General features: G+C 37.8%; 2 protein-coding genes across 13 annotated transcripts; one reads left to right on the top strand and one right to left on the bottom strand.

Annotated features, from left to right (window-relative positions):
* Positions 1–4,209: 4,209 nt before the first annotated feature.
* Positions 4,210–32,635, bottom strand: LYRM7 (LYR motif containing 7). Of its 12 annotated transcripts, none has more exons than XM_071209800.1 (7): positions 32,508–32,626; positions 32,102–32,200; positions 21,428–21,532; positions 20,272–20,344; positions 18,668–18,738; positions 14,963–15,044; positions 4,210–6,880 (listed from the first exon to the last, which is right to left on the bottom strand). In XM_071209800.1, exons 3-7 carry the CDS (start codon positions 21,449–21,451, stop codon positions 6,810–6,812), a joined length of 321 nt encoding a protein of 106 aa, XP_071065901.1. In that variant the 5' UTR covers positions 21,452–21,532; positions 32,102–32,200; positions 32,508–32,626; the 3' UTR covers positions 4,210–6,809. The 12 variants fall into 12 exon arrangements, with proteins under 12 accessions (XP_071065901.1, XP_058134001.1, XP_058134003.1 ...); XM_058278018.2 differs by having other exon boundaries at positions 32,130–32,200; positions 32,508–32,602; XM_058278020.1 differs by having other exon boundaries at positions 32,538–32,601.
* A 4,775-nt stretch (positions 32,636–37,410) lies between these two features.
* On the top strand, positions 37,411–51,426 carry HINT1 (histidine triad nucleotide binding protein 1). Its single transcript, XM_004462174.5, has 3 exons — positions 37,411–37,643; positions 39,636–39,740; positions 51,131–51,426. The coding sequence occupies exons 1-3, from the start codon at positions 37,533–37,535 to the stop codon at positions 51,293–51,295; spliced, it is 381 nt and encodes a 126-aa protein (XP_004462231.1). The 5' UTR covers positions 37,411–37,532; the 3' UTR covers positions 51,296–51,426.
* The last annotated feature ends 7,816 nt before the right edge of the window (positions 51,427–59,242 follow it).

Here is a 59,242-nt window from a genome sequence, read left to right as displayed (position 1 = left end):
TGTCCGCTTCTGCTGTCGTCAGCGGCACGGGAAGTGTGGGCGGCGCCATTCCTCGGCAGGCTGCTCCCTCCTTCACGCTGGGCGGCTCTCCTTATGGGTGCACTCCTTGCGCGTGGGGCTCCCCTACGCGGGGGACACCCCTGTGTGGCAGGGCACTCCTTGCGCGCATCAGCACTGCGCATGGGCCAGCTCCACACGGGTCAAGGAGGCCCGGGGTTTGAACCGTGGACCTCCCATGTGGTAGACGGACGCCCTAACCACTGGGCCAAAGTCCGTTTCCCGGTATGTATCATTTTTAAACATTTGTACAAATACATGCAAAAATAGTTATTTTGTTCTTAAGTGGATTCATAGTGAATATACAATACACATTTGCTGTGGTTTGACAGTACATATATCTTGTCATTGTTTTTATTTCCTGTATACTATTCCAAAGTATGGATAAGTAACATTTTCTTTCAATATTCCCCTAAATTTGGAAATTTAGACTTTGTTTTAAATATTACTAACAATGCTATAGAAATTTCTGTACATATATCCAAGTGTACATTTATTAGTATTCTTGTAAGTGAGCAATTGAGAAATAGTCTGAATAGTATGTATATTTCGTCATTTTTTAAAAAGGAGGTCCTGGAGAATGAACCCAGGATCTTGTACATGGGAAGCAGATGCTCAACCACGGAGATACATCCACTCCCCAGTGAGAGATGGTTTCTTCATTTGCTTGTTTTTTAGGAGGTACTGGGGGTGATACATGGGAAGCAGGCATTCAACCTCTTGAGCTGCATCTGCTCCCCAACTGAATAGTATGTATACTTAAAATTTTGATGTTAGCCTTCTTTTCAAAAAGACCCTATAAAATACACTGCTTCCCAAAATATATAAATATATATATGTGCTCATTATATACCCAATATTTTATACAAATATTGAAAAGTTTCTTTAATTTTTGCCTAGTTGATGAGCAAAATTTCATTTTTTCAAAAATTTACTTAAAAAAAAATTATCTCCTTCTCCCCCAGATGTTTCTCTTGTCTGACTGCTCATCTTCTCCAGGAGACACCAGGAATCAAACCTGGGATGTGAGTGCCCAACGGCCTGAGTCACATCTGCTCCCTGTGGGCTGCGGAGTCTACTGGCTTGTGGCATCTGTAAGTTTAGGCATCTACTTGTTGCGATGGTGCGGTGTCAAGCTCGCTGCGGTGGGTGCAGTGTCTGCTTGTCTTCTTTGGGAGGCAATGGAACCTGAACTCGGGAACTCCCATGAAGTAGGCAGCCACCCAACTGGTTGAGCCACATCTGCTTCCCTCATTTTGTTTTAATTCACATTTCTCTGACCACTAGAGATTTTAGTATTTCTTCTTTTGTTATAATTTCTTATTTATATTCTTTGACCATTTTCCTGTTCACTTATCTTTTGCTAGTTTAGTCTTAGGAGCACCTCATAGACTAACTTCATCATTACATATGTGGCAAATATTTTCTCTAAATTTTATTTACAGGAGCTTACAAAGAATGCAGTTGTTATGTATTTTATGCAGACATATATGTCTGTTGAGATTTTGATTAGTTTGCAAAGAATTGACAGCTTCACGATTTTCAGTTGTCCCAACCAGGAACATGGTCTGTTTTTCTTTTCTTTTTTTTTTTTAAACCTATCTCCCCTCATCTGATGAATTTATTTTTGTTTTGTTTTAATTTGAGGTACCAGGGCTGAGGATTGAAACTGGGACTTCATATGCGGGAAGCTTGTGCCCAACTACTGAGCCACATCGGCTCCCCACTTTCATTTTTAAGTTTCATAGTTTTAAGTCTATTCCTAGGTATTTTATAGTTGTGGTTTATTTTTGCATTTTCCCCTCCCTCTCCCTCCTCCCCAGCCCTCCCCCCTCCCCCCTGCCCTGCTGTTTTTGTTGTCTATGTCCATTCACTGTATGATCTTCTGTATCTATTTCTCTTTTTGTCTTCTCTTCTTGTTTTTCTCTTCTAGGACTCATCAGATCAGGATTCGATCCTGGGGAATTTTGATATGGAGAAAGGATCTGTCACTTGTGCCACCTCAGTTCCTGATTTCTGTTGCGCCTCGCTATAACTCTCCCCTTCGTCTCTTTTGTTGTGGCATCACCTTACTGCGTGACTCACTTGCGTGAGCACTGGCTTGCTGCTCGGACATGTTTGTTTTTTTTTAACCAGGAGGCCCCAGGGATCAAACCTGGGTCCTCCCATATTGTAGGTGGAAGTCTAATCACTTGAGCCATATCTGCTTTCCTATTTTAGTTTTGTTTGCTATTATAAACAAGGTCTTTTTCCATTTCCAATTAGTTACAGCTAATACATAGTAAAGTTATATTAATTTTGCATTTACCCACTTTTGCTTTAGAAAACTCCGCTGAAGAACTGGAATTTTCATTTCTTTGTTGACCTATTTTGTGTTTGTGTTTAGTTAAATTGTTTTGCCAATGAGTATAGAACTTCTGTTTTCAATACCATTTCCTTTTTGGATGATGTACTGATGTTGACAGAGGTAACTGCAGGCACAATAAGAAGTAATGTAAATACAATTTGACTTGAATCTTAAATGTTCTAAATTAGAAATTATGCAAATTACCTGCCTTATTTTTCCTGGCTTCAAATCTTCAGTGAAGGATATTTCCCTATACAAGCTTGCCAAATCTGATTGTCTTGCCACACACCATTTCTAACTTTTTGTCAAGATTGTTTTACGAAGTCCTGCTAGTCATCTGAGCTTGGATAGAATTTGTACATCCTACTTTCTATAGATTTCAGTCAAAGTGAAATGTTAGATATGGGCAATTCCCTGTGGCAACATGGGATGCTCCCACCCACCCCTCCACTTAAACTAAATAAAAGTATTTAATCAAATGTTGCCTTTGTAAGAGAGAGGAACTGGGTATCTAGATGATTGTCATGCTCAAAGTTTTTATAAATGAACAAGGCCTATATACGTGCAGTAGTATATCCTTTAGAATACTAATTCTTAACCTTTTACAATAGACTAAGAATTTATGAGTTAAGTGATGTAATGAAATCATAAAAAAAATTAGTTTAAAAAAAAAGGGAGTGGGTGTAGCTGTGTTTGAATGCCCGTTTCACATGAGGTCCTGGGTTCAATCCCCTGGTACCTCTTAAAAATAAAAATTAGTTAAAATGCATTTGAAATAGTAATATAATCTCTAAAATGATAAAGTGTCAAATCCTTCAAAAGTTAGAGCTTGTGTTTTTATGACAGTCAATCCTGTTGCTGATATACTACACAAGAACTTTACTGCATAGACATGAAAGTACAGTTAGGTATGTATGTGTACGTGTGTATGCATGACTATTTTGTTTAAAGAAAATCTTTAAGCCTCTAGCTTTAGTAAAACAGATACGGGAATTATTAATATCTACTATTCCTAAGGATAACTAGTGTATAAAAAAAGAAATTTTATAAGATTTTAAATTAATGTGAGTAAAAAACTACAGAATTCAGGTTTTTTAAAAAACTGAATTTCTAATAATGTTCAATGATGTTGGAACAAAATGAAAGATATTAAACTATGCCAACCAACTTTTTTTAAAGAAAGATTTTATTGAGGTATATCATTCATATATGACTATATATAAACAGTAACTGTAAAGTTGTGAATTTACAAAACATGCATAACATCATACAAGGCTCCCATATAGTTCCCTACCACCACCACCTTCACTGTCGGGAAACATCTGTTACAAACTATGAAAGAGCATTGTCAAAATATTACTATTAATTATATCCCACATCTAACATTTGGTGCATTTCCCCCCTAACTCTCCTGATTATTAACACCCTATATTAGTATTATATATTTATTGTTCATGAGAGAACATTCTCATATTTGTCCTGTTAACCACAGTCTAACTTCCACGGAATTCTCCGTTATATACAGTACAATGCCTTATACAATCCATTCCAAATGTATACTGAGTGGCTTATGTCAACCAACTTTTATCAAAATATGTAATATAGACACTTACAAAAATATTTATAAGTTAGAGAATTGTGCCATGATGACTTTCAGCATTGTCTTATATGGACGAATTTTCAATCTGAAACAACTTTAATGTTACCTAGGTATAATTTCCATATATATATAACAATAAATATATGTAGGACATGAAAACTTAGTGTTTGTTTCCTAGCTGCTAAAAGAAACACCACACAATAAGTTGGTTTAACAACATGAATTTATTGGCACACAGTTTCAGAGGCTAAGCTTGCTTTCTCCTGGGGTTTGGTATCTTCTGTCTGGTCAGTAATCTCTGGCATTCCTTGGCTTTTTCATTACCTAGCAATTCACATGGTGGGGTCTCCTTCTTCTTCAGGGTTCTGTTGAATTCCAGCTTTTTGCTGTTCCCATGGCTTTTCTGTGTCCAACTTCCTTTAGACTTCAACCATATTGGATTAAGGCCCATCTTCATTCACTTTAGGCACAGCTTAAACATCTTCAAATTTCCTATTTACAAATGGGTTCACATCCATAGCACAAGGGGTTGAGACCTGGACATACATTTTTTGTGGGGGTGGGGGGTGGGGGTGGTGGTGATTCAATTCCCCAAAATTAGATTGTGAATTTTTTGACCTATGTAATCCATTTCTCAGAATACTAACTAATCTATCTCCTGAAGGTGGTATTAACAGTAGTCTCTGGTTTAAGTATATTACTTCTAAATAATTTTAGGAACTTTTTTATCTCCTAAAATTAAATTACGTTCAAATATGACATTGATATATCTATTACGGGCATAATAATGCTTTGTCAATAAGTAAATCTTGTGGAAATCTTGTAAAGATGAAAAGTCCTGTGTCATCACTGAATGGGAGAGAACACATTGTATGACAAAACAATGGTAAAGATGCATAGATAAAAGAGAAACGAGGATAATATTGTGGTGATTTGAAGCTGCATGTAACAACCAAAAATATGTTCTTAAATTTAATTCATTCCTGTGGGTGTGGACCTGTTGTAAGTGGGACCTTTTGATGAGGCTACTTCAGTTAAGGTGTAACCCATCTCATTTAGGATGAGACTTAATTCTATTACAGGAGTCCTTTGTAAACAGAGAAAGAAATTCAGACAAAAAGAAAAAAAAAAATGCCAAAGAAGCAAGAAGCTGAACTCAAGGAAACATGGAAGAGAAGGGTTATACCAGCAGACAGTGTCCTATGCCTTGCCATGTGACAGGGATCTCCAGGAGCCAGTCTTTGGGAAGACAGCATCACCTTGATGGTGCCTTGATTTGGACATTTTCATAGTCTCAAGACTGAAAGCTATTAAACTTTCTTTGTTTAAGCCAACCCATTTCAAGGTATTTGCTTGGAGCAGCCTAGGAAACTAAAATAAATTCAAAAAAAATTTTTTTCAGGAGGTACCAGGGTTCAAACCTGGGACCTCATACAAGGGAAGCAGGAGTTCAACCACTTGGGCTATGTCTTGCCCCTCCTTAAAACAAATTTTAAATACAATTTTATAATTCCTACCATTAGATGGCAGAATGCCAAGCTATTTTGTGATACTACTAGTGTCATCAGCAATGGCCATGTAGAAGAAGGAAGGCGATTTAAATTTTATTGATTAAAATGAAAAAAATGCAGCCATAAATTATATTTTCAAAATAAAGTCTAACTGTGGTATCATACAGGTAATTCTATTAAGGCCATATTATAAAATCTGATGAAAGGTTGCTATTTCCTAAAAAACTGGGATTTCTTTATTCCACAGTAATCCTAGATGATCTTGATATTTTATTCATTTATCTGCAGAAGACTGATTAATAAATGTCTTTATAAGAGCACATATATATTCTCTGGCTCTAAAAAGAAACTGTACAATTATTCGGTAGCCTGAGAAATAACAGTGCTTTAAGAAAGAAAAGCCATCATCTGTGAAGAGCTGGTACACACTACATGTTTTTGAGCAATTTAATGTTTCTGGAACTAAATAGCAATTAAAAAAAAATTTTTTTTTAAATTTTTCTCCCCTTCCCCACTGCCCCCACCCCCAATTGTCTGCTGTGTCCATTCGCTGTGTGTTCTTCTGTGTCTGCTTGTATTCTTGTCAGCCGCACCTGGAATCTGTGTCTCGTTTTGTTACATCATCTTGCTGCATCAGCTCTCCCTGTGTGCGGCGCTACTCCTGGGCAGGCTGCACTATTTTCGCGCTGAGCGGCTCTCCTTATGGGGCGCACTCCTTGCGTGTGGGGCTCCCCTACGCAGGGGACACCCCTGCATGGCACGGCACTCCTTGCATGCATCAGCACTGCACATGGGCTAGCTCATCACATGGGTCAGGAGGCCCGGGTTTTAAATTGGACCTCCCATGTGGTGGACGGATGCCCTATCCATTAGGCCAAATCCGCTTTCCCTAAATAGCAATGTAATCTAATAATTTCATTTCATACCGGAGAACATACTAACCTGTCAAAACAATACTTTCTCAAAAAGTTATGATAAGACCAAAATATCTGAAATATCAAGATCAAAGAAATAAATAAGATTTTTATAAAGTTTGATTTTCAATAAAAGTAAATGTTCTTTTATCTAATGGCCTTTGGAAATACTTAAGTATATAACATTCTCAATATAGAAATACTTAAGTATATAACGTTCTCAACAATGCCTTTTTAACCTGAAATTTAATTATGAAACTATTAATTTTAATCAATTAATTTTCAATATGCCAGTTAAGAGAAAAAAATGTGCATTTCCAGGAATTTTGCCGAAGTGATGTATTTTTAAATTGAAAAGTATAAAGATTTGATTGTATCATTCATTGCTTCTGAGTTGGAGCATCACAATATGGCACATTTTCTATAAGAAGGTCTTTCCTAGTGACCAATTCTGAAAGAAAAACAAAAAGATAGTGTATTTAACATAAACTTAAAATAAAATGCAACTATATCAATTTCCCCTCAAAACTTATAACAGTAAAATATGTAAAGATAAATCTTCCAGGGATATTTTGGTTAACATCTAATGTGGAGTCCTTGAATCTAATTGTAGACAGTTAATAGGATTCTCATTTAGGATTATATAAAATATATATATATGACCAACTTAATTTTTATTGTTTATTAAATATAAGTAAATAACTGAATAGAATTCATCTAAAACACATTGACCATCTGATTACAGATTACTGATAACTGAAACTATCAATTAGAAAATATTTGTTTATACTACCTATTATAGAAAAAGCAGAATGCTCTACTAATTTAATTCTCAATTTTACAGAAACAACATTTCTTAACAGGGGTATTTTGGATTATAACACCAACTGGAATTTAGCAGGAAAGGACCAGGGATGCTAAACACACTGTGATGTGCATGTAGGACAGTGTAGCACAGTGAAGAATTGTCCTGTCCTAAACACCAAAAGTACCCCATCGAGAAGTATCATTAAACAACAGCAACAACAACAAAAAATTGTTAAAGAGTCCTAGGTAAGACACCTTGCTGAAGTCAGGATTTTTTTTTTTAAGTCTTAAATGACTCCCCTGTTCCAAGCTATCATTCTTCCCCCCACCCCCCACTACTTCCCATGGCCAAAGATTAGATTGTAACCCTCCTGTTTTAGTTTGCCAAAGGGCTGATGATGCAAAGTACCAGAATGGGGTTGGCTTTTATAAAGGGGATTTATTTGGGGTAAAAGCTTAGTTTTGAGGCCATGACATGTCCACTCTGAGGCACCATCAGAGGTGTTTCTCACCCAAGTCAGTTACTGTTGATCCTGTTGTCCAACCATGTGGCAAATCAAGATGGCCACCAATCTCTGTGTCCCCCTCCCAGGCTCACCCTCTCTTGGAGCCCAGCTCCCAGAGCCCAGCTGTGAGCAGCAGGCTTGTCTCTTTCTAGGCCTCCTCTATCAGTCTCAGCTGCTGTGCTTTCTTCCTGAGTTTAGCTGCAAGTTATCAGGCATTATGACTAATCTCCACCTGGTCCTCAGCTCTTTGAGCCTTTCAGTGGCTTCTCTCCTTGCAACTGTGGGGAAAGCTGAGGTCCTATCTCTCACATGGCAGAATCAAATAAGGCAGCTTCCTTTATCTGCATATCTCTGTCCCCATTTTTATTAAGACCCAGTAAAAGGGCAAAGACTCAACCTGAGTCACACCTCACTGACACTGTCCAATTAAAAGCCCTAAAGCAATCTTATCAAGAATCTAATCAAAGACCCTTCACCTGAATTTAATGCAATCAAAGGATACCATACTCAGAGGAACAGATTAGTTTTAGAATGTAATTTCTTTTTCTGTGATTCATAAAATAACTTCAAACTGTCACATTCCTATAGATGAAGTTTTATTTCATTATTTTCATTTTCTATTATTTTTCATGCCTGGATATTTTATGATGTCTTTTAAAAACATACTATCACAATTCTCCATTTTCTAGCCAAAAAGTAGAATTTTAATTCCTTTCATTTCTATTTAACAGTACGGACACTGCTAGAGTATTTAGAGGAATAATACTAGTTAGATAAAAACTTAAGAAAACAGACAGTGAAGAGGCTATTTCCCAGAGTAAGACTTTAAGGTATTAAAATGTACAGTGTACTGAAAGTGATGTCATCAACATGGTGACATAAGCCATCCCCTAAAAAAGACTCCCCAGAAATTCAGGGAATAAAAGGACAAATCCCATTTGCTTAGAACTCTGAAGGATAGTAGACACTGGGGAAGTATTCCACAAATGCTGAATTGAATAAGAAGAAAAATGTCAGGTAGGAAATTTTGTTCCTGGACCTGCTGGTACATTCAGGTTCCCCTCCCCCTCACCAGGTCCCATGCAGCTTGAAGTCACTCAGAGGCAGTGGCCAGAGAGGGAGAGAGGGAGAGAGAGAGAGGGAGAGGGAGAGAGAGAAAGAGTATGGTAGAGTGAGGGAGAGAGGGAGGGAGAGAGAGGGAGAGGGAGAGAAAGAGTATGGTAGAGCTGAGGCAAGAACTATTGTGCCCTAACTCAATCCAGTTTCTGTTAGTTGGACCCAAAACAGACTTTTGTGGAATGACCCACCTTTCTAGATGGATAACTGGCTTTGCAGGGCAGGAAACACTAACAGGGAAGAAACCGGAAGCAGAAAAGTATAACCAAAAAAAAAAAGGGGGGGGGTAGGGGTGAGGATTAAACTGAACTTTAAGATAGAACTAAAAAGTGTAAGGAAAATGGGGCACTGAGTGAAGGAGAAAATTTAAACAAATCATAGGAACTGGGAAGATAATTCTTCACAAAAACAAACAGAACAGATCAAGATTCCTGAAGAAATTACAAAGGAAAGGAAGCTTTCTCCTGGAGGTGAAACAATTGCACAAAAAGTTCAGTCTTAAAAATTACACCACATATCCAGGGCAAGAATCAAATGAAGGCAGGTTGAGAAAATCTGAACAGTTAAATAGTGGCTATTTCAAAGGTTTAGAATAAGTTGAGCCAAGCTTCAAAGAAGAGCCTTAAAGCAAAGTCAATGAATAATAAAACCCTAAATAAGAGGGAGAGAGAGAACTTCAGAATTAACTCAATAATCAGTAGCCTAGACATCAGCAAATAATTACAAGGCATACTAAGAAATAGGAAGATAAAGTCCAGTTAAAAGAAAAATTTGGAGGAAACACAGAATTTGGAAAAAATAAGCCAAGGTGTTCAAACAAATCTCCTAAATCAATTCAAAGAGATGAAGGAAAACATGTGTAAAGTGATAAAGGATAGTAAGAAGACAGTGGGTGAGCATAAAAAATATGAAAGTATGGAAAGAAACTTAACAGAATTTATGGGAATGACAGGTACAGGAGAAGAGATTAAAAATACACTACAGGCATACAACAACAGATTTGAATAAGGAGAAGAAGGAATCAGCAAACTAGAAGATAGGACATTCAAAATCTTACAAATAGAAGAACCAAAAGAGTAAAGAATGGAAAAAACTGAGCAGGGTCTCAGGGAATTGAATGACAGCATGAAGTACACAAACATATGGATTATGGGTGTCCCAGAAGGAGAATATAAAGGAAAAAGTATAGAAAGAATATTTGAGAAAATAATGGCCTAAAATTTCCCAACTTTATGAAAGATATAAATATACATGTCCATCCAAACAGAATAAATCTTAATAGAACTACTCTGAGACACATACTAATCAGAATGTCAAATGCCAAAGATAAAGTGATAATCCCGAAAGCAGCAATAGAAAAACAATTTGTCACAAGGGAACCACAGTCAGAATAACTGCTGATTTCTCAGCAGAAACAACAAAGGCAAGAAGGCAGTGGTATGATATATTTAAGATACTGACAGAGAAAAACTGCCAGCCAAATTTCTTTATCTGGCAAAACTGTCCTTCAAAAATGAGGGAGAATTTTAAATATTCACAGATAAACAGAAATTGAGAGAGTCCATCAACAAAAGATTTGCCCTACAAGAATTACTAAAGGAAAAGAAAGAAAGAGTAGTTTGGAGTAGCAAAGAAATGACGTTCTTAAGTAAAGGTAACTGTCTTAGTTTGCCAGAGGCTGCCAATGAAGTATACCAGAAATATGTTGGCTTTTATAAAGGAAATTTATTTGGGATAAAAGCTTTTATAAAGGAAATTTATTTGGAATAAAAAGCTTATATATGAAATGACCATATTAATGCAACATCTTCTCACCAAAAGTGGTCTGTTGGAAGATCCTGGAATCTTGCCATGTGGTGGGTCTGCCATTCTCTACTTTTTCCTCAAGTTCAGCTGTGGGCAATCAGGCATTTATTCAGCTGATAGCAGATCCTGGGGTCTTGCCATATGATGAGGCAAGATGGTGGGCCTGCTGGTCTCTTTTTCTCCTTGTGAATCAGCTGTGGGCTATCGGCATCTTTCCCTGGATCTTGTCTCCTTGAGCCTCTTGGGGCTTCTCTTTCTGCAGCTTTAGGTAAACTTGGAGTCCTCTTTCTCACATGGCATTGTCAATATGGCAGAGCTCCCTTTCTCTGTGTCCCTTCTTTTTCTCTATGTGTTCTCCATTTATATAAGACCCAGCAAGAAGATAAAGACCCAACCTGGGTCATGCCTCACTGACAAAGTCCAATCAAAAGCCCTACTGTGATCTAATTAAAAGTGATTTAATTCAAGTTCCCTTAATTGAATCTAGCCAAAAGGCCTGATCTACACTGTGCTGACAGATACAGGTATGGGTAAGCTTAAGAACATAATTTTCTAGGGTTCACACAAAAGACAAACCAGGATAGTAAATAAAAGGATAAATGCAAAACCCAATAGTACTGTATTGCCAATATACAACTCTAACTCTTCAATCCTGTAACAGTCAGAATACAACTGAATAAGAAAAAGGCTTATTTCCTGATAATGAACATGGAATATAAAGAGGTAAAGTGAGACAAAAACAACATAAAGAGGGGAAACAGATGGCTATAGGAGCATAGAATATGTATGCTATTGAAGTTATATTGGTATCTTTTCAAATTAAGAGATTATAGATGTAGGTTGTAAAATATAATTCCCAAGGTAAACCACAAAAGTAAGTCTTAAAAATATATACATACAGGAACAGAAATGAGAACGGGATCAGTAAGATACATCATAAAAAATTAACTGTATAGGAATGAAAGTGACAATAAAGGAGAAGAGACACACAAAGGATATGATACGTAAGTACCAAAGGACAATACTGCCTTTATAGTATTAATACTGAATGTTAATGGATTAAATTCCCCAATCAAAAGACAGAGTGGCAGACTGAATAAAAAAAGCATAATCCAACTATATGTTGATTACAAAAGATTCACTTTAGATGCAAACACATTTCTTTGCTCTCCACCAGCCTGGAAAATGAAAATTGGGTCATCAGCTTTGCCATCCTTTGCTGTCATCAAGAGCTGGTACATTTTTTAAGCCCAGGTTTTGATGTGGTGAAAAGAACAGTCATCAGGGTTTCTGAGATCTACTAGCTCTCAAAGTCCCTGGTGGCTAAATTTGGAAGAAAGGCCACATAAAGACACTTGTAAGCATTCACAGTCCCTCTAAATGAATTCTTTTCTTTTCTTGTAAATGCTTTTGCTTTTGAAAACTGAAGAAGTTTTAAAACAATTAGGGCTCTCATTTGGTCATCCTTGCAATCCATCTGGGTCTAGTTTGGAATATGACAACTGAAACAAAAAGAACCATGGATTCAACACATACTTTGGTTTTGGTGCTGCTGCCTCTCCGATCCTTAGCAGGGACTAAGAAAACCTGGTGTCACAGCAGATCGCAGAAATTGGCAGGCTTGACTTCCTGACAAATTGCTGAGTTATTCCACCTCTCTGTTCAGGACCACTGAATATGGAAATGTGGTTGCATACCCAAATGAAAGCAACTCACTGTGTCCTAAACTTTTATTTTATTTTATTTTAGTATTTGTGTAAACCACCTTTTGAAGCAGGAAAATCTGAAAAGCAATTAATGTTTCCATTAATCTTTTTCTGGGGAAAACCTTAGTTCTAAGGATTTAAGATCTTGCAAGTAAACTTTAACTTGACAATATTCCATAAACTGCATTTTTATTGTCAGACCATTGCCTGATTTAAATTTTTAAAAATGTGCAATAATAAAAAAATTATATGGAAGGGGAAGGGTCCCCAAAGAGCCAAAACCATCTTGAAAAAGAACAAAGTTGGAAGACTCACATTTCCCAGTTTTAAAACTTAGTAGAAAGCGATAGTAATCAAAATAGTATGCTACTGGCACAAGGACAGACTTATAGACTAATGGATTCAAATTGAGAGTTCTGAAATAAACTCTTCTATCTATACCAATTGAGCTTGACAAAGGTGTCAAGTCAACTCTATGGGGAAAGAATAGCTTCTTCCAGAAATGGTGTTGGGAAACCTGCATATCCATATACAAAAGAATGGAGGTAGATGCCTACTTCAAACCATATACAAAAATTACCTCAAAATGGATCAAAGATCATAATACAAGAATCAGAACTATTTAACTCCTGGAAGAAAACATAGGGATGCATCTTTAGGATCTTTACAAAAGAAAAACTAGATAAACTGGATTTCACCAAAATTAAAAACTTTTGTGTATCAAAGGACTTGGTCATTAATTAAAAAGACAACCTCCAGAATGGGAGAAAATATCTGAAAACCACATATCTAATAAGAGTTTAATATCCAGAATATACAAAGAAATTTTACAATTCAACAACAAAAAGAAAAATAACCCATTAAAAACTAGGTAGAATATTTGAATAGACATTTCTCCAAAGAGGATATACAAATGGCCAAAAAGCACATGAAAAGATGCTAAACATCATTAACCATTAGGGAAATGCAAATCAAAACCACAATGGGATACCATTTCATACCCACTAGAATGTCTATGATTAAAAGAGCAAATATTACAAATGTTAGAGAGGATAAAGATAAACAGCAACTCTGTTCATTCTTGGCGGTAATGTAAAATGGTACAGCTGTTGTAGTTCCTGTGAAAGTAAAGTATAGAATTACCAGGGAAGTGGACTTGGCCCAATGGATAGGTAGTCCACCTACCACACGGGAGGTCTGCAGTTCAAACCCCAGGCCTCCTCGACCCGTGTGGAGCTGGCCCATGCGCAATGCTGATGAGCGCAAGGAGTGCTGTGTCACGCAGGGGTGTCCCCCACGTAGGGGAGCCCCACACGCAAGGAATGCGCCTCATAAGGAAAGCCGCCCAGCGCGAAAGAAAGTGCAGCCTGCCTAAGAATGGCACTGCACACACTGAGAGCTGCCACAACAAGATGATGCAACAAAAAGAAACACAGATTCCTGGTGCCGCTGATAAGGATAGAAGCAGTCACAGAAGAACACATAGTGAATGGACATAGAGAGCAGACAAGTGGGGGGGAGGAAGGGGAGAGAAATAAATAAAAAATAAATCTTAGAAAAAAAAAAAGAATTACCATATCACCTAGCAATCCCATTTCTAAGTATATATCCAATAGAACTGAAAGCAGGCACTTGAACTGATATTTGCATACTATTTACAGGTGCCAAAAGATGCAAGCAACCCAGGTCTCCAAAAAGTGAGGAATAGAAAAAACAAGTTGTGGTATATACATACAATGGAATATTATTCAATTGTAAAAAGGAATGAAATTCTGATATATGTGACAACATGGATGAAACTTGAAGGCATTGCATTGAGTGAAATAAACCAGACATAAAAGGACAAATAGTGTATGATCTCATTGATATGAAAGAATTAGAAGAAGCAAATTCATAGAATCAGAAACTAGAATACAGGTTAGCAGGAGCCAGGAAGAAGGTGGGAAATGAGAAGTTAATTCTTATTTAGTATAGAGTTTTTTGGTTTGGGTGATAAAAAAAATTTTGGTAATGGATGATGATGGTTAATTATGTTGTGAAAGTAATTAACACCACTGAATTATATATTTGAACGTGGTTAAAAGGAGCAATTTTAGGTTGTATATATACTAAAATAATTTTATAAAAAGCCATAGGATTACACAATACAGTGAACTGTAATGAAAATTATGGAGTATAATTACTAGTACAATTATAGTAATACTTTTTCATCAGTTATAAAAAATGTACCACAGTAATGGAAGGTGTTAATAATGGGAGGGGGGATGCAGGTATGGGAACTTTGATTTTCTGCATGAATTTTCTATAAACCTCTAACTTTTTAATTTAAAAAACCCCAATCATATTCTCTTTGTAACTGTACTTTGGTAGCATAACCAGGAGTAAAGTTAAAATGAAAAGTCTGATGAAACTATTTCATAATTCAGTAATTTTAACCTGCAGCTTTACAAATGTATAAATTATTCTATATCATATTGCCTGAAAGAATGAAACTGTTTTACTATTCAGCATTAGACACTTACACTCTAAATGTTCATTATTTTAAAAAACATTGCAGTCAGAAAACATTTTTTCTTAAAAAAAGTTACTTACTCAGTATATTGTGGTTTGTGTGAATACCTTGTATAACACATGTTCTGAGTAACAATTCAACATCAGAACCTATTTTCATTAGCTGTGAAGAAAATGAAAACAGAATAAATCCTTCAGGTTTTTGTTTTTTTTTAATGGATCATATGAATGTACTTAACTGTTTCTGAAAGGAGGTTTACTATTAGGTAATACTGCCTTTCAATTTTTATAACCATACCAAGCAGTATACTAGGCTGAGACAGGTGTATGTTTAACTTTTATCCATCTACCCCTTATTTTGTTCCAAAAAATATTTCAGTTTTTTTCAATTGTTGCTGTAATATGTATTTTACAATGTAAAAGGCATGGTATTTTACAATGTAAAAGGCATGACCATAGAGTAATCACCCACTCTAAGCTTCAGACCTCATCAACTGTAAAATGAAGAATTGAACTAAAGAAGCAATTCTCAAAATTGTGAATTCCTCTAGGACCTGAAACTCATTTAGGGGTTTGCGAGGTCAAAAATATTATCCTAATACTAAGACAAGCCTTCTGTGTTGTTTAAGTTGAGAGCAGAAAATAGTGGCTTTTTTGTTTTGTTTTTCCTAGAACACCATAAAAAAAAAAACCACTGACAGACAAACTATGATTATTTAGACTTGGGTATATGGCAGACATTTTCTCAAAAATGAATAAAGTAAATCTGTTACTTCAAGGAAAACAATTGACATGATGTGTTGCCCACGATAAAATTTAAGCTCTCAAGCGAAAAATCATAATTCTGGAGAATGTATACCTGCCATTGTGAACTTCACAGCTTCTCAAAAGATTTTACTGAGATGGCTATTGATATTAATATATGTAATTAAAAAAAATATTATATAATGATCTATGTAAACATTTGGAACATCTGTATTATTTAGTGAACCTGTATATTCCATATTCTAAAATCAGCCATACATTTAAAAAAATCCATTCAAAGGGCTATATAGATTAAAATTAATTGGTAGAGGGTGGGGTGGGTGTAGCTCAGTAGCTGAGTGCCTGTATTGCACGTACGAGATCCTGGGTTCAATCCCTGTACCTCCTAAAAAATAATACATTTTTTAAAAATTGAAAAAAATCATTTGGTGAAACAGATAACAAAGTTCCACATTGCACCTGACCTTTACGAAATTATACCACTTATTGAGGTATAGTATCAAAGAATATCCACAATTATCTGAAAAGGTTGTTAAATGTTCCTGCCCTTTTCAACTACATATCTGTTTAAGGCTGAACCTTCTTCATATACTTCTACCTAAAGAACATACTGCACCAGACTGAATGAGGAAACACATCTGAGAATTAAGCTGATTTCTAGTAAACCAGACGTTAAAGAGATTTGCAAAAATATAAAACAATAACACTCTTCTCACTAAAATTGTTTTGGAAATATGGTTATTTTTTCATAAGCATTTTATTATTTGTTAACATGTGATGAATTATTATAAAATGAATTAATATATATTTTAAGAGTTCTCAATTTTAATTTCTAATATGATAAATATTGATAAATATAAATCTCATAAAGAGATCTTTCTGGGGTCATCAGTTTTTAAGAGGTTAAAGGAGTTTTGAGACCCAAAAGTTTGAGAACCACTGGTCTACAGCATGTATAAAATTCCTTTTGATGCCAAGACTTTATAAACTAAAAACTACTAAATATCTATTATATGCAGAGTTGCAGAAAATACAAAATATACATTTGTATATAATACCCAATTCTAGAATGCGTAATGTTAATTTAATGCTCTACAAGTGGAATGAATGTGGGAAACCGTGGTTTATTTTCCTAGTTTAATTGATATGGACAGATCTCGATTTAAAATTTTATCATAATTTCAAGATTTTAAAATGATCATATTTCTATTAGTCTACTGAATAGGAAATAGTATAAACTTCCTCATATATATTTTAACTTCTCTTCAAGTCATGATTTGACTATACCGTCATCTTAGCTTTTGCCATGAATAAAAATTATAGGTTACTTGTTTGCTCTATCATCTGGTTAAGGGAAATTTTTCTCTTTTTTCTTTATATTAGAGGGACAGAAATACTTATGGTAGCTCATTTTGTTTGACTAGCTCAATTTTTACTGATATTTACTATTTTAAAGTTAGTATTTTCTCTACTAAATATAAATAAATTTTTATCAGACTTCCTTAAAAGGTAGAATTTTCTTTCATTAAACACGGGAGGAATTTCTACAATTTGTACCTTCCTCTTTACTAAACCAATTCTTAGATTCGTAACTACCCCTGCAAATAATTTTCTATTTTCAGTTTTCTTCCTAACAACTCTTTCCTTACCTTTATAGAAGTTAGATACAGGAACACTGTAAAGTTCAAGACAGAGACAATGTGTATATGCAGCATGATTACATATAGGAAAAGAATCATATTAATATTACTATATGTCCCAGTGACTTCAATGTTCAGTCTGTTCATTTGCTAGTTGAACCCTGAATCTCAGCAGAGTTGCAGCCAACAACTACACTCCAGGTCATTGGACTTTCCCAGGAAAACTAACAAAATTATGATGATGGACAACCCCCATTCCAAAAAGAAAAGAACATCTACAACCACAAGCAAAAGAGTTCCTTCCACCTGCCCCAGAAGATGTAAACTCCCTCGCTATGAAGCAGAATGAGCATCACCATCCCCAAATCTTCAAGACTGAGGAATGAACAAACATAAGATGGGAATGCAACCATGGACCAAAGTAAACTTATTATTGTAGTAAGGGAAGAACTTGTAACAATGATTTAAAGACAGTGGTTACAAGAGGTTTTAAGGGGAGGGGGAGGGAAGAATAAGTGGAACACAGGGCATTTTTAGGGCATTGGAATTATTCTGCATGGTTTTGCAGTGACAGATAAAGACCGTTACATGTTTTGTCAAAACCTACAAAAGTGTATGGTGCAAAGTGTAAACTATAATGTAACTATAGATCATGGTTAGGAGCAATGCTTTGATATCTGTTCATCAACTGTAACAAATGTACCACACTAATGTAAAGATGTTTTTAATAAGGGAAAATGTGAGAGTGGGAGGGGATGGGGGTATATGGGAATCTCCTACATTTTCCATGTAACTTTTCTGTAATCTAAAACTACTTTAAAGTTAAAAAAAAGAAAAAAAAAGAATCGTTGCACAGTTTTTCAATGAATGTGTATTGTGAGCACAGAGATGCTCACGGACTGTCTTCAACTATAACACGTGAACAAAAATGCAAAGAGTAGTTCATAAACTGTTTATGGCTGGGTAACTATCACCACCAAGATAGGATTAAAAAAAAAATCTACCAGCATAGTTAAGCTATAGGAGGGGAAGGTCCCTCTGTAGTTCTGAAGTACTACAAAACTCACTCTCCTTAGTTTCAGTCACTTGTTTTAGGTGAGGAGAGAATTTCTATGGGTTTCTGGGTTCATTCAGCTGCTCTTGCTTTGACCATGGCTATAATTATGTTCTTTTCACTAAGCAACTCGTTATCTTTTGGTTGTACACAGATCCCAGGCAAAGGTGAGCCAGACCAAAGAAGTAAAGGTTATTCATAGTTTTGATGGCTTTAACTATTAATTGATGGTTTTCATTTCATATTTCCCCTCTATTTTCATCATTTCTTCTAATTGCCAGGAAAACATTTAAGTGTTTGTATATTTGAAAAACTTAGTTACTGTACCTCTTCTATTTTCTTAGGAGAAGTTTCACTTTTATTACTTTTGAATTCTTCATTTATCTTAATTCTGGCTGCTAGAGAGAGAAAAAATATACATATATAGTTATTTTTTTCTAATCTGTAATTCCTGGCCCCAAAATTTACATGTTATTCATTATGAGTTGACTACCTTTCTGGGATAGTAAGTAGTTTTGTCCCATTCAAAACAAAGTATAAAAAGAAATTTATTAAATAAGTCTTTTAGACCTCTTGCAAAATTTGTAATTAAACCTAATATAAAACTTTAACACTACTTTTATTTCCTACTTTTTACTCCCAATTTGGTTTGTATATCTCTAGCTACTGGATTCTAATAAATCCAACTTAATGCCTTACTTTATAAGTCTAAGAATTTGGATTAAAATGCTTTTTCCTAGAGGGCAAAATCCAATGCATACAAGTGTGTTAAACTATATACATACAACAAAACAAATTAAAATAAAGACATAGCAGCAAAGAGGATATATATATAATTTTGAGTGCCTTGACTGACATAAAGTGCATGATAAATAAAACTTTTGTTCATATTACCATTGAGACTTCGGTATTACAGCAGCATAATTTAGACTAATCTAACTGACACACTGCTTCTTCACTGAATGGCTGTGACCATTTAAGGAAACAATCCATGTAAAGTACTAGTAAATATATAGTAAATATAAGATGTTCTTACAATTATTTCACTTAAAAAAACATCAAGTGACAAAAATATGATATGTTGTTGGAGAAGAGTGATAAAACTTTTCCCCCCTATGTTTGATACATTTCAGGATGTAAGGTTTGTGTTTAAATTGTTTACAGTTCTGGGATCAGACTGTTTAGGTGAAATTCTCAGCTCTACCTCTTATTAAATATAATGTAGGGCAAATCCTTTCACATTTATCAGTTTTCTCATCTGTTATTAAGGGAATTATAATAGTAAAACCTCAAATTGTTGTTTTGAGATTTAAATGAGGAATACATGTAAAGTGCAAATACCAGGTATAAACTATAATACTCAATACATTATTTTCGGAGAATTACAAAAGCTTGATTTCCTAGTGAGTTACAAAAACCTTATGTAGGTGCCCTCTTAAGGTTTACAGATGTCTGAGGATTAGAGCTGAACATGACCAACACAGAACCCAAGTTTCATGGTGAGACTTAACCACTTCAAAGAGTGAAATACTGAATTTGGAATCATATGAATTAGACTCTCCTTCACAGCTGCTGTCATTTTTAGACCGATATAGGATATTAAAAATATGGTAGCATTTGGCTCTATTGTGTGAAAATTTGATAATACAACAGAAAAATGAGTTTAGTGGCAATGCAATGAAATTTTGATCCCTTTAATTTTCTGCTAATTCTTTATGAAAACTTTATCGTTTAATAATTTTCTTTAAGTAGATATTCCTCAAAGAAGTATAAAACATAACATTAGGGGAGAGAGAGTGAAAATCATTCTCAAAGATGGGTCTTAACAATATAGGGTCTCCCAGATAGATTAAAAGCCATCTGTTGGGTTAAAAGACCCTTATCAGGGATGATGAGGAATGGAATTGTCCAAGGGTAAAAAATAAAGTTACCTTCTAATGCTCTGGTATCATTTTTAAAAACTTGTTGTCTGGTCCTGTGCAATATTTTAAAAAGCTGTAAAACCTGTTAACAAAAATCAAATTCAGACCTTAAAAGAAAAAAAAATTCACATTATACATAACTGTATTACAGGAATAAATAATATTTCTTTCCTGTTTGATTCAAGAATATTTTTCAAAATATTTTTTTAGGCTTTGTTAAAAACAAACTTCCCGGAGCCTAGAGTGATTACAACTGAAAATGGGAGGATTGCATCCAGCATCCAGGTGGAATCTGAGCCTCCTCTTGACATAAAGGTGCAATGGACACAACCAATCCAGTGTCCACATAGAAGAGGTGGCATTGGATTGGGAAAAGTGGACATAATGGACAAAGGGTATGGGGAAAGGCAGGAAGAGATGAGAGGTGGAGGCGTCTTCGGGACATGGAGCTGCCCTGGATGGTGCTTCAGAGGTAATCACCGGACATTGTAAATCCTCACAGGGCCTACATGATGGAATAGAGGAGAGTATGGGCCATGATGTGAACCAATGTATATGAGGTGCAGAGGTGCCCAAAGATGTACTTACCAAATCCAATGGATGTGTCATGATGATGGGAACGAGTGTTGTTGGGGGGGGGGAGAGGGGGGGTGGGGGGGTGGGGTTGAATGGGACCTCACATATATATTTTTAATGTAATATTATTACAAAGTCAATAAAAAATTAAAAAATTAAAAAAAACAAACAAACAAACAAAAAAAAAACAAACTTCCCTTGACTATGTGTCTTTAAATTTGTTATAAAATTTTTAAAGCTATATTAAGAAATAATACTACAAAGTTTTTTGAAACAAGTGAAAAGAATACAATGATGGTTAAAAGGTTAATAACCCCTCTGCCAAAAACCAGCCTGTTAAGGTAACCAACTTTACCATTTGTATGTATTTGTTTTTATCTTTTTCCAAGTAAAATCTAATATAATTTGGTTCACTTTCACTCCCCAAACAACTCTATTTGCACTAATTTTCATACATATACATTATGTTTACATACATAGAAATAAATTTGAGGACTGATATTTTTATGATATTAATTTTCACATCTAACAGTGGGTGCCAGAGGAACCAAGAATGCTCTAGTAACTCCATACTATTTCCATCACTCACCTCTCTATTATGATTAATCATCATTTTCTCAATCTTATTTAAAGACCTTCAAAAACACAGCTTTAAGTCCATGGTACTCTCAACCAAATTGTAAATCCCCAGGTCCTATCAAAAGAAAAACTAGAGTCACAACTGCCACATGAGGTAAGATATTTAGGTCTTATTTTCTGTCCTTTCCTAAGGCCTTTCATGTTTCTTCATATAAGTTCTATATATTTCTTTTAAAAATTATTCCAAAATATTCTATGAATTTTATGGATCTTGTGCCTAGATTATTCCATGTCCTCCTGCCATTTCTAATTAAATATTGTGGTATAAAGGAAAAGTTACTTATTTTTGTATATTTATCTTGAATTGTATCATCATTCCAAATTATCTTAATTCTAGTAGTTTTTGAGAAGAGTATTTTGGATTAGGGAAACAATTAAAATATCCGTAAATAAAAAGATAGTTTTCTTTTCCAATACATATAATGCTCATTTCATTTTACTCTTTTATTACATTATCTTGATCCTCAGTATAAGACAGTAGTGGCTGGTTTCTCAGTTAATATAACTGCAGTTAGTTTTATATTTTGATCAATAACTATTTAATTTTATTTTGAAAGTCTGTTTTTGTAAGTAAATTAGGGGTGTAGTTTTTTTGTTGTTAAGAACTTTATTAATTTCTGGTTTATGTTAGCTTCATGAAATGAACTGAGTTTTCCACATTTGCTAGACTGGAAAAGTTTAAGTAAGATAGGAATGTTCAGTTTTCAAAGGTTAGCTAGAACTTGCCATAAAACCACAGGTAACTACGGCCAAGAAAAGCACAAATTAAGAAAGCTTAACATACTGAGGCCTTCATTCTCTGTCAAAGTCATACACATACATACACAAGCTCAGGAACTTAGTACATCTTAAGATAGCCCAGTAGGAAGGTATTTCAGATAATTTAGGTAAGCTTAATTGCAACGTCTCAAAAAAGAAGTGGAATGCTGATGCTTATGAGTAAGCTCAATCTATGTAAGAAAACAGAGAGAAAAGAGCCTGACATTTTGGTAGAAGACAGATGTAAAGATGTGTTAGTGATAGGCTGAGGCCACCTCATATTTATCAAGCCCTAAAAGGAACACTCAATACTGTTTCCCCAAATTGTTCTTCCACTTGATGTTTCATACTTAGTTATGGAGGCCATCATGTACATAGTTTCTCAAGTCAGAAGTCTCTAAGCCATCCATAAGCTTACCTCATGTGGTAACTTTAGGAATGCCCCTCTAATCTTTTTTATCCCCCAAAACTATTAAGTTCAGAGTCTCCCCTTCTCTTGCTTAAGTTTGTCACTCTGCCACCATTCCCTCTCTTCCTCCAGACCATTCTCCAGAAAGATACCATTTTAAGTTCACATTTTGATGACCCCCTATAATCCAGATAGCAAGGATGGATAAAAAACAATGAAATATTATTTAAAAAACCATAATTGTAGTTTAAAAAAATATGACTAACTTCTCCACAGACATGGTAAACAGGGCTAAGACTGCCACTCTCCTGAGCTCTACGTTCAGAAACAGGAAGAATCAGACAAGAGCTCAATTCTGATGGCATAAGAGAGGCTAAAAGTGCGCAGTGGTAATCAAGGGACTGGACTCAGGACTCACTCCTTAAAATCTGGGGTAGGAAAGGTTTCCCTACCTGTGAGAGTTTGAGAACTGTTAAGATTGCTACATGGAACTACAATTATTCCTTCTACATTGCAAATTTCGCTATCACAGTTTTGATATATTGCAAGTTGGCATAAGAAGTTAAATGGACATTTTTTATTTTGGGAGCTTTGCAGAAGCCAGAGATAACCCAAGAAGGCCAGGAGACGACACAGAAAAAATTTGGGGAATTTCAAAGTTGTTTTTTTTTTATGTCTTTTGTTATACATATAGTATGTTCAGTATTATTCTCTTCAAATTTGTTTCATTTATTTTAAAAATTCATATTTTATATTTTTAAAATTTTTTTCATACAGTATTTTTACTTAACATTAACCTACATAGAGTCTATGACCAAATACTTAACCCAAATTTTATAATAAGGTACCGTGAGCACCCCATAACAGAGAAAGAAAAAATTCAGACTACTTCTCCGGTAAAAAGGGAGAGCCAAAAAACTTTACATAGATTTTCCAGATCATGGGCGCACTGTGTCCCTAACCCCTGTGATGTGGAAAGGATAACTTCATAAATGACATATAAAAAACTGTATTTTGGGCAAATGGAAGGAAGCAGAAAGAATTTTACTGCCATGACCAGGCCACGGATCCTTCTCCCTCAATATCTAGATCTGATATATCCCCAATATCACCTTTAGACTGGATCCCTGGAACCACCGATAAAAGGTCTAATTCTAGACTAGGGCCCTGAGGGCCAGATGAAGGTAACAAAAAAACTAGTACAGAGGGAAGGATGATTCTACAGTAGAAGGGGATAAAATACCTAAAAACTAAACTCTCATTCAAGACAAGTTAATGAAACAATTCCAAAACAAATAGAGAAAGCTAATGCTGCATAAATAAAAATTAGGAAACAAATCTAAACATGACATTAAAATAGGTATGCATAGAATTATCAAAGAAATGAAGAACAGCCATAAAAAGAAATAAGAAATTAAAAAACAAAGGTAAAATGAAGCTATTATTTTTTAAAACATCTACTGAACATACACAGTGTGTTGGCACCATTTTAAGTGCTTTACATAAATTATGAACCTACAACATTAAAGGCAGACAACAAAACAGAAACTTGAAGCAGAAAAAAAAGCAAAATAAAAATGAAACAACCAAATGAATTTCCTCAGAAACTTAAGTTATTGCAAACATGACACAACAAGAAAAAAGAAGCTACAGTAAAGTAAAAGGGAACATTCAGAAAATTCCAAAAAGCTTTTGGATATTAAATATATGGTAGCCAAAATTAAGTTGAGAAAAATTGTCCAGTTAGAGGCATAAAACATCAAAGATACAGAAGTTGAGGGTAGGGGAAAAATTAAGAAAACTAAAGGAGTAATCTGCAAGGCCCAGCAGTTGATTAATAGGAGCTCCAGTGAGAACAAAAAAAACAGAAGGAAGAAATTAAAAGGGGAATAAATCAAGGAAATTTTCACTAAGTGAGGGACATGAGTTACTAGATCAAAAGTGCTTCACCAGATGCCCTGCTCAAAACTTACAGCACAGAACATCGTGATGTAAGTTACAGCAATGCTGAGAAAGAGAAAATCTCAAAGAAAAGAATATAACTTACATATGAAAATCATAAATCAGAATGGTACCTGACTTCTAATTAGGATTACCATAAATGAGAAGACATGTATAGTGTCTGCAAATTTTCAAAATACAATTACCTAGGCAAAGAGACATTGTCATTGTTGCAAAGTCTCTGAACTGCCACGGACCCTCTATGGGAAAGCTATAGAAGCATGTGCTCCACTCAACCAAGGGCATGGGCCACAAAAAAAAAAAGACATGGAAATTAGGGAAACAGTGATCCAGCCACAAAGAATTGATTGTGAAGGACAAATACATGTCAACATTTGTACAGCCAGCCTAGAAAGCAACTAATCTAAACTGTAGCAAAAGGATAAACTGCTCTGGAAAGGATGTTGCCCTGAAAAAAATGAAATTGGTAGATTTCAGTTGTGCTAAGAGTTTCGGAATAGATATCTCAGAAACCAACCAATGATAATAAAAAGAAATTATTAACTTAAAGAAAAACTAAGAATTAGAAAATAAAGGCATACAATCACATTTTACAGCGATCAGCTGCGAGCAACTTTTAATATAACACCATAATAACAATACTATCAAAGATAATATAATATCAAAGATGAACATTGATTAGACAAAAATTGCATATTGAATCCTCATTTTCCATAGTCAAACGTCAACAAATAGGGAAGTGGATATAGCTCAAGGAAATGGGTTCCTGCCTACCACATGGGAGGTCAATGGTTCGGTTCCCAATGCCTCCTAAAGAAGACAGCAAGCTGCCACAATGGGCAGGTGTGACAAGCTGAAGCAACAAGCTGATGCAAGAAGAGAGAAGAGGGAAAATATAATGAGACACAATAAAGCAGGGAGTGGAGGTGGCTCAAACAATTAGGTGCCTCCACACTGGAGGTCCCTGCTTCAGTTCCTGGTGCCTCCTAAAGAAACAAGGAAGGGAAAAACAGCCACAGGTAGTGCAAACAATGAGGGGGTAGGGAGAAATAAGTAAATAAAAATAAATCTTTTTTAAAAGTCAACAAATAATATCTCAAAAGAAAAAAATATCAAGAAATAGCAGTTTAAACATGTTATTCAGAAACAAGGAGGTAAATACCAAAAGCAATTGCTAACGTAATAAAAAGCAGTTACCTCTGGGGAGCAGTACTTGTGAGTAGGTAGAAGTTAGGTACCTACTGGTTTTCTGTGTAACGCAATTTGACATTTTAAACCTTACACATTTATCACTTTTATGAAAGTAAGAAAAAAATTTAAGAGGAAAGGAAAAAACACAATGAAAAGACAACCCACAAATGGGAGAACACATTTACAAATCAGGTATCTGATAAAGAATATACAAAGAACTCTTACAACTCAAATAACCCAATTTAAAAATAGACAAAGGATTTGAATACACGTTTCTCCAAAGACAAATGAGAAATAAGCACTTGAAAAGATGCTCAACATTATTATTCACTATGAAAATACAAATTAAAACCATGAGATACCACTTTACACACACAGTAGGATGTATATATTAAAAAGGACATGTATTAACAAATCTTAGTAAGGAGGATGAGAAATTGGAATGCTCAAGCATTGCTGCTGGTGGGAAAGAAAAATGGTTCCTCTGTTATGGAAAAGATTTTGGAAATTCATCAAAAAGTTAAACATAGAGTTGGCATATGACCCAGCAATCTGACTCACAGGTATACCATCAAGAGAAATAAAAATGTATGTTCATGCAAAAACTTGCACACAACCACCATGTACCTATTAGACTAAAATCCAAAGCACTGAAAATACCAAATGCTGACGAGGATGTGGAACAACAGGAACTCTAATTCATTGCTGGTGGGACTGTAGAACAGTATAGCCACTTCAGCAATTTCTTTCACAGCTAAACAGGCTTCCCATACAATTCAGCAATCACACTTCAAAGTATTTACTCAAAGGAGTTAAAAACATGTTCACACACAAAAAACCTGCACACAAATGTTTATAACATCTTTATTCATAATTGCTAAAAACTGGAAGCAAATTGGGAAGCGGATGTGGTTCAACAGAGAGAGCATCCACCTACGATATAGGAGGTCCAAGGGTTAGACACCCAGGGCTTCCTGGCTCATGTGGTGAGCTGGACCCGGTGCAACACTGCTGCGCGCAAGGAGTGCCGGCCAACACAGGGACAGCCCCAGGTAAGGGTGCACCCCACACAAGGAGTGGCCCCTGCACAAGGAGAGCTGCCCCTCGTGAAACTGCAGCCTGCCCAGGAGTGGTGCCACACACATGGAGAGCTGACGTGGCAAGATGATGCAGCAAAGAGAAATAGATCCCCAGTGCCACCTGATGAGAATACAAGCGGACACAGAAGAACACACAGCACATGGACACAGACAGCAGACAAGGGGGAGGGGAATAAATAAATAAATCTTAAAAAAAAAAAACCTAAAAAAACTGGAGGCAACCAAGAGAGCCTATGATAGGTGACTGGATAAACAAACCGTGGTACATCCACACAATTTCAAGCCATGAAACAATATAGAGGAACCTTAAATGTATATTGCTAAGTGAAAGAAGCCAGACTAAAAAGGTTATATACTGTATGATTCCAACTATACGACACTCTGGAAAAGGCAAAACTATAGAGACACTAAAAGGATCAGTGGTTGCCACAAGTTCATGGGGAGGAAGGAAAGGATGAACAGGTGGATCACAGGGCATGTTAGGGTAGTGAAACTATTCTGCATGATACCATAGTGGTGGTTACATAACAAGTTCATAGCAGCATTATCATAATAGTCAAAATGTGGAAACAACCCAAATGCTGATCAATTGATGAAAGGATAAACAAAATTCTGTATATCCATACAAAGGGATATTATTCAGCCATAAAAAGGAGTGAAGTACTGATGAAACTTGAAAACATTACTGTATATGAAGGAAGCCAGACACAAAAGGCCACATATTGGATGGTTCCATTTACATGAAATGTCCAGAATAGGCAAATCCATAGAGACAGAAAGTGGATTAGTGGTTCCCAAAGGCTGGGAGGTGGGGGAATGAGGGAGAAGTAGGGGATAAGGAGTGACTGCTAATGGGTATAGGCTTCATTATTGGGTTGATCAAAATGTCCTGGAATTATTAATACAGAGTGGTTCTAATTTTAGTAAACTACACTAAAATTCACTGAATTTTATATTTTAAAAAGATGAATTTTATGGTTTGTGAATTAAATTTCAAAAATAAATTATGAACAATGATAAAAAACAAGCACATTAAGTCCACAATAATGAAAGCGGTTGTTGATGTGGGAGGAGTAGGGGTGTGGGGTATATGGGAACCTCTTATATTTTTTAATGTAACATTCTTATGATCTATGTATCTTTAAAAAAAAAAAAAAAAGGACAACAAAAAACAAATTTTAAAAAAAGAAAAAAACAAGCACATTAAGTAAAACATGTTTAAAAAGTAAGTTATATCTTAGCTGCACACTAAAAGGTAGGATAAACGGGGATAGGATGTAAATGAAGTCATAAAAATCCTGTTTCTTATACTGTACAAGTCATTATAACTAGCTGCTGAAATTCCTAAGTTGTATAGCAGCCTGTTCTCCCAAGTTTTTGTTACAATATATAGTGTTAAAAATAAGTTTTATAAGATGAAGGGGGAAAAAGGTAGGAAATAGGAAGAATGATAGAATGGCAATATTTGAAAATAATAGTTGAAAATGAAGTACTGTTACATGCTACAACATGGATGAATCTTGAAAACATTATGCTAAGTGAAAAAAGCCAGATGCAATGGGGCACATATAGCATGATTTCATCTATATGAAATGCCCAGAACAGGCAAATCTACAAAAACAGAAAGTAGATTAGTGGTTGTTCAGGGATCTGGGAGAGAGAAAAGTGGGGGAAGGTGTGTGTGTGTGTGAGGGGAGGTGACAGCTAAGAGATATAGAGATTCTTTCTTGGGAATGAAATGTTTCAAATTTGTTCGTAGTGATTAATGTGCAACTCTGTGAACAAGCTGAAAGTTACTGAACTGTATGCTTTAAATGATAAATTTCTATGTTATGGGAATTATATCTAAATAAAGCTGTTAAAAAGGCACTAGCTGGGAATTTCACAGAATCTGATAAAGAATGAATTCTCAGTTTAAAGAAGCATGAATGAAGTTGGCCCACACCTGCAGAGAGCTGACAGCCTGCAATTGCGGAGAGCTGGAGCAGCAAGATGACGCAACAAAGGGAGACGAACAGACACAGAAGAAAGCACAGGGAATGGACAAAGAGAGCAGACAGCAAGCAAGTTGCAAGGGGGGGGTGGTGTTGGATAAATAAAATAAAAAATAAATCTTAAAAAAAAAAAGGAAAAAGAAGCATGAATGATAAGCAATAAATAAAAGCAGAATCCATAGATACAGTAAAAGAAAAAAAACTTTAAAAAGTTACCTGAAAGGCACATTAGCTACAAAAAGTAACAGCCTGAAAGGAGACTTTATAGGCAATAACAGATGCCAGAAGGGAAAAGAAACATTAATCTAGAATGCACTATCAGCTTAACTGCTATTCAATAGTAACATCAGAATATTTCCAGTCAAACAAAGACAGGGAGTTATTTAATAGTCATAGATGCTCATTAAAATAATTAAAATTAATTGCTTCGACAAGAAGAAATGGATAAAAACTTTCTTTAAAAAATTCCCAAAGAGTTATGCTTAGGTTCCTGTCTCTAAGATCAAACTGAGAGTTCCCTCAGAAAAGGGGACACATTGTATTTATATTTGTTTCATAAAGTCTAGCACAAGGCCTGACATAAAATACTGGATGCTCAATTAATATCTATTAGATGATGGAGTTTAAATAGAATGTTATAAGTAATCAAGAACCATTAAATATTTCTGGTAAGGATGGTCACACAATCTTTACGTAGCAGAGAGAACGGTTGGAGAAACAATGCTGCAGAGCAGGATTATTGCTTGGACTAGAATGTTGGCAGTAGGCAGAGAGAGGAAGATACAGAATGAAAAGAAAAAAAAAGGATAGGCCAGAAGTGCTGCCTCAGGGCTTGGGTTGACCAGAGAGACCCAGTGGGGAGACATTACCCTCCTTGAATCCCTGAGTGTCTTGGGTATGCCAGGGTCCCTCTGGGAACTGACAGGCTACATCTTCCTTCTCTAGTGGTTTCTCTGTGGCAAGGCTAGGCAAATAAAAAGACCATGAGTAATGAGGCAATATAGCACCTGAGGGTAAGAACTGAGAAGGAAAAAAAAAAGTAATGGGTCAGAACACAAGGGCTAAATAGATGAGTAGTCCCAAAGGGTCTGAGGATGTAATTTTTGAGCTAGGACCTCAATGATGAGAGGGAGCCAGCTTGGGAAGATTCCCTGGAAAGACATTCAAGGAGCAAAAGCATGTGTGATGATTCTGCCTGGATGAATGGAGTGAGAAGGTTTTGATTCATAGTTGAAAACAATGAATTAGACCAAGCCCTGTTAGGAAATGGAGTCAGAATTCCAGCCCCATGCTCTTCCTACTACATTGTCTCTCAAAACATAATCTCCATCCCCAGGATTTAAGGAAACAACTCAGCAGTGGCCAAAAGCTTTTTGGATAAAGATGTGATGCAATATTATTTATAACAGTGAAGAAATGAAAGCATTTAAAGCCGAACTACAAAAAGAACAGCTAAGCAAATAGCTAAAGCCTATCACACAGGAACTCTCTTACAGTAGTTGAAAATGCTAATTATAAAGATTACGGAAATGTGGGGAAATGGTAATGATAACACATTAAGTGAAAAAAACCCAATGTAAAATGGTCTGTACACAATTATTACAATTGTGTCAAAATAACTAAAAAAAAAAAAAATGAAGAAGGAAAGAATAAAATGACTAAGAGGAAGAATAGAGACAAGGGAAAAGAAAGGGTTAAAAATATGGCTAAAGTTTCCAATCTGGAAGAACGCTAGAGACATAAACAGAAACAAGATTTACAAGAGAAAATTGGGAAAAAAAGAAGTTTGATTTCAGACATATTCAATTTAAGCTGATGACAATAATGCTGAATAAGAAACTGAAGTTTAAAGGAGACATTAGTGGGCTCCTAGAGGAAACTTCAAATACTTACCATATACTAGTTCCTCTTTTTGGAATACTCCTTTCTTTCTTCTAGCTAATTTCTTTTTTTTTTTAATTTTATTTTTTAAATAATTTTTAATGTTACATTAAAAAAATATGAGGTCCCCATATACCTCCCTACCCCCATCACCACCACAACCTCCTCCATCATCACAGGACACCCACCACACCTGGTGAATACATCTCTGAGATCAGCTGCACCACACGGTCAATGGTCCACATTATAGTTTACACTCTTCCCCAGTCCATCCAGTGGGCCATGGGAGGACATACAATGTCCAGTAATTGTCCTTGCAGTAGCACTCAGGACACCTCCAAGTTCTGAAAAAGCCCCCCACATCACATCTCTTCTTCCCATTCCCACCCCCAGCAGCTACCATGGCCACTTTCTCCATCTCAGTGCTACATTTATTTCCATTACTAATCACATTAGTTCCAGAACAGAGTATCAGTAAATTCACTCTAATCTATACTCTATTCCTCCATTCTGTGGACCTGGGATGGTTATGTCCAGTCCACCTCTGTATGGAGAGGGTGCTTCGATTCCACTTGGATGGATAATTTCTAATTAAACTTCAGGTCTCAACTTAATTCATACTTCCTTGAGAGATTTTTTTTGTATCCTTCCAGGCAGGTTAAATGCCAGGTATATGCTCACAAACACACTATATTTTCAATTCAAAGCATTTATTACAATTGTAATTAAATAACTTTATAATTTTCCTCTCTGCCAGACTTCTTTATGAAGACTAAGGCAGTCTATTTATTATTGTATCCACTAAGCCTAAATAATACAAGCTAAATGTTGTCTGTTAGCTATTATTACTAATATCTAGTGTGGATGCTCGATAAATTTTTTGAATGAATAACCCTTTATCAATGCTTCTATTGGCATTGTGACATTTTAAAATGTTACTGAGAACACCCAGTTCAATTGTACTTGAGACTGTTTGGTGGCTCCCTATTATTGCCCATCATAAGCATCACTTTTCCTCACCATATTGTAACAGGCCATTTCCCCCTTTCCATGCCTATGTTTGGCCAGTGACAGCTACAGGTCTCAACCGGCCAGGCTGAATTGTATTTAAGGTTAAGATTGGCCCCTGAGAACTGTGCACCGGCCAGGAATGTGAAGAGGCTTGATGCGAAAAAGGAATCTGAGACTTCACGGCTATGACCCCTAACAAGGCCGGCACTTCAAGCTCATTGAGAACATTCAGGTTTCAGAGTCTTCAAGCGTCATTTTTGGTTTGGTAAGTGCTTTTGCGGAAACTCGAGTTCCTTGGTTTCTGGGCTTCTGCGCACCTTCTGGTTATCCAAATTAATCTTTCACCTCATTGAATGATTGTAGTTCAGGACTGCCTTTGGCGCCTCCCGTACTTCCCAGGGATGTGAAATGGGTCCCTAAGAAAAACAATCGGTCTGGAGATGAAACGCGGGCGGAACTCAAGTCGCGGATTTACATCGCTAATAAATATTGCGTTCCGCCGCAGCACCATGAAGAACCACACTGGTGCTTCCCTCCCTCCATTGCACCCGAACAAACTCTCCACCGCCCCAGCGCTAGTCACCAGGCTCTCCAGCGGCAATGGCCACATCCTCTGTAGAGGGTCCGGCACTTCATTTATAGAGACCCCAGACAACTTTCACAAGACCGCTAGCTTACCCTCCCTGTGGGCATCGCACTCACCCCCTCCCCAGACCCTGTCACCTTGGCCGCCTGACCCGAGGCTCTCCTCACCGATGCGGCCACTTCTCAGCGGTCAAGTAACGCCGCCTCTAAGCAACCAATCGCTGCCTGGTGTGGACTCTCCAAACCCCCGTAGCCACGGTCCTTACGCGCCACAACCAATCACTACGCAGCACCTCCCTTCTAGTCCCGCCTTCCTTGAAGGGCGAGGGTGAAGTATTTCCTAAACGGGAGGTGACTGGTAAAATCGCGAGAAGCCGCGGAATCCAATTACAACAGAGGAGAACGGAAATCAGCCTTGCGCCTTGTTAGTGAGGGGCAGAGCCACTTCCGGTTTTTCCAGGTGGTGTGTGGGGTCGGAGAATGGGCTGTAATTTTGTGGATGGTTAATAATCTGTGTGTCGTTACCTTATGTTTGGGGTCGGGCCATGTATTAAGGAGCCTTTATTTTAACGTTTCCCAGTTGCGACTCTCTCCTTGGAAACGTGCATATTTAAGATGCAAGCTTTTATAAACACAGCGGACATTAATTGGGACATTGACTCCTAAAATCGGTATTTGTACATTCTTAAATTTAATCCCTTCAGAAGGTGAGGTTGAGTTACTTCCTCAAAATCACGTGACTAGTAAGTGGAAATCTGAGATAGAAATATGCTTTGCTTGATCCCAGAGCCAAGACTTACCCTCTACACCTTGCCTCCTTTGGTTACTCCTTGGTTTTGCTAGTCAAGAAGTCGGAAGTGAATAATTTTAGCAGCAGCATATTCATAACCACAAAACATTGAAGTGTTTTAATTTAAGCTTGGGCGCATGAAGAAAATCCTCACCCTTGTCCCCATAGCATAATTGTTGGTTGCCTTCCCTACCCTCACAGTCTTTCAGATTGATGCTTTGGTAAAATTGACTGTTAAGAATGAAACGGGAAGCGGATTTGGCCCAGCGGATAGGACATCCGCCTACCACATGGGAGGTCCAAGGTTCAAACACAGGGCCTCCTGACCTGTGTGATGAGCTGGCCCACGCGCAGTGCTGATGCATGCAAGGCGTGCCCTGCCATGCAGGGGTCTCCCCCGTGTAGGGGAGCCCCATGTGCAAGGAGTGCGCCCTGAAAGGCAAGCTGCACAGCGAGAAATAAGTGCAGCCTGTCCAGGAAAGGCACCAGCACACATGGAGAGCTGACGTGGCAAGATGACATAACAAAACAAGACACAGATTCCAGGTGCCGCTGACAAGAATACAGGCGGACAGAGAAGAACACACAGCGAATGGACACAGAGCAGACAACTGGAGTGGGGAAGGGGAGAGAAATAAAAATAATTTTTTTTTTTAAAAAAGAATGAAACGGAGTGGACAAATGCATACCCAAGGCCTTTTTCCTTCTGTGATCTATGTCATGTTAAAATTGCATGACATCATGACCCAGCAACATAATTGTTGATTTTGTATTTTATTAAGATGCATTAAATAGCAGAAGAGTAGTTAGTATAAACAGACAATTAAGCCAAACATACTGGATACTATTCTTTATCCAGGAACAAAAAAGTAGATGATTTCCTGTCATTGCATTGTAGTACCTCCTGACTGCTAAAGAATGATTAACAAATGCTTATTTTCATTTCCACTTTAGGATTATGACCCAATAACTTGAAAATTGATAATTTCTGGCTAACTAGGGTCCTTCATTTAATGCAAACTCATCTGCCGATATTTGAAAATAGAGTTTTCATAGTGCCAAATCAGGTCAGCCCGAGGCTTCTCATTTCTTAGATAAATGTGTGTGGTTCCTTCAGCTGTTCCACAAATGAGGTAGCTCTCTACTATGCTGGTTGTTCTTCAGGGAACATGTCCTGGATTGTCTGCATGTCAAAGTAGGGGGCCCAGAACTGAATGAAAAATTCCAACATATCCATTGTGTAAGGTCAAGGAGCTATATGATAGGCAGAATGTTTCCCAAATATGTCAATGTTCATATCCCAGAAACCTCTGAATATGTTACCTCATATGGTAAAAGGGGCTTTGCAGGTGTAATTTAATAAAGAATTTTGAGATGTAAATTGTGTTAGTTTGCCACAGGGCTGCCAATGCAAAGTACCAGAAATGGTTGGCTTTTATCATGGGGATTTTATTTGGAGTAAAATACTAGAGCTCGAGGTCTGTAAGATGTCCAAATTAAAGCACCATCAGAGATGCTTTTTCACCAAAGTCAGTTACTGGTGATCCTGGTGTCCTGCCAGGAGGCAAAGATGGCTGCTGATTTCTGCTGAGGTTTCTGCCTTGCCCTCCAGAAACTACCATCTCCTGGAGCTCAGCTCTGGGCAACCAGGCATAGGTCTTGTCTCTTTCTGGGCCTCATCTCAGTCTCAGCTGCTCTGTTTTCTTCCTGTGTTCAGCTGTGGGCTATCAGGCATATGGCTTGTCTCTTCAGCTTTGAGCTGCTCTGTGGGCCCAGCCTGTTAGGGACTTCATGCTTAAGCTTTGGTTGTTAGTGATCTTGGAGTCCTCTTTCACATGTCAGGATAAAAAACAGCAGCTTCCTTTTCTGTGTCTCTGTGTCTCTGTTTATAAAATACCCAGCAAGAGGGGAGAGACTCAACCTGAGGTCAATCAAAAGCAAGCTAATTGAGTGCTCTAAAGAGAATCAATGCAATTAAAGGGTACCACACACACAGGAATAGATTAGGTTAAGTACATAATCTTTTGGGATTCAAAAGAGAACATCAAAATGCCACTTACAATTACCAAAAATGTTCAGATGGCTTTATAAATGGGCAAGGGGTATTTTTTGGAGGAATTCTGAGATGCTTGATAGAAAAGGCCTAGATTTCTTTGAAGAGACTGTTGGTAAAAACATGCACACTAAAGATAGTATGGATAAGGCCTTAGATTGAAATTATGGCTGGAAAGAAACGATCCTGGCAGAGAATTTGGCAACATTGACTTCTGATGTTAGATGAAAGGCAGAATTTGAAAATGATGAGCTTGGACATTTAGCCAAGGAGATTTCCAAAATTAATGTGGAAAATGCAGTCTGGTTTCTCCTTATACCTTATAGCAAAATGCAAGAGGAAAGAGATAAGCTGAGAACTAAACTGTTGGACACAAAGAAACCAGAAATTGATGATTTGGGAAATTCCAAGCTTTTGGAAAACAAACCCCCAGAGGATAATGCCCATATGAGGACTTAACTGAACTTGGAAATAGGCAGCCATTTTTTTATAAGTCAAGACTGGAAATGCAGTTATCCACGAATGACTGGTGGGAAGTCTTACTGTCTGAGGACCCCTACTTCCTGCATGCTAAACCCTTTTTGTGAGCCACTGTCATCCCAGGGAGAGATGCCTGATAGCCCACAGCTGAGCTCAAGGAGAAAGAGCGCGACACCTGCCATGTGACTGATTGCCATAGCTGCAACTTGGTGAGGCAGCATCTCTTGATTATGCCTTGATCTGGATACTCTGATGGCCTCAGAACTGTAAGCTTTTAACCTAATAAATTCCCATCATAAAAGCCAACACTTTCTGGTATATTGCTTGGGCAGCATTCAACAAACTAGAACAATACTCCTATACAGCTAAATACCTCAGTAGGATTTTTCCTACAAAGATATTCAGTGGTTCTCAAAGTATGGTTCCAGGGATAGCTGGCAAAGGATTACCTGGAATTGTGTTAGAAACCTAAATTATTGGCACCATTTCAGATTCCTTACAGGTTATGTAAGGAAATTAACATAATTTCAAAACTATGATCTAATTTATAGGTATTATTTAGACTTTGCTAATTGTTCTGGTAATGTCCTTGTAGCAAATTAAATGCCCCAAATGGTATACTTTTGATATTAAAGAAGACCGCTATCAATAATTTCACCAAGTGTGGTAAAGTGTAATCATACAAGGCAAAACAGGAGGTTGAGATAATTTTTCTTAATAATGGAAACCTGGGGAATAAGTATTAGTGAAGAAGAGGGCCAAGAATGGAATCCATGGAGATGTCTGCAACAGAAGGCAGCATACTGTGAAGGAGAAATTGCAGCAAGAGAGGAGAAGGAAAACCTGGAGAGTGAAGACTTTTGCTGAAGAGAATGGTCAACACTGCCAAATGAACCCCGGGGTCCAGTATAATGAGAACTGGGATTGCCTATAAGTGGGGGTCCTCAGTGACCTCAACAAAGGGGAAATGGGTTCTAAAGAAAGACGAGAAAGTGGACACAATACATAGAAATCTCTTTAAAAAAGAAGAAGAGATATGGATGGGGATGGGGAGTAAAGGTTTTGTTCTTTTAAGGTGGGGCAAATTACATGATGTTCATTGCTCCTGGAAATCTTTGTAGAACAGCCATTTTCAAACTTGGATTGGAGTTATTTAGAAAGGTTTACAAAGTATAGATGCCTGGGTCCCACCGAGATGTTCTGATTTAATTGATCTTGGCTGCAGCCAGGGTCTCGAGGATTTTTTAAAAAGGCCCCAAGTGATTTTAAGGTGCAGTCAACATTGAGAACTATTTTTAAAGGGGAAAAAAACGGATATAAGGAAGACTTAATTGCTGGAACCAAGCAAGACCTTATGTAGCTGAGAAATGAAGACACATACTGCAGCAACAATCAACATGAAAACGATTTCACTGCACCCCTGGCTGCGGAGAAGCGTTATGGTGTCTCTGCCAGGAAATCTGGCCAATTTTGGATTATGAAATCTTTCCAATACTAATTTTTCCTACAAGAGTCCATAAGGCAAGTGAAAAAGGGTTTATACCAGTAGCTCCACTCCTCCGGATGTTATATACAGTGCTATACACAAGAAAGGAAGAAAGAAAAGTCACCCCGTTGTGGCTCCTTGAGGCTTTGCGGGAGGAACCCAAAAGACCCCTTGTTCCTGTCGCACCCGCAGCTGAGGTAGCCAGTGCGCACGCGCAGGATCAGCTCGGGAGCGCGAGCAGCGGTCCCTGCACAGCGTTGGTGGCGCGCTCCCGCCCTTAACTAGCTCCTGGACTCCTGACTCCTCCCTCCTCCCCAGCTACTCCCCGAACCGCCCAGAGGGAGCGAGGCCGCGATGGCAGATGAGATCGCCAAGGCTCAGGCCGCTCGGCCTGGTGGTGACACGATCTTCGGGAAGATTATCCGCAAGGAAATCCCCGCCAAAATCATTTTCGAAGATGACCAGGTAGGCACCGGGCGTCGCCTAGTTCGTGAACTGAGGCAGGGGCAGTAGTCCGTGGACCTCCTGGCTTCCGGCGAGGAGAAGGGCAGGGTGGGGCGCCGCCGCCGCGAAAGGCAGGGGCTCGGCCGCTGTGGCCGAGGGCTCCGCCGGCCGCCGGCTTGGGCCTCCCGCCAGCGGGCAGGGCCGTGGCCGCGCCGAGGCGGCCTGTCGGCGCGTGCTGGCGCTCCGGTTACGCGTTATCAGTCCCCGGCGCTGGCCAGGCCGTCGCCCGCCCGCGGTGCCCTACCTGCTGGGCCTGGGCGCGTGTAGGGGCGCCCGGGGTTCCGGGCGTGCGCGCCCGCCAGCCACCCTGCTGCCTCGGTCTTTGCCGTGTCAGGAATCTGGCAATCTCGCCAGCGCTCTCCCTGAGTAGAGAAACCCGATCGCGCCCTGACACGCGCCCAATCTTTGCGATCTCCCGCGCACGGCAGGCCTGCCAGGGGCATTCCCGGGGCGCGCGGAAGCTCTGGCCACGGCAGATCCAGGTGGCCCCAGGGCCTCCTCGGCGCCAGCCAGACCCCGCTGGAGCAGCCGACTCCTGTGGTGAGAAGTGGCCCTGCCTCTGGGATTTGCTTTCCTTCGGCCTCGCGCCCAAGATTTTGCACTTAAAACAGTTAATAGTTCCTTTTATATTGGACAGGAATCCCTTTTATGCCAAGAAAATCAGCATAGTTTTTGTTGACTCCATAATAGGTGAAGTTAAGTTTTAGAAAGTCCGAGTTGAGGGAACTGAGATATCCTGTATTCATGGCTTTGAATCTCAGATGGGCAGGAATAGGCTGATTTAGGTAGAAATGTTTTGTAAATTTTTTGTTAATTTAAGTTTAAGAAATATGGAATATAAGGGAAACAGTCACCATTTTTTGCTGCTAGTTGCATTCTTAGATTCAGAACGTATTTAGAATTTAATTAGATTCTTAGAGGTGAATTTGATTTAAATGCTTTTGTCACTAGTTAGGGGCAAGTTCTTTTATTTTTGAGAAAGCGTTTTCTTTTTAAAAATTTGCTGTTACCTTTTATAAATGACCATTGAAATACTAACTTTAGAATGTCCTAAGTCCAACTGTTTAACAGCATGAAACAATCGAAATGATACAGCATTTTTAATCGAGTATCATAATGATAAGCGTGGGTGGGTTCGATTAGGCAGCTTCCACCTTCAGTAGAGAACAAGAGATACAAGAACGTTCACATAATATGTTTATTTACAGACACATCTATGTAGTAAATTTGTCTAAATGTTACTCTTCACGTCTACAAATGAGAACATGTTTATTTCCTTTAAAGTCGAGTAAAGTGTGAAGAATAGATATTAATCAAATATCAGAAAGATGTGTAATTACAAAACTGGTCACTGCTGTAAAGGAAGAAACAAAACAAACCCAGAAAATTGTTCACCAGGGGCGCTGGTGAGAGGTAGAGCGAAGTCTGAGATTTCCTTCAGAAATGACATATATGCTGTTTGCTGAGTAATGAATAGCAGTTTAAATTAGATCAAAGTTGGGCTTGAGGGGAAAGGGGATCATTATAGTAGAGGCAGTAGTCTTTGAAAAAGACCTGAGAGTGGAGAGATGAGATATGCAGGTGTTTGGCTACTTTCTATTAATCCTTTGGATCTCAGTTTAAAAGTCAATACTTCATAGTGATCGTCCCTATCTAAATCAGGTGTTTTTTGTTTTTTTTTTGCCTGTAATCTTTCATTTCACCTTTGGCTTTTCCTTTGTAACATAGCTGACCTTTAGTAATTAATTATACCTTTATTTGTTTAAAATCAGTCTTCCCACTGGACTGAGTTCCATGAAAAGGACCATGGAACCTGAAGTAATGTATACATTTTTGTTTTCCTAGTGCCATTTACCTCACATGTGGTTAGTGTTCAGTAAATACTTGTTGAAAGAATATGTTTAGCCTTCGAGATGATAAACCAATACTTTAATTTTTTTTTTTTTCCCCTAGTGTCTTGCTTTCCATGACATTTCCCCACAAGCACCAACACATTTTCTGGTGATTCCTAAAAAACATATTTCTCAGATTTCTGTAGCGGAAGATGATGATGAAAGGGTAAGTAAATTTATTAACACAATTTATTTGTATTCTTGCATTTTAAATGGAGAAATTAAATTTTATCCTTCAAGTGATGTCACTTTTACAGTATATGTAATTTGAATTTGCTTAAAAAATATATTCAGAGATAAAATACATTTTGTGAGTGTGTCATAAACCAAGAATTGGTGTGCTGTATGATTAAATCAGAAATTCAAAATGTTGAAATTATGATTGAAATTCTAGTAATAAGACTTTTAGAGGGTGATATTTACAAAAAAATGTTGAAGAGATATACAAGGAGTCACTAATATATGAAACCTCAAATAAGTAAATTTGAGGAATTATAGAGATAGCTATTTCTGTCATCTATGCCATAGAATCCAAAATAGATATCACATAGTCCATTTTCGTAACTCATAGTGAACCTCTCCAACTTTTAATTTCAATCCACTTGCCTACTATGTCTAAAAGTTTGGTTATTAAGTCTACAAATTAGAGCAAAGGTTGACAATATACGCCTTTTAAGCCAAATTTGACTGGCTACCTGTTTTTGTAAAGTTTTATTGGAACACAGCTATCTTAGTTTGCCTCAGGGATGCTGATGCAAAGTAACAGAAATGAGTTGGCTTTTATCATGGGGATTTTATTTAGGGTAAAACTTGCAGTTCCAGGGCTGTGAAATGTCCAAAACAAGGCACTGTCAAAGGTGCTTTCTCGCCAAAGTCAGCTACTTGTGATCCTGGTGTCCTGCCAGGAGGCAAAGATGGCTGCTCATTTCTTCTGAGGTTCCTGCCTTCCCCTCCAGAAGCTACCATCTCCTGGAGCTCAGCTGTGGGCAACCAGGCATAGGGCTTATCTCTTTTTGGGTCTCCTTTCTTAGTCTTGGCTGCTCCATTTTTTTTTCCCTTGAGTTCAGCTGTGGGCTATAAGGCATATGGCTTGTCTTTTTTTTTTTTTTTAAAGATTTATTTTTTATTTATTTCTCTCCCCTCCCCCCCCCCCCAGTTGTCTACTCTCTGTATCCGTTCGCTGTATATTCTTCTGTGACTGCTTCTGTCCTTATTAGTGGCCCGAGGAATCTGTGTTTCTTTTTGTCGTGTCATCTCTGTGTGTGCGGTGCCATTCCTGGGGATGCTGCACTTTCTTTTGCGCTGGGTGGCTCTCCTTAGGGGGTGCGCTCCTTGTGCGTGGGGCTGCCCTACGTGGGGGACACCCCTGTGTGGCAGGGCACTCCTTGTGCACATCAGCACTGTGCATGGGCCAGCTCCACACTGGTCAAGGAGGCCTGGAATTTGAACTGCAGACCTCCCATGTGGTAGGCAGACGCCCTATCCATTGGGCCAAGTCCACTTTTCCTGGCTTTTCTCTTTAACCTTGAGCTGTGGGCCCAGCCTGTTGGGGGCTTCATGCTTAAGCTTTGGTTGTTAGTGATCCTTGAGTCCTCTCTCATATGACAAGATAAAAAATGACAGCTTCCTTTCTCTGGGTCTCTGTTTATGTAAAGAGTAAGAGGGTGGAGACCTAACCCGAGTCATGCCTCACTGATGTAGTCCAACCAAAAAGGCCCCACACCCACAGAAATGGATTAGTTCAAGAACATAGTCCTTTTCTTTTTTGGGTTTCGAAAAACAACTTCAGACTGCCACAACAGCCACTATTATTCATTGAATTTTTGTCTGTGACTGCTTTTGCTTTATAATGGCAGAGTTTGGTAGTTTTGAAAGGCTTTATGACCCACAAATGTAAAATATTTACTATATGGCCCTTTACAGAACATTACTGACTCCTAGATTAGAGACACCAGTCCGGAAACAGAAAGAGGGACTGTTAGGGGTAGTCGGACTTTATTAGTTGTGTAGAAGGACTTAGAAAACCTGTAAAAAAAAGATTGAGTCAATCCTCATTATTTGCAGATTCAGTTTTTTGAGAATTTGCCTACTTGCTAAAATTTAACTTCAAAATCAATACTCCTGGTGCTTTTGTTGCCATTCATGGACGTGCATAAAGTGGAAACAAGTTTGTGTTGCCCATTGTGCACATTCCTAGCTGAGGTGGAACAAGGTGACACTTTACTTTCTTGTTTTAGCTTTTATACTGTAAACAAGAGTCCTTTACACAGTTTTTTTTCTAAAGATTTGTTTTATTTCTCTCCTCCCGTGCCGCCCCGTTGTCTGCCCTCTGTGTCCATTGACTGTGTGTTCTTCTGCGTCTGCCTACATTATCCAGTGGCACTGGGAAACTGTGTCTCTTTTATTGTGTCATCTTGCTGTGTCAGCTCTCTGTGTGTGTGGTGCCACTCCTGGGCAGGCTGCACTTTTTTCACACGGGGCGGCTCTCCTTGCAGGGCACCCTCCTTGCATGTGGGGCTCCCCTATGTGGGGGGCACCCCTGCATGGCACGGCACTCCTTGCACGCAGTAGCACTGCACATGGGTCAGCTCACCACACGGGTCAGGAGGCCCTGGGTATCGAACCCTGGACCCTCGATATGGTAGGCGGACCCTCTTATCAGTTGAGCCACATCTGCTTCCCTACACAGTGTATTGAATGCCATGTTTTTCATATTTTTTGCCTTTTGTTGGTGATTTTGCTGTTTAAAATGGCCCCATAGCATAGCTGAAGTGCTGTCTGATGTTACTAAGCTCAAGAAGGCTGTATGGACAGACAACATGGCTGTAAGACCCCATTGAGACCTTGACCTTGAGGTCCCAGTTGGAATTCTTCTGGGATAAAGGGGAGGCTCTGGACATTACAAACAGCCCTCACCATTGGCCCCCACCATTGGCAGGGTAACCAGTAACACCTGGGGCCTTTCCCCTTAGCATTAGCTAAGGGAGGAATGATTAATAGCTTAACAGGTAACCACGGGGGAAGCGGACTTGGCCCAATGGATAGGGCGTCCGCCTACCACATGGGAGGTCCGCGGTTCAACCCCGGGCCTCCTTGACCAGTGTGGAGCTGGCCCATGCGCAGTGCTGATGTGTGCAAGGAGTGCCGTGCCACGCAGGGGTGCCCCCCATGTAGGGGAGCCCCACGTGCAAGGAGTGTGCCCTGTAAGGAGAGCCGCCCAGCACGAAAGAAAGTGCAGCCTGCCCAGGAATGGTGCCACACACATGGAGAGGTGATACAGCAAGATGATGCAACAAAAAGAGACACAGATTCCTGTGCTGCTGACAATAAGAGAAGTGGACAAAGAAGAACTTGCAACAAATGGACACAGAGAACTGACAACTGGGGCTGGGTGGGGGGTGGGGAGGGGAGAGAAATAAATAAAACAAATCTATAATAAAAAAAAGGTAACCACACAAGCCAAAGCCCACTCTCTGCCTAGAGGAGCCTGCATCAAATCTCAGTGTGTATTGCCATCCTTCTTGCCTGTTTCTTAGCAGGCTCTTTTATTTTCCCCCATTTCCCAATAAGTTCTTTTTACTGGCCTAAAGCAAGAAAAAAAAAAAAAGACTGCATGTACCTTACATGTGTTAAGATAAACTAAATAAAATACATGTGTTAGATAAACTTCCTTCAGGTAATTGTTATAGTGCTGTTGTCTTATGAGTTAAATGTTAGAGTCAACAGTATATATTAAATAAGGTGTCTTTAAACAGAAACACATAAAACAAGGTTATGCACTGATTGGTTGATGAAAATGTTGTGACCATAGTTTTGCTGGAAATTAACGCTGCTCTTCTCCTAGGAACAATGGTTCAGTATTCTGTAATTCATTGTTTGTGATGACTTTATAGAATATAATTACTGTGGTTAATGAGAATCTACTACAACTTAAAATCACAGCAGTCCTGGGATCACATAAGACATGGTTACATGGATTTGAGTATCTCAGATCCTAAATAAGATAGGATCTTATACTAGTAAAACATTATAATTAATTATATGTAACATTATAATTAATTTTCATAGTTATAATCCTGAGTGATCAGGAAAATATAAATTATTTTGAGTAAACTGTTTAAGAAATAGAATTGTATCACATTGAAAGATTTTAATCCAAAGTTGTATGTAAATTTCCACCATTTTAGCCCTATAGAAAATATTTATTCACTATCGTTCTTTCCTTGAGGATTTATGGTATCTGTTTACCTAGATCAGGGTTTTTCAAAGTTTCTGTAGAGTAATCATTTTCCAAAGGATACCTTGTTAGGTACCTGAGTTTTTCAGGCTATTTTATATTTTAATCTTTGTCATACAACAGTATTTTGTTGTTTATAAACTTTATGAAAGCATTTTTTTCTGGAATACCATATTGCTGACTTATGTATAAATGAGAGGAATTAAAAATATGGCTATTTCCATTATCAAATATTAGCACTGGAAGAAGTCCCAAATATTAATTATATATAAGCTGGTAATTTCATAGATTTAAAAATAATTATGTAGAAGGCTGATGAATATTCTAGATATTTGTTTCTTTAATCTGTATGCTGTAATAATCCTAATTTTCATTGTGAATTACTTCATTGGTATGTATTTTATTAAATGCCAATATCCCTTAACATTGAGTAGAGTAAGTGAGGGAAGAAAATGCCCTGGTATCTAATAATAAAGAAAGAAACCTTTATTTCTATAGTCCAGGATGGTTGTGTTACTTGAATAATGCCTGATTTTCCCAAAACTGCTAACTAAAGGCTATGTTCAGTATAATTTAAGGTAGTATTTTGAATGCCAAAAAGAAGTCTTTTTTTTTTTTAACCAGTCCCAATGTCTGTTCATTTTCTTTTTTCTTGGAAAACTATTTGAGTCTGGGTTATCAGATATTCACCTGTTTTAAGTGTTCAAGTCAGTGGTGTTTGCTATGTTTACTGTGTTGTGCAGCCATCACTATAATCCCTTCTAGAACATTTTCATCACCCCATAAAGAAACCCTGTACACATTAGCAGTCACTCTGCATTCCCCACCCCACTCCCAAAACTCCTGCCCACAAGCACTAGGCAACCACTAATCTACTTTCTATGGCTCTAGATTTGCCTATTCTGGACATTTCATGTGAATGAAATCATAGAGTATATGGAGTTTTGTGAATGTTTATGTCTCTTAGTGTAATGTTTCCAGGGTTCATGTTGCAGCACAGTGTATCAGTATTTTGTTCCATTTTATGGCTGAATTATATGTCATTGTGTGGATATACCACAATTTTTCTCCATCAGTTAATGGATAATTGGGTTTCTACATTTTGTCTAATGACTAATGCTGCTATGAACATTTATAGACAGGTTTTTGTTTGGGTGTATGTTTTCATTTCTCTTGGATATATACTAATGATAGAATTGCTGGGTCATATGGTAACTCTCTTTAACCTTTTGAGAAACTTCTCTACTGTTTTTCAAAGTGGCTGCACCATTTTATATTTCCACTAGCAATGTGTGAAGGTTCCAATTTCTTATATCTTCACCAACACTAGTTATCATCTGTCTTTTTGATCGTAGTCATCTTAGAGGTTGTGATGTGGTATTTCATTGAGTCTTTGATTTCCCTAATGGCCTTTTAAGGTACAATGTATCTTCCTTCTAAGGAAAATAATTACAGTTCCCAAACTGATTAGTAACTTAATCTCTTTGTCTTATATTAATGTTCTGTTTTTTTTTTTTTTTAAAGATTTATTTATTTATTTTAATTTCCCCCCCTCCCCTGGTTGTCTGTTCCTTGGTGTCTGTTTGCTGCGTCTTGTTTCTTTGTCCGCTTCTGTTGTCGTCAGCGGCATGGAAAGTGAGGGTGCCGCCATTCCTGGGCAGGCTGCTCTTTCTTTTCACGCTGGGCGGCTTTCCTCACGGGCGCACTCCTTGCGCGTGGGGCTCCCCCACGCGGGGGACGCCCTTGCGTTGCAACGCCACTCCTTGCGCGCATCAGCGCTGCGCATGGCCAGCTCCACACGGGTCAAGGAGGCCCGGGGTTTGAACCGCGGACCTCCCATATGGTAGACGGACGCCCTAACCACTGGGCCACAGTCCGTTTCCCAATGTTCTGTATTGTGTCAAATAATATTTTTACATTTTAGTTTGATATAAATTGATATAATCTGTATACTCAAGAGTGTCCCACTTTAATACAGCCTGTTTAATGAAGGTTGATGTTCCTTTTTTTCTAAATTTTAACCCAAATATTGTGTTTAGGTTTTTGCATTCTTTTTTTTTAGAAGTACTGGGGATTGAACCCAGGACTGCGTACATGAGAAGCAGGCGCTTAACCGTTGAGCTACATATGCTCCCCAGTGACAGTTGGCTTTTTAATTTATTTGCTTTAGGAGGTACTGGGGATTGAACCTGAGACCTTGTATGTGGGAAGCAGGCACTCAACCACTTGAGCTATATCCATTCCCCAGGTTTTTGCATTCTTGTATTTAGTGACCCACCTGCATTGACAGTATCATTAACACACATTTTCTTCTATCAGCTGTGCATGTTCAATCACTGGAAGAGTTACCTAGTGTGGCATACTGCTGGGTAGATGGGATGGGAGGCAGGGGTTGACATTCCAGCTTATCTTCAGAAAGCCAATGCAAGTTAATTTGTTCCAGTTGCCTTCATAAGAAGTTATAATGTGGTAAGTTGTGTCATTCTTTTACAGATGATCAGTCTGCATTTCAGTCAGCCCTGGCACACCAGTGATGGGGGTGGTCCTCATGAAGTAGGATCATGATTCTAGCCTCAAACAGGTTGGGGAACTATATTATCAAAGAGGTCAGTTAGAGACCTCTTAATTTTAAATGACTTTTACGTATTTTCATTGTCCCCATTTGGCTCCATATTGTTCATCATATTCTCTTATTCCAACCCAGTAAATAAGACAACTCTCTTTTTTTCATTTTAAAAACAATTTATTGAATTGTATCATTCATACATGATAGTACATAAACAGTAAGTGAATAGTAAAAGTTGTGAACTTATAAAACAAATACGCAAACATCATATAGGGCTCTAGTACATCACCTCACTACAAATACCTTGCGTTATTGTGAAACATTTTTAAGAAATTATGAAAGAACATTGTCAAAGTATTACAACTAACTATAATCCATATCTTACATTTGGTGTATTTTTTCCCCCAATCCACCCTATTATATTTTTTGTTCATAAACTATATAATTTATCAAAAGTGTGCAGTCAGTGACATTTGGTATAATCGCCAAGTTGTATTTACATCACTTCAGTCAATATTAGGGCATTTTCATTAGTCAAAAAAAAACCCAAAAAACAAACTACTGTCATACCTGTATGTTAGTTATTTCTCCTTCTCCTTATAATTTGTTAAAGAACAATTCAGTACCCTTATTGTATGCATTTTGTATGCCACCCTTCTTGTATAGGATATTTATCTCTGGTGGTCTAGACTTAATCATGTATATCTATTCCTTGATCTGGACTCAATCATCTGTTCCTACTTCTTAGGCTAATAGATAATATAACTTCATAATGACAATGAAAGTTACATGGCCTGAGGTAGGAACATAGGCATCCTTTCTGAGTGAGGCTCCTGACCTGGGACTTAAGGAGCTCATTCCATTATACCTGGTACTTAGAGGTGATGTGCAAGATGCAAAATCCATTTAAATCAAATCTCTACTTATTGCCAGTTCTTTATTAGAAGACTATTGATAACTTAAGTAAATGGAGGGAAATATCATTTTCATGGATTAGAAAACTTAATATCATTTCCCTCAGTTTGAGCTGTAGATTCAATGCAGTTAAAAAAAAAATTTTGGACCTTGAAAAGCAGATTCCAAAATACATGTGGAAAATACAAAGGTTTAACAATAGCCAAAAAGCCTCTTAGAGAAAACGATAGGGGGTATACTCTACTAGTCCAGTTTTACAGCTGCAGTAATTAAGACAAAACTTTATCAGCCCAGGGATAAATGGAACTTTGGAAATAATCCAGAAACAGACTTTTACATGTTGGCCTGTAATATAACAGTCATAATGCAAATCAATGGCGAAAGGATTTTTTTGGAGGATAATTTTTTATTATGGAAAATTTCAGACATAGAAATGTGAGAATAGTAAGTATAATGAATCCTTGCAAACCTATCATCCACTTTCAACATTTACCAACGTATCAATTCTGATTAATCTATGTTGTAACCCATATCTCCCCTATCCCTAATTTTTTTGAAGTAAATCCTAGACAGATTCTTTTAAGATGAACTTCTTAGTAAATGATGTTGAGATAACTATTGTTTGATTGTGAAATTGGACTACAACTTCACACATTGTGTAAAACTGTCAGGTGTATTAAAGACTGATTAGGAAAAAATTTTAGAAGCCAAAATTAGAGAATATCTTAGTGATCTTGGGGCTGGCCTTACTAAGAAACAAAAAGTACAATCTATAACAGAAAAATAGTAATTAATTTTGAGTACATTAAAATTAAGAGCTTCTCTCAATCAAAACACTCAGAGTGAAAAGGCAGAACACAAACTGAGAAAAGATATTGGTAATATGAAAGGGGGTGGGGAGAGGTGGATAGAGTGATTGTGGAGGGTCACAATAGAAGCTTCTAGGATTTGGTAATAGTTTATTTTCTGACCTATTGGTAGATATATAGATGTTTGTTTTATTATCAGTTTCAATTGTATATTTTCGTAATTTTTATATGTATGATGTTTTACAATAAAAATTTTAAAAGTAGACATTTAAAAATGGATATTTCATGACTAGTATTTTAATTATTTACTTGGGGATACCTTTTTAAGTAAGAAATTGAAACTTAGAAACTTTAGGTCATTAATTTTTAACTCTAAATTTGTGCAAATTACAGAGTTCAAAGGTTAGAGTGCTTAATGGAAAATTCCACTGTTAGCAATAACAAAAAGATTAAAATTTCAAAACGTTAATGTTTAATGTTAAGTATAATTGCACAAATCATGGTATTTTAAGGTCAGAGCTGCTTATTCAAATACAACTCTTGCTGATAAGGATAGATAAAATGTTAATTTTCACCTGATTAACTTTCCAAATTGGAGTTTTAAAGTCAGCTCATTTATATAAAAGACACAGTTCATTGCTAGGAAAGATTGACTGAAAAAGCTTTAAAATTGTGTTTTATGATTAATTATATTTGTGACCAGCATAGGTAGTCTATCCAATTCAATACTTGAAAATTGGGAATTTTTCCCCATTTCAAGCTTTAAATTCAAAGTTAACAAATAGAATACCCCTTTCTTAGTTTGGACTTTAGTCATCCATTCTTTGGTTGCCTGGGGACTTCTTTAGTGACAAGACATTTTTCTTCCCCTTTATAACTTCCTCATGAATGCTGTAGTTTTTCCTATGGACTTTACCAATTTACTGCTTGGGAATTTACAGAGCCCTATGGCAAATACCTGGTCTTACTCTGAGTCATCCTGTTTCTGTTTTTTGGGTCCCTCTATGGGTAGTTTGTCTCCATTTGCATATGGAGTCTACTTGTGGTGCCAGTCTTATTTCCTGGTTAAAAACAAAAGGGGAGGCGGGCCTGAGTAAAAACCCTTAAATTACTGATTCACTGTTTCCCATAGCAAGAGAACAAAGGTAGGGGTTAGCTTTTCTTCCATACAACCTAACAAGCTCTTAGGAGAGGGAACTCCTCTAGTTTCTATGGCAAGAAAAAGGAAAAGGAGAGAGAATCTTAAGTTTCTATTCTATTAGCCCAAATAAGTCCTAAATTAGTGGACTCTGCTGCTGATGCAGTAAGGTCCATTGTAGTCTGAAGCTAATCAACCTTACTACATGAGCAGCAGAGATTGTTAGGACAATGAGGCATATAAGGTCATTAAAAGATAATGGCTTTTATATACCTTTTATATACTATATACTATTAAATAAATACAGTAGGCAAACCATACTTGGCAACCGTACTCAAATTTTTTTTTCCTTCAGAAGTATCCTGATTCCTAGACCTAGCTTAACTTCCTTGGTGTTTGGGGAAACAACAAAGAGCGGTTTCTGTACCTTGAGAAGTGAGATTCTTCTGTCTCAGCTAGGGTAGTCTTCCACCAAAAAAGATGATGATGTGAGACTTTTGAATAAATCTTCCTGGGGTAAAGAAGGATTCTAAGCAAGGAAGAGCTGGTCAAATGAATTTTCCCTCAATATAGAAATTTAGCATACAGGAAAGGACTTGGTGGCTGACCTTTCATCTGTTAATGCTGTTGGTACAGTAGGTAAGAAAAATAATTACGTGGTTTTATTAATGGGTCAGACCTCAATTAAAAATTTTCTTAATGCTCCATTTGTGTAATTGTTCTTAAATACCCTTCTTTGCGGGTGCATTACATTTCTGCCTCATTGCTGTCAGACTTGTTCATGTGACTTGATTTGGCCAACAAATGCAAGCGGAACTGTTGTATGTCACTTTTTTTTAAAGATTTATTTATTTATCCCCTGTCCCCAAATTGTTTTTGTGCTCGCTCTCTGCTTTCTGTGTCCATTCGCTGTGTGTTCTTCTTTGTCTGCTTGTCTTCTCTTTAGGTGGCACCAGGAACTGATCCTGGGACTTTCCGGAGTGGGAGAGAGGTACTCAATCTCTTGTGCCACCTCACCTCCCAGGTCTGCTGTGTCTCTTATTGTCTCTTCTCTGTGTCTCTTTTTGTTGCATCATCTTGCTGCGCCAGCTCTCCATGCGGGCCAGCACTCTGTGCAGGCCACAGCACTCCTGCATGGGCCAGCATTCCATGTGCACCAGCACTGCGTGGGGCAGCACTCTGCATAGGCCAGCTCTCTGCTTGGGCCAGCTCACTGTGCAGGCCAGCTTGCCTTCACCAGGAAGTCCCAGGAATCAAACCTTGGACCTCCTAAGATGGTAGATGGGAGCCCAGTCACTTGAGCCATATCTGTTTCACATATGTCACTTTTAAGAAGAAACTTTCTAAAAGCCAGCAGTGTTTTACCATGCTCTTTCTTCCCTCTGCTACTATGACCATATTAAGACCTTTCCATCAACCTTGGTCTCAAAGTGAAAAAGATGTAGGATGTAGAATCACAGTCAACCTGGGATGAACTTGTAGTAGCACAAGAAGTAAGTCTTTGTTTAAGTCAGATGGTCTGTTATACAGCATAACCAAATCTATCCTGGTTGATACACTCTCATATTTCAAGAAAACATGATGTCTTACTATATTAAGAAAACTTGAATACCACTGGATTATGATTTCAACATTTTCTGTTTAATCAAGTTGCAGATATTATGTCTCTAGTTTGTTTATTGAAATTCTTCATGAGCAAATGTCTAATCTTAATGTGTTTTTAAGTAGTAATTTATGCTGTGTTAGGATTGGGTTCCTGAATATTTGCCCAAAGAGATGGTATGCTTCAACTTAGTAGTTTTTTATTTGATATTTTCATTTGGCAGTTTGTTATTTAATGGCAGGAAGTTAAAAATTGCCTATGCTTAAGAAGCTTATTTTTCTTTTCCAGCTACTTGGACATTTAATGATTGTGGGCAAGAAATGTGCTGCTGATCTGGGCCTAAAGAAGGGTTATCGAATGGTGGTGAATGAAGGTTCAGATGGAGGGCAGTCTGTCTATCATGTTCATCTCCACGTTCTTGGAGGTCGGCAGATGAGTTGGCCTCCTGGTTAAGCATGCTTTACATGGTTTTCCCTTCTCTAGGCAAATTCCAGTATGTTAAACTTGGTGTACTTCATTTTGCCTGTGTATGGAGAGTTTGAAATAACTAAAAAAAAAAACTCATAATAAAAGACTTTGTTGCATGCTTTGCAGTCTCTGAATTCCTTATTTGAGGGGATGTATGAGGATGGGATTCATATTTTGGGAAATTTCTTGTTTTTTTCCCTCCATTGAGGATCCAACATATGAACATTGTTATAACGGTGTGACTGGTCTTTGAAGACAGATAACACTTCATAATTTTAGCTTTAGTTTTGAAATATTCTAAGCAAAAATCATGAAATGTTTGTCTAGGAGATTTTTTAAAATTTAATTCATTTTCTAAGAACATAGTAGTGATTGATCCAGTAAGTGACAGTTTTGGGTCTAGAAATAATGCTTGATATCCAACTCTCATATTTTTCTTGACTGTTGGGATAATTTGGAAAGGTTGAGAGTGTGGTTGTCATAGAAACTTTGATGGTCAGATGTAGCCACATGTTGGTATTTTCTTGCTATCTACACTCTGAATATTTTTTATGAAGACTTGAGAACATTTTATAGAGAATTTATTTTCCAAATTGAAAATCCACCTTTGTGAAAGTATATGCACACTAGCAAAAGTAAGTTGTACATGAATCTGGCTGTGTGGAGTTGGGGATGGAATCTTAGGGTCTGAGTTCTTACACAGACTGACAACCAAACCTGTATTAAATTTTTTTTTTTCTTTATTAGAGAAGTAGGTTTACAGAAAAAAATCAGGAGAAAGTAGTGTTCCTATATATTCCCTTCGCATACTCATTTTCCCCTAAATTAACTCTTTGTGTTACTTGGTCAAAAGCTGTTCTTAGTCTTGCCATTCACCCTTTCTGTGGTTCTCAGTGCAAATAATTTTGCTTCTTTTCTACATGTGGGCACTTAGCTTTCATTTTCTTCTGTCTGCAAAATCAGTAACCTCTTGCTCATTTACTTAGCTTCCAAATTTTATTTGATACTTGCCTGCTATTGTCTTCCCTCCTATTCTCTTTGTCCTTTTGAGTTTCTTTTTTAATCTCTAAAAAGACCCCCATTTTAATGGAGGTTTGACACATTTAGTTGGTAATTCTTTACTTTTTTCCCAAAATTTATGTCTTTTTAAGTAGTTTTTTTTTGTGAGTCCTCTGATCCCATCTTTATTTCCTCTCTTGTGTCTTTCTGTCCTTTTGTTTCTTCAGTTCTGCATCACCTTCCCTTTATGCAAACCTATTGCTGACCTGGTCTCAGCAGTAACTGAAGACACTCAGGCAACCCATTGGAGAGGCCCTGGTAGAGAGGAACTAGGACTTCCTGCAAAGAGTCAGTAATAGTGTGTCAGCTGTGTAAATAAACCACCTGGGAAGTAGATCCTCCAGCCCCACTCAAGCCCTCAATTCCTGGCCAACATTTGACTGCAGAGATCCCAGGGCAGATTATCCATCCAGTCCGCTCCTGTGTTCCTAACCCTCAGAAACAGATATTTATTGTTGTAAGTCACCAACTTTTGGGGTAATTTATTACATAGCAATGTATAATAAATACCATGTTTTCTTTTCTCCATAGCAAACAGACTGTTTCCCAGCATCCCTTTAGCTGTATGAGGCCTTATGACTACTTTGTCAATGGAATGTGTGAAGAACTGATGTATCCATTTCCTAATCTCTGAAAAATCTCCCAGGCTCTCCCTTTGTTGCTGGTGAAATGCAGAAAGGAGCCAGCAGAGGATATTGAGCTGTTTTAATCCATTACAGAGGTTTAAGCAGGCTAGAGGCTTTTTTTGTCTCAAGTTCAAGAAGTCCTGAGATAGCAGTCCAGGGCTCTCTTGGCAGCTCTACAATGTCAGCAAGAATTCAGGCTCCTATCTTTCCGCTCTGTCATCCTTAGCACTTGATTTCTATTTTCAAGGTCACTTTGTGGTCCAGTATAACTGATGGTAGCCCCAGGTATCAGATCCTCCCATCAAAAAGAAATGGGAGGGATCAGATGTGACTCATGCAGTTGAGTGCCTGCTTCCCTTATGGGTTTGGTCCCTGGTGCGTCCTAAAAACAAAGCAAACAAACGAGAAAAACAACTCAAGGGAGCTGATGTAGCTCAGTGGTGGAGCACCGGCTTCCCAGATAGGTCCTGGGTTCAATCTCCGGCCCCAGTACCTAAAAAAAAAAAAAGGGAAAACGATAAAAGGCAAAATGTCACATGCCAGCATTGTGTCCCTTTTTGTAAGGAGCTTTTCCAGAAGTCCCTCTTAACATATCATTGGCCACCCCAAGGTGTAAGAAAGGTTGGGTATTGTATTAGTTAGCTAAAGGGATGCTGATGCAAAATACCAGAAATCTGCTGGCTTTTATGAAGGGTATTTATTTGGGGTAGGAGCTTACAGTTACCAGGCCATAAAGCTTAAGTTATTTCCCTCATCAAACTATTTCCACATGTTGGAGCAAGATGGCTGCCAATGTCTGCAAGAGTTCAGGCTTCCTGGGTTCTTCTGGGTTCAGCTCCTCTGTTTTCTCCACAAGGTCAGCTGTAGACCATGAGGCTCTCTAGACTTTGCCTCTCTCCATAAAGTCGGCTGTAGACTATCCGGTAAACGGCTGTGTGTTTCACTCAGGTTTCAGGAGCTGTCTCTATTCTTTTGCATTCTTCTCCTGGCTCAGGTCCTCTCTTCCCGGGACTGGCTTCTCTTTCCTCTGTATGCTGACTTCCTGGGGCTCCAGCTTAAGACTTCAGCATTAAACTCCAACATCAGAAACCCTCAACTGTGTCCTTTGTCATGCCCTTTATCTGTGAGTCCCCATCCACCAAGGGGTGGGGACTCAGTGCCCTAATGATGTGGGCCAGTCAAAGCCCTAATCATAACTTAATCATGCCCAGGTACAGACCAGATTATAAACATAATCCAATATCTCTTTTTGGAAATCATAACTATATCAAACTGCTACAGGTATCTTGCCTCCCAGAGTAAAATTAGAAAGGGAAAAAAGATGGAGTATTGACCGACAGGTCCATTTCTGCTGTGTCAATGATAGCCAATGTACATTAGTGTGGAAAAACAGACTTGCATTCTTGGAACTACTTGCTCAAGTGCTGAAAAGACTGACCCAAGTAATACAATGTGTATCACTCTTTTCTCTCTTTCCACCAACATTGAGGCAGGACCAGTAAGCATTTTCTTGGCCACCTATTACTTTCTGTGAATAATAATGCATGCAATTAAAAATTTTTTTTAAAAAATTATTATTTTGAGGTACCAGGGATTGAACCCAGGACCTTCTACATGGGAAGCAGGTGCTCAACCACTGAGGTACTTCCTGGGTGCAATTTTAATTCCCAACTGAAGCTCTTTCCTTGCTGCACTTGTTTTTGGTGTTTTCTTCTAATAATTGCAATATGTTTTTTTCTATTCAAATTATAGCTTAAAAAATAATTAAATTTTAAAAAGCCATTTTCTTGGAGCATGGGGTTTTATTGAATAACAAAAAAAGTGGTTAAACCTTTTGTTCTCATATATGTACTTCAAATACGGCAAGAGTCGATTCAAATAGCTTCTCAGAAATGTGACTTGTACATATATTTGCTTATTTAGAATATTTAGAATACATTTTGATGTTTCTATAGCTGGTTTTTTCTTTTATATCACACTAAAGATAATTTTGCACTTGTTCTAGGAAGAATGCAGTTGGTTTAGCATGAATTCATTGTACTTTGAAAATAACCTGAAAGCTTAAGTGGCTTCATATTACTTTTCAAAAAGCTAGGGATATTGAGCTATAATATAAATACAATACAATTTACTCTTAGAGTATACTGTTTGATGAATTTTGACAAATTTTTGTAATCATGTATCCATCATAACAATCAAGACGTAGAATATGTTAACTACTCCATAAAGACTCTTTAGGAGACCATTTTTGTTTTGAGGTTCTGATCCATCATGGTGGAAGATTCTTAATTTTAATCAAATTGTAATTTCCCCCTCACATTCCTGGAGTGCTATCTAATTTCCAGAGGGTCTTATATAGTACCATGTCATCAGGGGAGACCATCTAATAATGTTTGTCGTCTGTCTCTACAGACATTACCTGAGATTTTAAAAAAAATCTCAGTAATAATGACCATGATATTATTATGATAATATCCTTAGCAATTGCTATTTATTTAGTACCTGCTGTGAGCCAGGCCCTGTACTATATGCATTAAATATAGTATTGCTAAAAACCAGATAACTTTATATCTATTACATCCTGTGGCATTTACCCAGAAGATTTTATGTGTAATACACTCGTAATTGATGTCCAGTTTTGACCCCCTTCCTAATTGAGGAGTTCCCTGACTTTTGATTGAGAGGTTGAAATGAACAGACATCTAATATTCTAGTTCCTTGCCAGCTGGGATGTAGGCCCTTGACTTAGCTCTGCCAATCAGATGCACTCAGCTGGGAGTTTGAATTTGAAACTAATGACACAAAGAAACAAGGACAGTGGAGACTCCTTTTTTGGTGTCAGTGACAACAGCATCCAGTTGGCAGGCGCAGCAGTATCTGTGGTGCCAGGTCTTGGATCCAGTGTTGAATACCAGGGAAGACAACGGTACAAGCTGTCTTCTAAGGTCAGTGGCAGTAGCAGCTGTGCCCATCTAGACTGCCTCTCTGATTCTGCTTTTGGCTGTGGTATTATCAGCATAGTTTCTCTTTATGCTGCCTATTTTCCCAGTTAATCTGTGATCTAACTATTAGATATTGTTTTGAGAAATTAACTATTGAGGAAATTTTTACCAGGAATGGTTGTAGGCTGTAGGTCCTCATGGAAAGTTGAGGTGGGTTGGTGGAGATCTGGAGTTGTTTTTTTTAGCTTGGTTGGGGATGAAGGCAAGGGTAATACAGCTGACATTAAGGAAGAGGATTTTCACAGCCCTTGACAAATAGTAGCAAATAGCTAATTAAATAATTCCATGGATCACCTGTACTGATGTGCCAACTGAAGTCAAGGCTTTGGGCATCCAAGTGGCTACTGCTATAGGATGGTAAAGGGTAGGTGGAATTCAAGGACTGGATGTGGTGACTGCTTCTAATATTGCTGAACGTCTTAAACAAAGAAGAAAGAAGGGCAATATTATTAGCTCAAGATATCAGTTGTAACCTGGACCTTCTATGACTCTGCTATAAAAATCTGTAGGAGTTTTGCAACTTATTAAGCTCTAGCAGCGAAGAACTTAAATAGTTGTAAGTCAAACACAGTGTTTGATTCTCAGAGTTGCCATATTTTATTAGTTTAATTTATAGCCTTGTATAGTCAATCATAAGAAAGGATATTGATCAGGAAAGAGTAGTATCTAAGTACTTGGAATGAGTTACATTGGAGAATTTGGCTAATTCAGATTACCCCAAATTCCCTGCTTGCTGAGCATCCCTTGTCAACTGAAGTGGTCTATCTTCATGTATGGAAGTTATTTTTGATTGCTTGAAGATCTTGTTTCAATTATTTCTCAAAATTTTCAGCTATTCCTGTGTCTTCTCTTTAAAAAAAGAAAAGGGAATTCTCTTATGCTGCATCCACTCCCTTCCAAGCACTTCTTGCCTTTCTTTTCTCCCTCCTTTTTTGCAATTATGCACCGAAAGATCCCCAAAGAACCTGTAGAGTAAATTGGGACCTCCTTAGAACTGGAGAAATTAGACAGGCAAAGCTGGCACCTTCTATGGTTGACAGGAAGGAGAAGGACTGGAAATACAAGTTAATAAGCTAAAAGTAAATGAAAAGACACAAAAGTAGACCCTAAAACCAAATGCAAAGAAAACCATGCAAAGTTAATTGTGTATAAAAATTAAAAACATAAACATAGAGGAAATATAATTCAAGTTATTTTTGAATGCAGCACACTGACTATATATCCCTATAGGACAAATCTAAGCACAAAAGACAATCACAGAAATCTTGAGCTTAACCTTATGATTTTGCAGGTGCTATAATTTTGAAACTTTGTGTGTGTATGGTAAGGTATACCAAATAAGTGAAGAACAGGGATAAGAGTTTTCGTTGCGAGAAAAGGGAGATCAAAGCATGGGATGGGACAAAGTGAGAAAGAACCCCGTGAAGCACTCTTATCATCGGTCAGGCTTGCCTGCCTGCCTGCCTGCCTGCCTGCCTGCCTGCCTATCTATCTCTCTCTATCTATCTATCTATCTATCTATCTATCTATCTATCTATCTATCTATCTATCTATCTATCTATCTATCTATCTTCTCTCTGTTCAATGTAAAGACCTAGTAGCAGTAGATTCTACATAACACCCAGCTCTTGGTTTTAAAATATCATTCCCAACTAAAGGTGTCAGGTTCCTTGAAAAAATGGTTGATTTCAGGTCTGTGGCAGGGAAAATACAAGGTGTGCATGGGATATATAATTTAGCCTGTAAGCCAGGATGTGGAAATGCTCAAAGTTTAGGGTCATGCCAAAAGAGCACAGGAATTGGATTGAAAGGGCTCCCAGAGGCCAAATTTAGGACAATTTGAAGGAATAATATGATTATAATACATGAAAAAATGTTTCTGAATCATATGAAATGATATGTACAATTCATGATTTTTAGTTTATGTATAGAGTTCTAAAACTACTACCTAAATCAATTTTAGAACCTTTTTATCACCCCCAAAACAAATCCTGGAACCAATAGCAGGTCACTACTCATTTCTGCCCCAAACCCCATTACCCCTAGCCCTAGATGCCACTAGCTAATCTACTTTCTGTGTCTATGGGATTGCCTATTCTGAACATTTCATATAAATGGATTCGTATAATATATGGTCTTTTGTGACTGGCTTCTTTTATTTAGCATGTTTTCAAGGTTCATCCCTGTTGTAGCTTGTTCCTATCCAGCTCCTGAAGGGCACAGTTCAGGGCAGCTACAAGACCAAAGAACTCACTCCTTAGTGTCAGGCATAAGCTTTATTTATTGGGACTTATGGACAGGAGAGGATCTCTGAAGGCAGCAGTTTGGAGAAGGAAGATAGCGATCTGCAAAGAGGTGGGAAAATGAGAACAAAGATATTTCATAACAGAGTTTCTGCTAGGGTCACATGAACCACATAAATGAGATCTGGTGATGTTACTGTAGGGAGGAAGTGTACAGCCTGGAAAAAATTGCAATCTACCATACCATCTGTACATTGTTTCCTGAAAATAAAACAGCCCAAAGACTATCACTAGGTATAAGATTGATAGCATTTTACTCCTGAGAGTAACAATTTATCCTTTTTGAATTGTGCATTTATATTAGATCAGATAGCACTGTTGGATTCAGGAGAGCATTAGGCTTTTGCTAGACTGCATTTTGTCATTCAATAAGATTTTTTTTTAAACGGAACTCACTTTTGTTATTAAATTAAATGAATTAGGTTCCTCTCCAAGAGGTCTTTCTGTGCATTTCAGTTAATGCTGTGGATTGTTTTTATATCTGCTATAATAAAAAAGAATTGCATTGGGAAGTGGATGTGACTCAAGCAGTTGGGCCTGTCTACACATGGGAGGTCCTGGGTTCAGTTCCTGGTTCCTTCTAAAGAAGACGAGCAAGAGAGCAAGCTGATGCTACAGGCTGGTGCAGTGAGCTGATGCAAGATGATGCAGCAAGATGACACAATGAAGAGACAAAATGAGGAAACACAATGAGAGACACCATAACCAGGAGCGGAGGTGACTCAAGCCACTGAGTCCCTCTCTCCTACATGGGAGGTCCTGGGTTTGGTTCCCAGTGCCTCCTAAAAAGAAGACAAGCACACAACCAACAGACACAGCAGACAGCAAGTGCAAACAATAAGTCAGGGAGGGGAAGAAATAAATTTTTAAAATCTTAAAAAAGAATTGCATTGACTTTCTTCCCTGAAGTTGGGGAAATGTCTCATTCAATTATTCTGATTG

The sequence above is a fragment of the Dasypus novemcinctus genome, chromosome 2 (assembly GCF_030445035.2).
Source record: "Dasypus novemcinctus isolate mDasNov1 chromosome 2, mDasNov1.1.hap2, whole genome shotgun sequence".
NCBI classification, from domain to species: domain Eukaryota; kingdom Metazoa; phylum Chordata; class Mammalia; order Cingulata; family Dasypodidae; genus Dasypus; species Dasypus novemcinctus.
The sequence above is the reverse complement of the archived record's forward strand: the minus strand, read 5'-3'. Positions and strand labels throughout refer to the sequence as shown.

Excerpts from the sequence above, each read along its gene's own strand:
- LYRM7 (XM_058278011.2), bottom strand. The coding sequence starts at position 21,451 with ATGATGATTAATCATAATAGAGAG. Across the intron at positions 20,345-21,427 it reads TGATTAATCATAATAGAGAG|GTTTTACAGCTTTTTAAAAT; the intron begins GTGAGTGATGGA and ends TTTTGTTAACAG. Across the intron at positions 15,045-18,667 it reads CTCCTAAGAAAATAGAAGAG|CTAATGAAAATAGGTTCTGA; the intron begins GTACAGTAACTA and ends TTTTCTTCACAG.
- HINT1 (XM_004462174.5), top strand. The coding sequence starts at position 37,533 with ATGGCAGATGAGATCGCCAAGGCTCAGGCCGCTCGGCCTGGTGGTGAC. Across the intron at positions 37,644-39,635 it reads TCATTTTCGAAGATGACCAG|TGTCTTGCTTTCCATGACAT; the intron begins GTAGGCACCGGG and ends TTTTTCCCCTAG. Across the intron at positions 39,741-51,130 it reads CGGAAGATGATGATGAAAGG|CTACTTGGACATTTAATGAT; the intron begins GTAAGTAAATTT and ends TTTCTTTTCCAG.